This window comes from Drosophila willistoni (assembly GCF_018902025.1).
Source record: "Drosophila willistoni isolate 14030-0811.24 chromosome 2L unlocalized genomic scaffold, UCI_dwil_1.1 Seg168, whole genome shotgun sequence".
Lineage (NCBI taxonomy): Eukaryota > Metazoa > Arthropoda > Insecta > Diptera > Drosophilidae > Drosophila > Drosophila willistoni.
In genome coordinates this window covers 11,397,818-11,469,906 of record NW_025814047.1, presented here as the reverse complement: position 1 = coordinate 11,469,906, position 72,089 = coordinate 11,397,818, and the positions used below count along the sequence as shown (strand labels likewise).

The 72,089-nt window shown below is 38.8% G+C and overlaps 2 protein-coding genes and 1 long non-coding RNA gene across 6 annotated transcripts; 2 read left to right on the top strand and 1 right to left on the bottom strand.

Moving 5' to 3' along the window:
- Positions 1-40,367: 40,367 nt before the first annotated feature.
- On the bottom strand, positions 40,368-41,736 carry LOC111519580. Of its 4 annotated transcripts, XR_006953929.1 has the most exons (4): positions 41,697-41,736; positions 41,296-41,610; positions 41,062-41,209; positions 40,368-40,994 (listed from the first exon to the last, which is right to left on the bottom strand). It is a non-coding gene; the product is annotated as an uncharacterized LOC111519580 (long non-coding RNA). The 4 variants fall into 4 exon arrangements; XR_002724405.2 differs by lacking the exon at positions 41,697-41,736 and having other exon boundaries at positions 41,062-41,237; positions 41,296-41,676; XR_002724404.2 differs by lacking the exon at positions 41,697-41,736 and having other exon boundaries at positions 40,369-40,994; positions 41,285-41,676.
- Positions 41,737-47,056: 5,320 nt separating this feature from the next.
- LOC124459849 lies at positions 47,057-47,425 on the top strand. Its single transcript, XM_047009603.1, has one exon. The coding sequence runs from the start codon at positions 47,057-47,059 to the stop codon at positions 47,423-47,425; it is 369 nt and encodes a 122-aa protein (XP_046865559.1).
- Positions 47,426-51,459: 4,034 nt separating this feature from the next.
- LOC6652331 (proteasome subunit alpha type-1) lies at positions 51,460-52,592 on the top strand. The gene is made up of 3 exons (XM_002074514.4): positions 51,460-51,536; positions 51,609-52,247; positions 52,303-52,592. The coding sequence occupies exons 1-3, from the start codon at positions 51,534-51,536 to the stop codon at positions 52,516-52,518; spliced, it is 858 nt and encodes a 285-aa protein (XP_002074550.2). The 5' UTR covers positions 51,460-51,533; the 3' UTR covers positions 52,519-52,592.
- The last annotated feature ends 19,497 nt before the right edge of the window (positions 52,593-72,089 follow it).

The window sequence follows — 72,089 nt, the reverse complement described above, 5'->3', positions numbered from 1 at the left end:
CTTATACACAGATTTTTTACCTTTAGAATTTTTATTTTTTATTTTTTTGTATTTCCTTTTGTAATTAAATTAAACTTTTGATAAAATGGTTGTCTGCTCAAAAAATAATTGCATAGTTGCCACTAATGCGGTTGACTCCCATGATTATATTCTTTGTTGGTTGTGTGACAATGCGGTTCACGTCAAGTGTGCAGGTTACACAGGCAGAATCAAGGAGTCTATTGCTAAAGGTGGTGGCTTAAAATATGGATGTGATGCTTGCCGGGAGGTCGAGAATGAGATGCGCTCTTTCATGAGGCGGACTAGAGATAGTTTTGACACTTTAAGGGCAGGTTTTAATAAACTCCAAGCGGAGTTTACTGCGGTGGAGACTCAGTTCAGAAGTTTATCGCTTATGAATGAGTCTCCGAAACGTAAAAGGACCAGTCCTTGGGGTGTTTCTGTATCTGTAGATCCGCCAGCGTCTCTTATCGTCCCCGACCGGTCTCATGCACCGTCCACTCCTAATGTACAGCAATTGATATCGTTTAAGAGCCCGGTTGTGAATGCTATTAGTAATGAATTACCGGTATCACCTGGGAATGATCTCTTAAAAACGATGCCTATTGTAGTGTCCGATGTGTCTGGGCAATTACCCATTCCAATGGAAATTGCCGATAGTTCTAAAAGTATCGAGGGCCCCGTGAACAAGTTGACTGCTGCAGTGGGTGACTTGTCCAACGTTACTGCTGCGGCTGACGCTTCGGGACCGCGGCCTCTCGTTGGCATACCACCAAAGAAACATATATTTGTTTCTAGGCTAGACCCTGTTGTCACATCTGATGATGTAATAGCCTATATTCGGAAGAAAGTTAACGTCTCGAATATTGCGGTGGAGAAGTTTAAATTTTCTTATTCTCGGGACATTTCGTCCTTTAAAATTAGTGTTTCTGCCAATATCTTCGACACTATATGTCGAGAAGATTTTTGGCCTAAACATATAATAGTTAAGGAATATACTGTAAAAAAGAAAAATCGGCAACCGATTCGCTTGCCTACAACAACAACTAATACTATTACTGCCACATCAGCATCTGCTGGTGTGTCAAAAAACTAGCTTCGTCCCTTAACCTGGGTTACCAGAACGTTAGAGGACTGAAATCTAAACTTCCTAATCTATATGTAGATTGTCTTTCTTTTGAGCATAACATTCTAGCTTTCACAGAGACGTGGCTAAAACCTGATATTGCTGATGCATCGGTTTTTTCCACAAACTTTTCTATTTTCAGACGTGACCGGATTTCTCGCATAGGTGGTGGCGTTCTGATAGCTGTTGATGCTGCTTTATCATCTGAAATGATTCAATTTTTTAGTACCCAGGAGATTGAGTTTGTCGGTGTTAAAGTAAATTTTAAATCTTTTAATGCTTTCATTACTTGTTCCTATATTCCACCATTGTCAGACATGGTGGTATATTTAAATCATTTAGAGGCAATTCAGTTTGTCTCCTCTTTAGTTTCGAGTCAAGACATGCTCATAGTTGTAGGTGATTTTAATTTACCCGCTTTAGCATGGTCACTAACAGATGAATCTACCACGTTGCTGCCCTCTTTGTCACATGACTTTATTGATGGCCTTCTAGGCTTATCTTTATCCCAAGTCAATCCTGTCTTAAATTCTAATGGAAAATCGTTAGATCTTATTTTTGTATTGGATTCTTCTTATTGTGAGGTTTCTAGGATCGAACCATTTGTTCTTCCAGAAGACAAATTTCATCCTACATTAAATTTAAAAATTGATTTGGCCTTGCTTTCACCATTACTTGGTTCAAATGAGTTACCACTAACTAGGTGCTTTCGTAAGACTGACTTTGCCAGCCTTAATGAAAACATTGCTACTACCGATTGGTCTTATCTGTACAATTGTAGTGATATGAACTCGGCTGTTCGTTTTTTCTATGATACTCTGAATTCACTCTTTGATATTTGTGTGCCTCTTGGTAGGCTGGAGCGGCTTAACAAACCTCCCTGGTTCTCTCGCGAGCTATCCAATTTGAAAAATGTGAAGACACGATATTATAAGAAGTTCCAAAAAACACGTCGTTCATTAGATTATGCTCTGTATATAGTCGCTCGTTCAAAATTCATGATGCTTAATACACAATGCTATAAGAATTATCTTCAGCGGTGTAAGCTTCAGTTTTCTTCTGACCCTAAACAATTTTATAATTTTGTTAATTCTAAACGTAAGACCTCTGTGCACCCATCTTTTTTGTCTTTTCAAAATAAAAAAGCGAGCACTGATTAGGCAATTGCCGATATGTTTGCGAGTTTTTTCAAAACAACTTATTCCTCAACGGAATATCGAGCAAGTCCGTATCCTTATCATTTAAAAAAGGCTAATTGCATTTTCAATCCAGTGATTGATGAAAGTTCTATTCTTACCGAACTTAAATTAGTTAAACCTGTTTATTCTCCGGGGCCAGACGGTATTCCTGGATGTATACTCAGGTTCTGTGCAAACGCATTATGTAAACCCATTTTAAAATTGTTTCTATTGTCTGTAGAATCTTCCTCTTTTCCATCTATTTGGAAGCAGTCGTATATAATTCCTCTGCATAAAAATGGCAAAAAGTCCGAAGCCTCTAACTATAGGGGTATCTCAAAATTGTCCGCTATTCCGAAAGCTTTTGAGAAAATTATAACTTCTCAATTGCAACATTTTTGCAGCTCTATTATTTCGCCATCCCAACATGGGTTTGTGAAACGTAGATCTACAACCACTAACCTTTTAGAATTTACATCAATAATTATCAAGGGGTTCAAAAATGGTAAACAAACTGATGTCATATACACTGACTTCAGCAAAGCCTTTGATTCCGTTAATCATACCCTATTACTTTCTAAGCTGAGCGACATTGGGTTTCCACCCCTTTTCCTTTCTTGGGTTCGAGAATATTTAACAAATAGAAAACAGAAGATACTTTTTAAGTCTTCTTTTTCCGTTTCCATTTCTGTGACTTCTGGTGTACCTCAAGGTAGTCATCTTGGCCCTCTGCTCTTCACACTATTTATTAACGATCTTCCATCAGTCATTGTTCATTCGCGTGTGCTTATGTATGCTGACGATGTCAAGCTTTGTCTTACTTATAAAGATACAGATTCATTTAGTCGGCTACAAGCTGATCTTAAAAACTTTCAATCCTGGTGCCAGTTTAATCTACTAAATCTTAACACTAAGGTAATGACTTTTTTTCGTAACTCTCCTCAACTGGTCACTTATATTCTAAACAACAGCCCTTTAGAACGTTTAAATAATATGAATGATTTGGGCGTACTTATAGACCATAAGTTAAATTTTAACACCCATATTTCCACCACGGTCGCAAAGGCCATGAGTGTCCTGGGTTTCGTTAAAAGATGGTCAAAAGAATTTGATGACCCCTATGCAACTAAAGTTCTTTTTACTTCGCTTGTCCGTCCTATTTTAGAGTATGGATCTTGCATTTGGTCACCTCAATATGAGTCGCACCAGATTAGACTAGAATCCGTTCAAAAGCAGTTCTTGCTATTTGCTCTTCGTGGCTTAAGCGGGGTCGCAATGTCAATTTGCCTTCGTATTCTAGTAGACTTCTCTTGATTAACCTTCCGTCCCTAACTAACCGTAGAATTATGCTTGGTGTCATTTATATGCACAAGCTCCTAATTGGTGATATCGACTCCCCTGAGTTATTAGCTCAGGTGAATCTGTCGGTACCATGTAGACGGAGTAGACATCCTTTAATACCTTTATCCCTTAGTCGTTGTTCTTCTAACTATGCTATGCATGAACCTTTTAGGGTCCTCTGCTCTGATTACAATCTTCTATCCCCTGTAATCGGCTCAGAGTTTTCTATTAATATGCTTAAAACATCTATCCTATCCCATTTAGTTAATAGATAGCTATAGTATTATGTGTTTGTCTGTCTTTTCTATTGTGAATTTTGTCCACGCGATTCGTGCCGTGCGTTATACGGCTGCACCCCTCGGTCGGTCGGGTGGGAGGTGGGCAGTTATCTGCTTGGGCTCGCGCGTAACAGGCTTTGTCCTGGTGTCGTAGGGGCCACTTGAACGTACTGCGCATAGTATCGTCAACGTCCGCTATAAAAGATTTAGCACGCCCCTTTTCGCCCCCGTAATTTGAAAAACTCGATTATCTCCCTTAATTTTCTACCTTATGCAATCAAATTTGGCACATTTAAATTTGATACTAATATCCAAAATTCCAAATTTGTTCCAAATCGGAATAAAAATAGCCAAGCTACGCATATAAACGTTTTTCCATAAGGCCGGAGTTGACCGTTGGCTGGTGGGGGCGCTAGGGTGCTCGTATGCTTGAGTGAGCGAGATACTAAAATATGTTTGTAAAAAGCATGTGAAAATGCATTTGTTTAATAAATTGGAAATATTTGCTTTACTGGTGTATGGTATAACTTAGTCGGTGAGACGACTTACTTACTTTATTTGTAAAGAAATTGCTTAAGTTTTAATAATACAATGAATGTATTTTCTTTCACAGAATGTGTGTTTAATGTCGGCAAGACGACTTACTTACTTCATTAATCTTTGAAATAAAACGCGTTTTATGTAGTTTGTCCACCAGACTGTTGTTACTTGTCTGTAATCGTGTTGTTGGGTCTTTTCTTAGAAGCCTATAAGTGTTTAGATCTGATAGTATGTCCTTCATTTTTTGGTCATAATCAGTATTTTCATTGATGCCGTCTTATTTCCTTTGTCAGATGTTGATATCAAGATATCTTCAAATTGTTTAAGAAATTTGTATGTCCGATCAGTTGTATCTAATATTGCATTGAATCTGTTGAATCTATGTTTTTTATCGATCTATGCTCTTTACCCATTAAAGAAACCGCAGTGCGCGCTGCTTCTTGTTTATCTTTTTCCTCAATTGTCTGTTATATCCGGCGGGAAACAATATCTGACTCATTTACAAACTAATCGTCATTTGTCTTGTTATTAAAGAGAGCAAAGTTCAATTTATTGCTTAGTTTCTCATGTTTCAACTCATGATGTGCCTGCAATGCTGCTGTTAGTTTTTCTTCTATATTTCTTTCTCTCTCCAAAAGTGCGCTCAGGCTCTCTTCGATCAGCTGCTTTGTAAGAGTTTTTGTTGTTTCAGCTAATTTGTTATTGAATCTTTAGAGTGTTATGTTTAAATATATTTTTGACAAAAAAGGTGTATCTGTCGAATGTTCTGTTAATGTGTAGAAATGTGTTGTTGTCAAACCTGCAATTTTTTTCACATTGATTCAAATTCAACGAACGAAAGGGCAAAAAATGTTAGACCTTCAAATGGGTATACCTTGGGAGTCAGTAACTTAACGGTTTTTGGAAACAATAAACATATACTACGATATGTTGGATGAAGCACGCCAACTTTCACTACAATCTATTGATAGAAAAACTATAATGTACACAGCAATCGGTGACGAATGGAGACCTTTTGGGCATCCTCGACGACGGCGTCCCATATCTTCAGTTGTTTTAGATGAAGGAATCTCCGAAAGAATTATTGTTGACTGCAATGATTTCATTCACAATTCAATTTGGTATACACAGCGCGGAATTCCTTACCCTTGCAGTGGGTATTATAAAATTAGTCAGATGTTTGTAAGAAGCAGAAGCAGACTTTTCCGACCATAAAGTATATACCTATATTCTTGACCAGCATGAAAAGCTGAGTCGATATAGCCACAGAATGTCCAAAAAAGAAAGAGGAAACTCCAAAATGCGCTAACTGCAAAGGCTGTAAAAGATACCAACTGCTCTATAAGTCCAGTTTCCCGCAAAAACCAAAGCCAATTCTCCTACCAGATGGCGAGAACAAATGAAACACAGGACTCTCGTACTCTCAAGTTACTAGTGGATTAACCCAGAATCAGTCTCATCATTCAGAACAGCCGAGTGATCCAGCTAACGCCCAAAGCGAAGTTATTAAGCAACTTCTTGCCATACAGCAGCAGCAAAGAAATGGCATGATGGAATTTATAAGAGAACTGATGCTTCACCGTAAATAATGTTCAAAATTGTTTTTTGGAATGCCTTGCTCAGCAAACATCAAGAGCTAGCTTCTTCTGAAGCTAGAGCTGAACACTTTGAAAAACTCCTTGAAGACGCAGATGTTACTAGCAACGCTTCCTACTACAGTTGGAAGGCAAGCTCCACTACGACACCCTATAAAGGGAGGAAGGATAAGGCCGAAGCATTTTCTTTTCATCTGGAACAGACATTTCGGCCACTTAACACAATACCTTCTGTCGCGGAAAACAGAACTGGATCCACAAGTACAGCTAGATCAACTAGAGCCACCAACATCTAAGAAGTCACAGCAACTATCAAAGCCCTAAAGCCTAAGATATTCCCGGGATTGGACAAAATCGACAGAAGGAATTCAAGGGCACTTCTAGAAAAATGTATAAAGTTTTAGTTAAACTCTACAATGCCATGCCAAATCTGTCGTATTTCACAAAATCCTGGTAAACCTGTCGATTGAATCACAATGCCCATCAGTCTTCTGCCAGTCCTCTCTAAAATATTCGAAAGAATACTTTTAACAAGGATATTGGCGGAGCTGGATAGCCAAGACATGTTACCAAACCATCAATTTGGTATTAGAGGTCAGTACGGTACTCCAGAGCAACATGTTGTGGGAGCTTATGAAGAAAAACAATACTGTCTAGCTTGGGTTTTTGGATGTGAAACAGGCATTCGACCGCGTGTAGCATACGGGACTCCTCACAAAATTCCAGTCAATTCTCTCCTAGCCACTCTTCAAAACTATCGAGTCCTTTCTTGAGAATCGAACCTTCCAGGTGTCAATTGATGAAATCTTATCATTGACATGCAGTGTGAGTCCCGCTGTTCCGCAGGGAAGTGTTCTTGGGCCGGTCTTATACACCATCTACACAGCTGACATGACTAAGCACAACGATGAACTTAGTACAATCGAAACATACATGCTCTTGGCAACATTTGATGACACTGCTGTGTTGGTATGATCGCAGTGCCCATATCACTGCACTGCCAAGCTTCCAGATTATCTAAATAAGTTCCCAGAATGGGCCAGAAATTGGAGAATCGGAATTAACACATTAACATTAATAAATCCCAAAGCGTTACATTTACGCTACGTAGAGAAAACGGCCCGAAGTATTTTACGAAGGACTCCCCATTCCACAAACAAGGCAAGCGATATATCTGGGAATGACCCTTAATAGAAGACTAACTTCAAAACCCCACATATCTACACAACTACAGAGTGAACAAACTGTTTAACTGGTGTCTGTATTATCAAAGCGGCTTAAGCCTGAGATGGCTTATTGGCCCTGTATAAGGAAGTAATTGTACCCACATGGCGCTATGGTATACAAATATGGGGGACTACGACAGGCGCACCCTGGTTCGTACGAGGAAGCACAATACACTGCGATCTGGATATTCCTTACATTGCTTCGACCGCCAGCAAAATGGCAGAGAGACACCATAACAAGTTACTATAACACTCTAAAAAGACTCCATCCATCAGATATTCAAAGAAGACAATGGAACCGTATGCTCCATCCGGCATGAAGTACCTGTTTTCAATTAGACCTATGTGCTCTTATTTCAATACCATCATAATATCATGTATTACAAAACACTTTGTTTATTAGCTCCAGACCAAGCTACAATAAAGGATTAAGGCCGAACTGCGTGGCAAACGCCTGTAATAAATAAAAAAACTTACGATCGTCCAAAAAAAAAGCAGACTACTACGTCATTGCTCGAGTCAGCAGAGCACATGGATACACACACACACACTGCAAGTGTATATTCGTTGATACTTTTTATTATATTTAGAGTCCAATGTTATATTTTTAAAATTTGTATAATGTATTTGCAAAGTCCATACAATAGTAGGCAATGACGAAAAAATTGATCTCAATGGTGTCTCTTCTTTATGTATTTTTGGTATATTCTTGGTGAATTCGCCGTAGTTGTCGCCAATTTGTTCTTTTTGATCTTGAAATAAAACCCGTTTTATGTAGTTTGTCCACCAAACTGTCGTATCTTGTCTGTAATCGTGCTGTTGGGTCTTTTCTCATTTCTTGTTTCAGAAATTTGTATGTTCGTTCAGTTGTATCTAATTTTGCACGATCTGTTGTATCCATGTTTTTAATCGCTCTATGCTCTTTACCCATTAAAGAAACCGCAGTGCGCGCTGCTTCTTGTTTCTCTTTTTCCTTAATTGTCTAAACTATTTCCAGTCCATCGGCAATGCAGGCCTTTTGGGCATCCTCGACGACGGCGTCCCATATTTTCAGTTATTTTAGATGAAGGAATATTCGACAGAATTATTGTTGACTGCAATGATTTCAACACTATTCAATTTGGTATACACAGAGCGAAATCCCTTATCGAAGAGGTTATTTGCTATATGGACCACCGGGATGCGCTAAATCCAGCTTTATAACAGCACTGGGGGGAGAGCTTGAAAATAGAGTTTGCTTGTTAAATTTGGGTCTTATTTATGATAGACTGAATCATCTTTCGAATGTGGCTCCTGAACAAACAATAATTCTACTTGAGGATATTGATGCAGCTTTTGCTTCTCGAGAATCCACTTTCTATCAAAAATCTGCCTATGAAGGAATGAATCGAATTACATTTAGTGGATTATTAAATTGTTTAGATGGTGTTTTTTGTTTTACTTTTTTGAAAATTGCAAATTGAAATCGTCTTCACCTCTTACAGTTATTAATTCTTGTAATGATACCTTCGATAACGTTTTAAATTGATATAAAGGGTGTTTTTTTAAGCGTTTGGTTTTTAAAATTGAAATGAAACACACAAAATTTGAATATTATTCCATCCAGTGGTGTAACGTCACATGACCGCGGTGGCCAACTGACGGGTGCGGTTTATGGGCTGGCGCTATCATTGGACCATTTTTCTTCAAAGACGATAACGGTCGCCACGTCACCGTCAATGGACAGCTTTTTCGTTCGATGATAACAGACTTTTTTTTGCCCAAAATGAGAGATAATGATCTGGTTGATATGTGGTTTCAACAAGACGGTGCCACATGCCACACAGCACGTGAGACAATGGACCTATTGAAAGATGAGTTCGGTGAACAATTAATCTCTCGTTTTGGACCCGTCAGTTGGCCACCGCGGTCATGTGACATTACACCACTGGATTATTTTTTATGGGGATATGTAAAGTCATTGGTTTACCAGGACAAACCAACGTCAATTGGTGCATTGGAAGACAATATCAGTCGTGTTATTGGCGAAATTCCCTTAGACATGCTGGAAAAAGTGGTGCAAAATTGGTCCTTCCGTGTTGATCACTTGAAACGCAGTCGCGGCCAACATTTACATGAAGTCATTTTTAAAAAGTAATTGGCAGAGTTTGTTTTATCATCTCAAATAAAAATTTAACAATAATATTCAAATTTTGTGTGTTTCATTTCAATTTTAAAAACCAAACGCTTAAAAAAACACCCGTTATAACAGCAATTAAATGAGAAATTAAAAATTAAAAGCAGTAGGAGTTTACCTCCATTACTCCTTCAAGGTAACAATTTCCCGAACAAATAAATCCTGTTCAAATTACACTAATTTTATTGTTTATTTTAATTATCAATTTTGCGAATCCTACACCTGAAATAAAAACCCAACCATAAGCAAATATTTTATCAAATTTTATAGTTGTTTATGCATATACATTTAAACGAAATTTGAAATTAGGTGGTTAAACAAATTTGATGGAAATAGTGGCAAAAATACTTTGCATAAAAATTACAATAACGAATTTTAAAAATAGCTTTATTTGGTGCTTTTAAATTATAAAAGCCTGCATATGTCATGCTGTACCAACTCTAGGACCCTCCTTAGCTAGTATATAAAAAATTACGATTGCATAGGGTTGCAATTATGTAGCGCAATTTTCAATTAGACTTTTTTCAATGCCTGCTATTTTGGCAGACAAATAAGCATTATTAAAAAATTTTCGGGACGTGTTTCCGTCATTGGATAATCCGCTACCTCCAGTTAAGGGCTTATCGACAATCAGCATTTCATACCCTTGCAGAGGTATTATAAAAATGGTCAGATGTTTGTTACGCACAAAAGCAGACGTTTCCGACCATAAAGTATATATATTCTTGACCAGAATAAAAAGCTGAGTCGATATAGCCATGTCCGTCTGTCCGTCCGTGTTTATGCGTTTTACTCAGCCATCTTAAGAGCTATCGGGATGAAACTTGATATTTGAGCTATAGCTTATAACACGGGTAAGATTAACTAGGACTCGAAAAGGTTCATGCAAAGAATAGTTAGAACTACAGTGATTTAAGGATAGAGGAATAAAATTTCTAGTAGGTCTACGGGTACAGATAGGTTTAACTGGTTCAATAGCCCTTGAGAGTCTATTTCACCTATTAAAAGTTTGTGAATAAAGATAGCACCAAGCATTAGTCTACGATTAATTAAAGAAGGAAGATTGATTAAAAGAAGCCTACTGGAGTATGATGGTAAATTGACATTGCGATCCCAATTTAGACCGCGAGGAGCAAAAAGATGAAATTGCTGAAATTTTACTTTGGTGCGTCTCATATTGAGGTGACCATATACAAGATCCGTACTCTAAGATAGGACGGATTAAAGAAGTATACAGAGTTTTGGTTGTGTACGGATCGTCAAACTCTTTTGCCCATCGTTTCACAAACCCAAGAACATTCATAGCTTTTACTAACTGTAGCAGAAATGTGGGAATAAAAGTTAATTTATGGTCCATAAGAACACCTAAGTCATTAATAATATCTAACCGCTTGTAGTCAGTGTCCTTAAGATAATAAGTTGCTAAGTATGGAGTGCATCTGTAAAAGGACATAACTTTACATTTAGAGCCGTTAAGGTTTATTAGTTTGGTTTCACACCAACTCTGAACATTATTAAGATCGGATTGAAGCAGGCAAGAAGACGATATGTCTTTAAAACTGAGGTAAAGCTTAAAATCATCCGCGTACAAAGGCGCACGAGAATGTGACACTACCAATGGAAGATCAATTATAAATAGAGTGAACAGCAATGGACCCTAATGACTACCCTGAGGTACTCCAGAGGTCACTTGGATGGTCTTAGAAAATTAAGACTTAAAGAGGACCTTTTGTGTATGATTAACAGAGTCTTGCTGAAGTATTTATTTATTTATTTACGTCAACTAACACAGCAGTCGACGAAAAAGCTTAAGCTAAAGACAGATAGTAATTAAATGAAGAAGGTAGCTTAGCTTTATACACAACTAAACATCCCCGGCCCGGTGGAGGTGTTTTATTTGCACAAGGTGCCAGCTATGCCCCGATTCACAGCCAATGTGGCAAGGGATGAGTTGCAGCCAATCCAAGTCCAGAATATTTTCATTGGTTTCGCTGTAGATGATTAAAAAGTATAGCGCGAAGAGAAGTGACAGAAAGATGAGGAGAGATAAGGTGAGAAAGGTTGTTAAAAGATTGGCAAAGAACACGAAAAGGTTCGTGAAGAGAGTAGTTAGTCAGACATCTACTAAGGTGAATAGGAAAAAAGTTTCTGGTCCGACGTGAGGGAACACAAAAATACAGCGTATCTAGTAAATTGGTAGAAATGACTTCGCCGTTGACTAGTTTATGGAGAAAGAGAATGCCAAAAACAAGCCTACGGTTATAAAGTGAAGGAAGATTAATAAGAAGAAGTCTATCAGAATAAGAAGGTAGGCGAAGACCCGGGTCCCAATTTAGACCGCGTAGCGCAAACTTAAGGAATTGCTTCTGTACCGATTCAATACTACGCTGGTAAACATCATATTGCGGGTTCCACACTGGCGAGCAATATTCTAGAGTAGGGCGAACTAACGAAGTGTATAAAACCTTTGTTACATAGGGATCATCAAATTCTTTGGCCCAACGTTTAATGAAGCCGAGAAGGCAGCTTGCTCTGTTGACAATTGAAGAAATATGAACATTAAATGAAAGTTTAGGGTCAAACATAACGCCTAAGTCTTTGAATGATGGAACACAATCTAACAGAACAGACTTAATAGAGTAATGAGCTAGGAGCGGAGACAAACGACTGAAAGTCATAAAAGAACACTTAGAGGCATTAAGTTGTAATTTATTAACGTGGCACCAATCACAGAACGCATCGAGATCTGATTGCAAGTACTGTTGGAAAGAAGGATCATTATAGGAATAACAAATCTTGACGTCATCCGCAAACATGAGCACGCGTGAATGCGCCAAGGCCAAAGGCAAATCATTTATAAACAATGTAAATAATAGTGGGCCCAGATGACTGCCTTGGGGTACACCTGACGTAACTCGAACAGTTTTAGATATCGAGGAACGAAAAGACACCTTTTGGGTTCTGCCAATAAGATACGACTTTAACCAACCCAATAATTTTGGTGAAAAACCCATGATGTTAAGTTTCGCGAGAAGCAAAGAATGATCAACCGTATCAAAAGCCTTACTGAAGTCAGTATAAATAACATCAGGTTGACACTTTTTACGGAAGCCATGGTGTACAAGGGTAGTCAATTCTAAAAGGTTGGTAAGCGACGAACGACCTTTCATGAAACCATGCTGACAAGGAGAAATAGTGGATCTGGATAGATGTTGAAGAGAAGACGTAATAATTTTCTCAAACAGTTTAGGTATTGCCGAAAGTTTGGCAATGCCACGGTAGTTGGAAACATCCGATTTGCTACCCTTTTTAAAAAGCGGAATAATAAATGACTCCTTCCAAATATCAGGAAATCTACAAGTCTCACTCGATATAAAGAATAACCGAGCTAAATGCTTTGATAGGGAAATAGAACACATTTTAAGGATGCAACTAGGTATATCATCAGGCCCGGGAACGAAGGAAGACTTCATAGATGACAAGCTAGAGAGAATACAGTCTTCAGTAATACTGAGAAAAAACATACAATTTAAATGTGGGATTGAAAAGGGATAGGGTGTGGGATCCGAAACAGTAGTAGAATATGTCGACTGAAAAAATTTAGCAAACAGCAAATTTAGCAGACTGGTCGTTAAGTCTGAAGGTGGAAGGTAGGACATTAGAGCGTCTTTTGGAATTGACAAAGTTGTAAAATCTTTTGGGGTTATTATAAAATTCAGCCTTACAGCGAACGAGATAATTGTTGTAACATTGAGTATTTAAGAGACAAATTGAGATTTGGCTATACAATAATTTGCATAGTCAAGTCGCGAACCAGTTTTTTTAAATCTTTTAAAATATCTCGATTTAATGTTACGAAGATTAGAGAGCCTACGTGTGAACCAGACTGGCGAGCTGGAGACGGTAGAGACATTCACATAAGGAACGCATTTATCAATTAGAGAATTAAGAGCAGAATAGAAAAACTTCACTGCACAATCTATATCGCAGCACTCAAATAGAAACGACCAATCAAAAGAGAAAATAAGGCTATTAAGAAGATTGAAATTTGTTTTACGAAAACATCTACGACGAGAATTTGAGATGTTTTTAAATAAATTAGTAACGGAATTGTAAGAAATAGTAACTTCAATGGTAGGATAAGGATCTTCAGGTTTCACTAGTGGCTGTGTTTGCGATACAGCACTAACAGTGGGATCAGAGACAAAAACAAGATCAAGGATTCTTTTAGAACAGTTAAGGAAAGAATTCAACTGATATAGTGGACATTCAAGTAGGCTATCAAGAAAAACATTTTGAGATGAAGGAATTAAGAAAGATAGATTATCATCAACAAGCCAAGAAATATTAGGCAAGTTAAAATCACCTAAAACTATAAGAACATCCCGATCTTTAAGACGACCAAAAATAGTTCGTAAAGCATCAGCATGGTGCACGTAGATCATGATATCAGAAGCTGGAGGATTATAAGAACAAGAGATATATAGGCTAAAGTTAGAACATGTAACTTCGACGCAAATAAACTCAACACCTAAGGGGAGATCAATCGGCACCACACTTGAAGACAGATTCGAGTTTACAGCAATGAGTACTACACCGCCACGACGACCAACACGATCAAGCCTATAAGAAATAAAATTATTAGATAGAATTTCATTATCTAGAACAGAGGAGTTAAGCCAAGTTTCAGAGAAAGCTAATATGTCAGCTGAAAAGGTTTGGCTATCACAGAAAAGGTTCGACAGCTTGGTAAGAAGTCCTCTTACATTTTGATAATGAATGCAAAGACTAGACGTTATTAGTTTTTTGAAGCAGAAGATAAAGTAGGAAGGTGGACAGGCAACGGACGAGAGCGCTTATTGGGCGCAAACTCGTGTACAACTAGGCCCTCTGGCCAAAAATTAGGGTCAACCATAGCTGAGAAGTACTCATTTGGTACTGTAATTTTAAAAGAGGAGATTTCGCGACCAATGTAAGCTGCCACAGACGACTCAGAAGTATCTGGAGCAAGCCTAGAAATAAATAATTGTTTGCGATGAGGCACTACAGTTAGTGGAGGCGGAGGAGCATTGGGATCCGCAAGTGATTGAGAGCCGGCATGATCCTGTGATTGATCAGAGTTCCCCTGAGGAATAGATTGAGGTACACCAGGGCTTGTAATGGGTACTTCAATCTGAAAAGAAGAGCATAAAGAGGGACAAGAAGATGGTGTAGGCGAAAGTAAAATCGGAGAGGAAGTAATAGAGAGAGCTGGCGACTGCTTATGAGGCAACTCAAGGGTACATTTCTTGTGCAATTTCTCAGAAGGTGGAACAAATTTGAATTGCGACAATAATTGAATGCTAGAGTCACACTCGTTTGACAGCTGTTTGGCCAGTTTGTTTAAGGAAAGAAACGTTAAACGAAGATCCCTATACATACGGCTAAAATCAAGCTGCTGGCTGGCACAAGATGGGCAAGTCCATCGCATTAAGCCAAGCTCAGGCTTAGACACAGACAAACCAGAAAATTTGTCGTAGTCGCGGCCATTGAGGCCAGCACATTTTAAGTGAATAAGATTATCGCAGAGCCAACAAGATATTGCTCTATACTGATCATCAAAACGATCAGAATGTTTGCAATTAGGTAGACAACAAGCCATTGAAAAGCCGAAAGAAAGGCAAAAAAATTATATATATATAAGAATATATAGAAAAATTAAATTCACAGCACAAAGATAATTATTGATAAATAATCAATAATTACAAATAAAACAAAGAGACAGCTAGAGTGCACAGCACAACAGAGAGTGCAAGAACAGTTATAAGCCGAGCTTTGAGAGGCGGCCTTACAAAAGTGATTACGCGGGAGAGAAGCTAAGCACAAGCACAAAGCAGAGAGAACAACAAAGCCACTAGCACTGATGGTATGATGGGGGCGATGAGGGGAGCAACTGCAGAAGCAATGACGAAAGAGAAAAAAAAAGAAAAAAAAAATATGTAATTGCACCAAACACTAATCACGAAAAAGAAAAAACTGTTTAAACTGATTAATTTGGCGAATTATGGAAATAAAACACAAAAGAGTCAAGCGAACAACACCAGCGGAAGTGTAAACAAATTAAGCACAATTAAAAATTGAGAAAAAACAATAAATATTAATAAAAACTCAGGAGCTATGCAAAAACACGACCGTCACGTCAGAGAGCAGAAAGCTTTAACGAGTATAAATGACGTCAGTTTGCACGGCAGTCTTGAATCTTTTGATTGAGTGAGATGTAAATTCTAATAGGTTAGTAGTTGCCGACATACGTTTTTTAAACCCATGTTGGGATGCCAAATAATTGAGCTAAAAAAATGTTGCAGTTGAGCAGTTATAATTTTCTCAAATGCTTTGGGTATGGCAGAGAATTTAGAAATATCCCTATAATTGGAGGTTTTTTATGAAGAGGAATAACATATGACTTTTTCCAGATAGACGGGAGGCCGGAAGATGAGATGGACGGTGTAAACAACTTAAGTATTGCCTTACATAGGGCCTCTGCACAAAACCTTAATACGCAACCTGGTATTCCATCAGGGCCAGGTGCATATACTAGTTTGACGGAACTGAGCACGTTAAGAACCGAACATTCATCAACCACAGGGTCTAAAATGCAATTAGACGATTTCAAGTGATGAGGATAAGGACAATTTGCTTGATAAATTGAAAAGGAATAAGTTGTTTTGGAAACAACAGCGAACATATCGACAATTGCCTGATCAGTGTCAACTTTATTCTTTTCGAAAGACAAGTAAGACGGGTGCACTGATAGGAGGTCTATCAGACCATCCTTGGATCCAACGCGGGTCACAAACATGGCAGAAATGGCAGAGTCAATATCCGTGCAAGTATACAGATATGACTAATCGTTAGTTAACAAAAGTTTTTTAAGTTTGGTAAAGTTTGTCTTGTGAAAACATCGGGTTAGAGGTATCGAGTTAGTATAACGAGACATAATCCCAAAAGAAGGTCAATGGTTACATCCAGAGTTGGGTGGAAGTTGTCTTAAGGAATAACTAAGGGTCTCCAAGGGAATCCAACACAATTATAAGATCAAGTGATCTGTCACGACTATTCCGGACAGGACTTACCTTGAATTAGGAGCAACTCGAACTGAAGATAAACATTATAGCAGACCATCTATGAAACAATGGGACGAGGAGGGCAACAGTAATAAAGAATCATATGAAAGGGTCCAGGCAATCTCAGGTAAATTAAAATTCCCCAGAACAACGATCAAGTCTTTGTCAGAGAGATATGAGAAAATAAGTTGAATAGCTTCCAAATGGTGAGTGTATACTGCCAAGTCGGACTGTTGTGGAATATACGAAAAAGTAATATAGGCAGAAAAAGAATTAAAGGAAATTTTAACACAAACAAATTCAATCTCCTGATTGGAAGACTGGACAATTTCAGACGAGAACGTTGAATCAACAGCGAACAAAACACCACCACCATTACGGATAGTCCGATCATGTCTATATGTTAAATATTTTGAGATGAAAATTGAAGCATCGGCAATATCAGGTTGCAGCCTAGTTTCAGTACAGGCAAAAATTTGAAAGTCGAAAGCTAAACTATCTACATAGAGTATAGAGAGTTTAGACTTTAGTCCCCGTACGTTCTGATAGGCCAGTGTAAGGTACCGACGAGCCAGAAGGAATGTTATTTGCAGAGGCAGGTTAATCGGAGCCCGATTCTTCTTTTTTATATGTATTCGAGTATATGAAAAACGGAACTTTTCCACAGCAATGTTTGGTGCTTGTACTTTACCCTGGATGTAGGCTATGACTCCTTCAGAAGTAGTATTGGGATCAAGACTCGAAATAAAAATTTGCTTTTTGGGTGGAACTACTCTCTAACTCTCTAGGTATCTGCAATATCTGAATCATTATTAGCTGTCAGGTTATTAAGTCTGAAGGTTAAAGGTAGTAAATTAGAGAGTGGTTTAGAATTAACAAAGTTGAAGAATCCTACAATATTCAACCTTACATCCATTATATCCTGCGGGATATAATTATTGTAGCATTGAGTATTTAATAGACTAAATTGAGATTTCGCTACACAATAATTTGCATAGTCAATTCGGGAACCAGTTTTAAAGTATCGCGATTTAATGTTACGGAGATTATGCTTCCATAGCATGGTGCTGGACATTGCTGAGTCGGCAAATCTAAAACGCACGACCACTCTGTCCCCAATATGCAATATGATACATCCTCACTCTTCCGCTGCGGCGGCATACATATAAACATACTCTTATGTAAACATTTATACATTAATATTAATATTTTTATTAATATATAAGCAGACCGCTCCTCTGCCGGCGTCACTGGCAGCTATGCGGTCATAGCTTTACTTAACAATTGTTATTGAATTAAGAATCATTGAAAAAAATCAACTCAAACTACTAAGACCTGCTGGTGTCTTTCTTTAAAACTGAATAATGCATTTGGAATGACCCACCATCGGGCATATCACAATGCGACGGTGACAGTGGTCACAAACTAATAAAATGACCTGGAGACATGTTATAACAAAAAGGCTTTATTTGAAGGAATAAAAGCGGAAAGACAAAAAAAAAAAAAAAAAACTCCGTTGGAGGAGTCAAGAATTTGCCAAGGAGGAAGGATTAAAAACAAACAGAGTTAAAAGGCCAATAGATATTTTGAGTGAGTAGAGTGTGAGATTTGGCAGAAAGGTATGGAGTGCAAAAGAAAATAAAGAAAAGAATAGCACACGTTAAGTGGCTATTATATTCTAATCAAGCACCACCTCCATGGGCAGTAGCAAAGAAGATGCAGCAAGAACTTGATTTTTTAAAGTCATTAAAAACAAGCAACAACATCAACAGCAGAGACAACAAGTGTGAGAGGCAGACCGCCTTTAAAAATAAAAATTTTCTTTAAAACTTCTCAAAATGTTTGATAACTTCTCTTGAATGTTTGATAACAAAATAAGCAAGTTTGATGATATATTTGATGTACCTAATATGGGTCTAATAGATATGAAGACAGTGGACTCCACTGCAAACGTAATTAATAAAATAGAGGGCCTTAAGCCATGCTAATAATCTTGATAAAATCTAAACCACATATGCAAAAATTGTTATAAAAGTACATTTCATTAAATGTTACCAAATTAAAAAATAAAAAAGAAATTTTTAAATGTTCCTACTAAAAATATATCTTTATGTGAACAAAATTTTTCAAGTACGTTAACTGATTCAGCAAAAATAAAATACACTAGACAATTATTTCAACAAAATAGTAGATAGGAATCCCAATACACCAAAACCTTGCTTTGCGTCGGGGTTACGTTCCTATACTTTTCTATAGCCAACCATGGAAAGATCAAAGATAGGTTCCAGGGCTATAAAAAAACGTATTTCTAAAAAGAAAATTGAACAAAGTAAACATTTAAAAACAAAAACTTTATTGCATTCATTCATTGAAAAAAACTGTTTCTATTAAATCAAAATAACCTATTCAATTAGTTCACCTTTATGAGTTTTTAGTGGCTTCGTTCACCAAAAATTTGTTCAGAAATTTGTTTAAATAAATTTTTTGGTAGCAGTTGATGTTTGCAGCTACCGCCTGGGATACCTTAAAACTTCTGCCATTTTCAAGATCGTTTTTGTATAAAAATCTCCATTGTTTCGTCAATCAAGCCCATCGCTTTTGAAATTTGTTTAGATGTTAAACTCTGTTCTTCAAACATTTCTACTAAACCGTCACTGTCATCCTCTTTATTAACAACTGGTAGATCCAGTTTTAAAAGTTTTTCATTCTAGAATTCTTGATTGTGCGAGGTTAGCAATTCTTTTATGTCAATTTCCTCCATACCTTCAAAACTAACCTCTCGATCCAAATTAGAGATTTTACGGCAAACAGCTGGTGTACTGGTGTAATCACAGATGCAAGTAAATACGCATGTGAAGCAGTCCTAACCCAAAATAAAAGTGGACTACAGCTCCGAGTTGCATGCGCATCTAGATCTTTTACAAAAGGCGAGAGTAACAAGAGTACAACAGAACAAGAATTACCAGCAATTCATTGGGCAATTACGCATTTCAGACAACACATTTATGGTAGACATTTCACTGACAAAACGGACCACAGGGCATCAACGTATTTGTTTTCAATGACAAATCCAAGTTCCAAACTAACCAGAATACGACTCGAACTAGAGGAATATAATCTTACAGTAGAGTATCTAAAGGCAAAAGACAATATCGTAGCCGACGCGCTATCGAGAGTAACAATAAAGGACTTACAAAATATACAAGCCAATAACAAAATTCTGGAAGTCACTACCAGAAATTAAAGTAAACAGTCAAATTCCTGTGCAGGAAAAAAAAAAAGAAAATAATATAGAAGATTTGTAAAAGCAATATCGTAATGCTTCTTAGCCCCACGTATATGACGTCATTGTAAATGACGACGTACGAAAAGTAGTGACCTTGCAAATAACCAATTCTTTAAGCACATTCAAACATGGCAAGAAAGTTATAGCAAGAATTGACATTTGCGATAAGTATAATGGAATCCTCGACTTGGGTCAATTATTTCAAAGGCTCGAAAAAGAAGCCGGTATACTTAATATCAGCCAAGTCAAAGTGGCACCGAGCGAAAAGATCAAAAATATGGGCAATAAAATTTTTAAATTTTTAATAGTAGCGCTACTCAAGCCAGTGATCCTGTTATCAAATAATGATAAAGAAAACCAGAGCGCCGGGGCTAACTTCGACCGCGTCAAAGTTTGTATACCCTTGCAACTTTTTTGGTAACTCTTTCCTTACCTATAGCCATCAAAGTGGCAAAACGTTTTATCTAAAAAAGCTAATGTTGCCGAAAGAACGGCCTACAATCTTAGCATAGCGATATTGATCAAAGTCACTGTTTTCCACCGATCGTTCCTGTGGGAGCTATATGATATAGTTATCCGATCTTTACCAAATTCGGCACAGTCACTAACAGTTATATTAAACCTGTAAGGAAGCTCTAGCTGGGGTACAGTTCTCAGTCTCCAGAGTCCCGTCTACAGAACATTTATTTGATTTGAAGACCTTGAAGAGTATTATGATATGAGATTGAGACCACATAAAGGGAGAAAAGGGAAGGGAAAGGGGTAGGAGGAGAGTCCAAGAGGGGCGGCAACGACTGATCTTGTCTGCCAAGCGAAGCCCGCTTGGCCAAGATCCGTTGCCTCTTGGACTGGGAAAGGGAAGCGTGAAGAGAAACGTTAGTGGGGTTATTGGAAAGGAATAGTGAGGAGGAACTGCAACGACTGATCTTGTCTGCCAAGCGAAGGCACGCGTCACGATCGCCTTTCACATTCGATTTTCTCATGGTCTCTTTAGCGTCGGCATGGAGCGCAGCGTCCGCTGTCGGGAGGTTGTCCTCTCCGCGACGCGTCGACGCTGCAGCCACATCAAGACGGTAGCTAGAAAGAGAGGGAGGCGTCGATCGTAAGTATTGACTATCAGAAAAAAAGAACTACAGTTAGTTTTGATGTTGGAATATTTAATGTGCCCTCCATGGGCGTATCAAATAAAAAGTAATAAAGAAAAGGGGCCCTACATGGGCGTAGTTTGGATTACAGAGGTAATGTGACTCGTCACACGGTGTCCTTATTTTGAACGGACGAAATGGACCGTGACTCGCCCGTGTACCTTAACCTCGATGCGGAACAGTTGGTCGTCCGCCCACATGAGGAAACGGTGATTCCTACGGGGTCCATCATGACGGAGTACAGCCACCCGATCTCTGACTTCGGCGGGTACTTGTCTATTGGGGGTGTCGACGAGCCATTCCGGTGGTGTGAGGACCCAATTGGGGTCCGCGGGGCTGGCCTCCGGCACATAAATTGCCGTAGATCGGCGCAAAGGGCCTCGCGACGTTGGTGCAGGGCTGGTGTGAGTTGGTGGAGTAGCGGCGTCGTTTGCTGTGGCGAGCGATAGTCGAGGACGGGGCCCGCAGAGGTCTAGGGGCATCTCTTCGTCTGCGTTGTCAGATGGAGTTTCACTGACCCTGACGGTCGTCAGGCGAACACCTGCGTTCGCTGGGAGGCTTGTAGGCTCATACACGGGCCGCAGAGGGGTGTCCGGCATGGCTGCTTCCACGACTTCTGGAGGTCGACGTCTCTCCAGACACTCACACACGGGCCGCGGAGAGGTGTCCGGTGTGAGCGGAACTGGGTCTGCGCGGGTTTTAGGGGAGTCGTGCACGGGGAGACGGCGAACTGGACTCGGATCCACAGTCAGCGGCGGCGGGTGCTCTTTAATGCTGCATCGGGCGAGCACTTCACCAGGGTCCGGCCCTGGGTACGGCAAGACGAACATATTCTCTCGGAAAACGAGCTCTGCTGGCCACGAGGGGCTCCGTTTGGGGAAGTGGGGGCGTTACCATGTCTTCCCGATATTGATCGAGTGCCATATCCGGCGGGCACACGGGAACTGGAACTCGACCAAAGAACGCGGCTGCGGCCGAGACGATCGTCTCTTCCGGGCAGGTTTGCCCCACCGGACCAGTGGAAACTGTTGGATCCTCCAGACGAACAGGGCCGGCAGACTCCGAGGGTCCAATGTTTTGTGCCGAGGGAGAGAGTGCGACCACCGACAGGATCACGGCGCGCTCCGTTCGGGTCGTATCTGAAGCTCGGTGAGGCACGTCGGGTGGTTTTTTGTCGCTTTTTGGATCCTTGCTCCCCGAAGGTCGCTCGATCGGGATGTCGGTCGGGGCCAGTTCTACGCGGCAGAGCAGGACCGGGTCTTCCGGTGGGCTACCGCCTTGGGTAGGGCCGAGCATGACAAGGCCATGTTCCCTTTCCCATATGGCTATCATTTCCTCTACGAGGGAGGGGAAACGTCCCAACGTCCCCCACCCTCTTTAGAAGGAAGGGGGACGTTGGGCAGGCGCACATACCAACCAGTGGTCCCTCTTGAAAGATCTTTAATCAGTGGCCTCGCACGGGCCGTGGGTACGAGGTGTCCCGAGGCCGATGTCTTCAGAAAGACCGAGTTTTGGGGGTTCGTTGTCGTCCTATTGAAGGCCTTCAAGTCAGCCAGGCCTGCGGTACGTCGCTCACGCCCCTGGGCTTGTTGTAGTCTAACGACATTGCTGGAAAGAAACTTGATTATTTTATACGGGCCTTATAACTTAGGCGCCAGTTTGGCGTTGCACCCTTCATTGGCATTAGATAGCACATGTTGCTTGAGCATGACCATGCTCCTGACGCTTGGAAGCCAGTCGCGTCGTCTCAGGTCGTAGCATTTCTTTTGATTCTGAGTACCGTTCAGTTTAATCATGTACAAGCTTGAAAATATCTTCCATTCGTCGGACGCGCTCGTTGGGGGTAGGGGGTTCGTTACCGGAGACATCCGTTACTTGGTCATAAAGAGCGCCGGGCATACGGGGTTCCCGACCTAAAATGATGTAAGCTGGACTGAATCCGGTGGTGTCGTTGACGCTTGAGTTGATCGCTAGTGTTATTTCTGGAAGCCATTGATATCAAGTGTTTTGCCATTCTCCAGGTATTGTGCGATCATGGTCTTGATGGTTCGATTTGCGCGCTCGGTAGTATTCTGCTGTGGAGAATATGGGGCAGTATGCTGGAGTGTGATTCCGGACGTTTTGCAAAAGTTTTTGAAAACCTTGCTAGTGAACTGGGTACCATTATCGCTCACGAGGGTGCGAGGGTTACCGAATCGGGCCCAGATCCTTTCACGAAATGCCTTCAAAGCGACTGAAGTGGCCTTACGAAGTGGTACCATCTCGACCCATTTACTATATAAATCCAAGAAAACTAGTAACATCGTATTACCTTGCTTAGAACGTGGCAAAGGCCCGATAAAATCAGTACACACGGTGTCGAAAGACTCCGTGACTGGACGGGTGAGCATTTTGCCCGCCGGTTTCAACTGTAAGCAGGTGAGGCAGCATCTAACGTAACGCGCGACATCTCGGAAGAGGCCAGGCCAAAAGCATCTTTGGTTCACTCGCAAAGTGGTTTTCCTGATCCCCAAGTGGCTAGCCCTCACCACAATGTGACATTCCTTTAGTATGTAGTAGTTCCTCGAAATGTAGAATCGTGATCATCTGGGTGGTTATCGAATTCTCGTTCTCGAATATATAATATGAAAAATCCGCAGGGTGTTCCGGGACGTGCTGCCGCATCTTTAGACACCATTTACACTCCGGTTCTGCTCGTTGTGCCCGGTGGAGCACATCCAAAAGTTGTCGCGATAAGGCATCGGCAATTATGTTCAGCTTACCTCGTCTATAATGTACCTCGAACTCGTATTGTTGCAACTCCAGCGCCCATCTGGCCACACGCCCCGTGGGATTTTCTATCGAGTTTAGCCACTTGAGAGCCAAATGGTCCGTGATCACCTCAAAGCAATAGCCTTCCAAATAGCAACGATATTTCCTGATGGCCCAGACTATTGCTAGGCATTCTTTCTCAGTAGTCGAGTAATTTTCCTCCGCCTTCAAGAGACGTCGACTAGCGTAAGCAATGACTCTTTTCGCACCGTTGATACTCTGAATGAGCATTGCGCCAATGCCAACGTTGCTGGCAACAGTCTGTAAGCAGAACTTTACAGGGGCAGTGGTAAGACGGGTCTTGAGTGCATCGAACGCCTGTTGTTCTTCTAAGTTCCAAAACCAACTCAAACCTTTTTTTTAACAAACTCGTGAGAGGTTGCACCGTGTCAGAGAAGTTGGGTACGAACCGACGATACCAAGAGGTGATACCGAGTCATCGACGTAACTCCTTGACATTGGTTGGTGGAAGAAGGTTACGGATAGCTGTTACCTTTTCAGGGTCGGTATGGATACCATCCCCGCTGACAACGTGACCTAGAAATTGGATCCGTTTTTTGAAGAAACGACATTTGTCTCGGTTGATTCTTAAATTGGCTTCTCGTAGACGTCTAAAGACTTCAAGCAGGTGTGAGAGGTGTTTCTCGAGCGTCTTTCGGATTACGATAATATCGCTTAGATAAGCGAAGGCATGTGGTTTCATTTCGGGTCCAATCACGCTATCCAAAGCCCTCTGGAAAGTGGCGGATGCGGAGTGTAAGCCGAAGGGCATGACATTCCAATGAAATAACCCGTGAAAGCTGTACACTCTCTACTTTTGACCTCTAAGGGTATTTGCCAATACCCACTGTTTAAATCTGGAGTAGAGATGTATTTCGCGTTCCTCAATTTCTCTAGAGTATGGTGTATATGGGGCAAGGGGTATGCGTCGCGCACTGACTGAGCGTTCAGTTGTCAAAAGTCTATACACATGCGAGTATCACCAGTTTTCTTATCTACCAACACGATTGGTGCGCTGTGAGGGCTTTTGGATGGTTCAATACGGTCTTCCTTCAGCAGTGCGTCTACTGTTTCGTTGATAATCTGTTGTTGGGCCGGATTACGGGGATAATACCTCTGCTTCATGGGTCGATCGTGCTTCAAAACAATGACATGTTGTGCTATTTGGGTAACAGCGTTGAGCCCATCGAAATTAGTGATTTCCGCGTCAAGAATAGCTTGAAGTTCCGGCTGTAATGTCTCCTGTTCCATACTGGATGATTGTTCTGGCTTTAAGTCCTCGTCACGGATCTCAGCTTCTACTGAGGCTAATCGGGCGTCGGTGCTGGTATCCACGAGTGCTTCAGAGAGTTGACATATAGCAGTCCGGTTTAGTCTGGAAGTTATATGATCCAAGGGCTTATTTTGAACGGAGTTGCTCCTTTTCCGAGAATGCGCTGAGTAATCGCTGCCTTGCTCCAATCGGATTGTCTCATAATTTACCACCAACTTGGTTAAGCCGGGTAACGTTTGGAAATCATTTCGTCGGGTATACAGCTTGTAGTCTGGTAATAGATTTTCGTAGATCCTGTCGAGTTCCTGTAACGTCGAGTAATGAGCTCTCTTCATCATTAATCGAAGGTCTACTAGATACTCTTTGTATGGTTTGCCACCAACTTTCGGCCCGTCTGGTCAATAGGATGGCTATCATCGGAGGCAGTGTCTCCAAACTCAAACGGTACGTCGCAGCTCGAGTCTCTATTTGCTATATGAAATAGATAGAATCGGTAGATACGCTAAAGGCAATTCCCCATTTAATTATACGTTTCGCGATCGAGGCATAGCTCCCAGTGGTACGGCCTACCATAGAATCATGGACTCGATTCCGCTCACTGGGTTTAATGTTGATCTTTGAGCCAGGAATACCGAAAGGTGTCGGAGAACCGGAGCGAGAACCAGAATGCGATTTAGAACGATAGTTAGTGTCTTGTGGCACCGGTAGTTGGGAAACAATTCCTTCGGGAGTAGGCGACGGTGCTCTAGACTGAGGTTTTACATCTAATTTCTTGTCCCCGGCACTAAATTGGGCTTCGATTTCGGCAAATCTACTCAATACCTCAGGATGATGATCCTCCCTTGAGGCGAACTCGCGGAAACGATTCCTTAGGTCCTCCACTATTCCACCGGTGTCTAATCCGAACTTGTCACAAAGGACTTCCAACTCGGCTTTGCGACGATGGTTTATCCAATGAACGCCCATTACTGGTATATTAGTAAGGACTCGGAGTCGTAATATAAGAGATAAGCAGCCAAAGGATTTCGAAGTTCGCCCAGTAGGCTATGCGATACTATGTAAAGATGGCTACGGTAAACCTATCCTATAGACTATGATATGGATGTGCAAGTTGACCGAAGTGTATATATATATTTTATAGTTATTCTTTAAATTTTTTTTAATAAATTCTGCAGGGGAGGGGTCAGAAAATATAAAATATATATATGTTTATTCAAAGAAAAGTAAGTAACGGTGACGCGTAAATGAGAGTTATCCCCGCGATGGAAACTTTCAAGGTGGTTTTCATTTTAAATATTTTTAACAAATTCTTTGCAATGGTTCGAATATATAAGAAAGAAATTGCCTACTGATAGAATTAGATCCAGTTTGTTTATTTGAATTGGGAAAATCCTTGAATGTAGAATATAGTTATTGGAGAAGTGATTAAATTTCCCTCGATGTTGCCCAAAGAAAATAAGCGTTTACTCCGATTAATGTTTAGAATATCCTTGTGAAAGTAATGGTCCTTGCTGCCGAATTTCCTGATGTCCTTTGAATTAATCTCCTTGGGTGCTGAGGTATCCTTGAAGCTTAGTTCACCTTTAGCGGTGAATGTCCTTGTCCTATGTCCTTGTTGATCCTTCCGTTGTAAATCCTTTGTATTGAAAGCGGTGAATGTCCTTGTCCTATGTCCTTGTTGATCCTTCCGTTGTAAATCCTTTGTATTGATGAGTAGTCCTGTTGATTATCCTTGTCAAGTTGTTATCCTTTCGGATTGAAGCACTTTTTTTTCCTCGATGTTATCTTGCTGAGTTTCAAACACTGACTGCCTTTTCCAGTGCATATGCTTGGACTTAAATGGCCCCTTGTGCTTTACTTTTCTGTCTCTGCTCACTCTGCTGCTTTAGGTGAGAGTGGTGGATTTCTAGGTTACCCATACCCAAGTCCCGTTCAACTCGAAGTGCGGTACGTTATAGTCTCACTAATGACTCTCTGAGAGAGGCATCTAGACTCCCTCTTTCTGCTTCTGGTAACTCTTGCTCTTTTTGTAAAAAAAAAATTTTTTTTTAATAAATCTAATTTCCATATGCGACTCAGTCGATGGCTCCGTTGATGACTCTATGGCTAGCTCTGTCGGTAACTCAGTAGCTGACTCCATTAATAATTCTCTCCGAAATATGCTGTTGATGAGATTATTAATCCTGTCAAAAACTCTGTTGATGACTCTGCTGATAACTCTGTAGAAACCCTGCCGGAGACTCTGCCGATATTGTTACTTAGCAAGGCCTGGCTTTGCGCGTGTTATATATATATATTATTGTTATTTTTTTTTTTAAACTGATTTCAAGGTGTGACTCTGTCGATAGCTCTGTTGATGACTCTATCGTTAGCTTTGTCGGTAACTCAGTGGCTGACTTCATTAATAATTCTCTCCGAACTATGCTGTTTAGGATACTATTAATCCTATCGAAAACTCTGTTGATGACTCTGCTGATGATTCTGTCGGAACCCTGCCAGAGACTCTGCAGATTTTCTCACCTAGCATGGCATGACTTTGTGCGTGTTATATATATATATATTTTTTTTTTTTAAATTTGTTGCTCTCATTTCACTGTACTCAACATAAAAAGAAAAGGTAATCATACGAGTCTGCACAAAACGAATGGTTTTCTTTTGCTCATGTGTGTGTTAAACCTAGGCGATATACACATGCATACCCTTCCATACGTATACCCATACGAATGTGTCCAATGTCTATTAATCGCCTCTTCACGCATATGTACGTCACGAGCGAACCAGAAATTTTCTGCCTTGGAGGAAATGTGTGACATAAGCGTCACACACTGACACTTTCAGGCTAATCTCTACAATTCGTATCGTGAGCGCACACATACATGAGAGTCAGCGACGCTCATACATACTCACACGATCGGATGCTGCATCACACATGTGAGAGCCAATGCACGAGCATTATCGTTTTTTTTTTCACACACACACGGACTTTGAAAACTTTTTTTTTTTTTTTTAGTACGCACGGTTGGATCAAAGCTGTGTGTAAGAGTGAGAGAGAAATGGCAAGAGAATGCTCGTAGCTCACACACACGCCCCGAATCAAACGGTGAACTGTCTATTCTCATTCTTACTGGCCGCTCGTGTGTCCCTGTCTCTTTCTCGCATGTAACTGTCGCTTGCAAAGAAAGCTAAAAGCGCGTGGCACATCGATAACGTACTGTTATCGACTGTTAGTCAACTTCTGTGTTGACTCCGATATATATATATATATATTAATGAATATGCATACATATAAAAAATTTTCACTCTGGTGTGGACTCATATGTATGTATATATATATATATATATATATTAATAAATGTACATACATATTATATATGTATTTTAACATTTCCCTCATAATACTCATCAAGGTCCCTCGGGCGCCATCTGTAAGGAAGCTCTGGCTGGGGTACAGTTCTCAGTCTCCAGAGTCCCGTCTACAGAACATTTATTTGATTTGAAGACCTTGAAGAGTATTATGATATGAGATTGAGACCACATAAAGGGAGAAAAGGGAAGGGAAAGGGGTAGGAGGAGAGTTCAAGAGGGGCGGCAACGACTGATCTTGTCTGCCAAGCGAAGCCCGCGTCAAAAGTAACTAAGTTATTGAAGAAAGTCACAGTTTTCGACCGATCGTTCCTATGGGAGCTATATGGTATAGTCACCCGATCTTGATCAAATTTGGCACAGTCATTAACAGATATATTAAACTACTAAATATTTAATTTAAGTATTTATTATTAGTATTATTTAATTTAAAATATAAGCAATCGCGTTAAAAGTAACGAAATTATTGAGAACAGTCACTGTTCGTGACTTTGCGGTTTGTATGGGAGCTTTATGATATAGTGGTCCGATCCGGCTGAATCCGAGATATACAACCCCTGCAGTATATACAAGCCTACATGCAAAATTTCAACTCTGTAGCTTTAATGGTCTAGGAGGAGTTTGCGTTGATCCAGACGGACGGACAGACGAACATGGCTATATAAACTCGCCTCGTCGAGCTGATCAAGAATATATATACTTTATGTGGTCGGAGATGGTTCCTTCTATGCGTTGCACACTTCTGACCAATATTAATATACCCTTTTTGCAAGGGTATAAAAGCAATACTGCTTACGTTCCACGACGACCGTATACAAGAAGGTCATACTGGAATATCAAGAACAATAGCCAAGATAAAAAGGCATTACCATTGGAAGATTATGACACGAGATATATCTCAATATATAAAAAATGTAATAATTGTAAAAAAGCAAAAATAACCAAACATAAAAACTCCATTGACTAAAACTGAAACGCCACAACTGGCTTTCGACAGGGTAATTGTGGATACGATTGGTACACTTCCAAAACCAGAACAAGGAAATGAGTACGCAGTAACTGTAATCTGCGATCTAACAAAGTATTTTGTAATAATACCAATAAAAGCAAAAGTGCAAAAACAGTAGCGAAAGCTATTTTTGAAGATAACATTCTGCTAAACGGTCCAATGAAGACGTTCATTACAGATATGGGAACAGAAAATAAAAATTCAATAATTGAAGATTTATGCTAAAATCTGCAAATTAATAACATAATAACTTCTACTGCACATCATCATCAGACTGTATGCACTGTGGAGCGAAGCCACCGAACACTTAATGAATTCTTACGTTCATACATTTCAGTTGACAAAACTGACTGGGATGTATGGATACGACACTTCGCATATTGTTTCAATACAACACCCTCTATGGCACATGATTATTGTCCATATGAGTTGGTATTTGGTAAAACTTCAAATTTACCTAAACAATTTAATAGTATAGACAGGATAAACCCACTTTATAATATAGAAGATTATGCTAAGGAATCCAAATTTAGGTTAGAACAGGCCTATAAAAGAGCCAGAATTATGTTAGAACATTATAAAGCTAATAATAAGGACTTATATGATAATAAAAAACCATATTGAATTAGAAATAGGAAATCAAGTTTTATTAAGAAAGTATATGGGCCATAAGTTAGAAACCTAAGTATTTAGGCCCATATACAATAGAAGCTAGATAGAAGATAGGGATAACTTTTTAATTAAAGATAAACAGAATAAAAAACCAGAGGGCCGGGGCTAACTTTGACCGCGTCAAAGTTTGTATACCCTTGCAAGTTTTTTGTATAAAAGGTCTAATGCTTGCGAAAGAACGGCTTAGGAAATAACGAAGTTATTGATCAAAATCACTGTTCACCACCGAGTGTTCCTATGGGAGCTATATGATATAGTCGCCCGATCTTAATCGAATTCGGCACAGTCATTTACAGATATATAAAACTAACAAATGTTTAATTTGAAAGCAATCGCGTCAAAAGTAACGAAGTTATTGACAAAAGTCACTGTTTTCGAAAGATCGTTCCTATGGGAGCTATATGATATAGTCACACGATCTTGATCAAATTTTGCACAGTTGTTTATATGTGTAATTAACTTACCAATATTAAATTTCACGACAATAGCTCCGAAAATAACGAAGTTATTAAGAAAAGTCACTGTTCGTGACTTTGTCATTTGTATGGGAGCTATATGATATAGTGGTCCGATCCGGCTGAATCCGAGATATACAACGCAAGCAGTATGTACAAGCTTACATGCAAAATTTCAGCTCTGTAGCTCTTACGGTCTAGGAGGAGTTTGCGTTGATCCAGACGGACGGACGGACGGACATGGCTATTTGAACTCGTCTCGTCGTGCTGATCAAGAATATATATACTTTATATGGTATATAGAAGGAAGCATCTCCGACCATATAAAGTACAAAGAAAAAAATATTTAAAAACCAAATATCCATATTTTATGACACTATATATGTAAATATACACATAAGCAGAGCGCTCCTCTGCCTGCGTCACTGGCAGCGCAGCTATGGGGACTTAGCTTTACTAAACAATTGTTATGGAATTAAGAATAGTTATATATAGCGGACATTCAAGTAGGCTATCAAGAAAAACATGTTGAGATGACAGAAATAAGAAAGATAGATTATCATCAACCAGCCAAGAAATATTAGGCAAGTTATAATCACCTAAAGCTATAAGGAAATTACGATTTTTAAAACGACTGAAAATAGTTTGCAAAGCATCAGCATGGTGCATGTAGGTCATGATATCAGAAGCTGGAGGAATATATGAACAAGAAATATATAAGCTAAAGTTAGAACATGTAACTTCGACGCAAATAAACTCAACACCTTAGGGCAGATCAATCGGCACAACACTTGAACACAGTTTTGAGTTGACAGCACTGCCACGATGACCAACACGATCAAGCCTATAAGAAATAAAGTTATTAGAATTCCAAAATGGAGGAGTTGAGCCAAGTTTCAGAAAAAGCTAATATGTCAGCCGAAAATGTTTGGCTATCACAGAACATTTTCGAGAGAGCTTGGTAAGAAGTCCTATTACATTTTGATAATGAATGCAAAGGCCAGATGTTATTGGTTTTTTTTGTTTCTTTTAATCTTTGAAATAAAACCCGTGTTTAGATCTGATAGTATGTCCTTCATTCTTTGGTCATAATCAGTATTTTTCATTGATACCGTCTTATTTCCTTTGATATCAAGATATCGTCATGTTGTTTAAGAAATTTGTATGTCCATTCAGTAGTTTCTAATATTGCACGATCTGTTGAATCTATGTTTTTTATCGCTCTATGCTCTTTAACCATTTAAGGAACCGCAGTGCGCGCTGCTTCTGCTTTTTCTTTGTTTTTAATTATCTGAACTATTTCCACTCCATCGGCAATGAATTTGTAATGTTCAATAGGTAGAGCCAAATCTGGACCCTTCGCCAGTAATGATTTTATATCCGGCGGGAACTCAAAATCTGACTCATTTACAAACTAATCGTCATTTGTCTTGTTATTAAGGAGAGCAAAGTTCAATTTATTGCTTAGTTTCTCATGTTTCAACTCATGATGTGCCTCTCTTCGATCAGCTGCTTTGTAAGAGTTTTTGTTGTTTCAGCTAATTTGTTATTGAATCTTTAGAGTGTTATGTTTAAATATATTTTTGCCAAAAAAGGTGTTTCTGTCCAATGTTCTGCTAATGTGTAGAAATGTGTTGTTGTCAAACCCAAAAATATATTCACATCATGTTGTATTTTTTTAATAAAATTAGGAATTAGTTTTTCTTTTTGTCCTGAAGACAGTTCCCGATATGCAACTATAATATGTCGGATTAGAAAATAAAATTGGAAACTGCGGGTTTTATTTTATTAAATTTTTAATGACAACACAAAGGTCGCTAAAACAATCAAAGCTTATTTACAGATTTAATTCTCTTATTATTCTTTTAGATACGTGAAAATATGATTTTCGGAGATCTATTGTCAAATCATATCCACGAACCCATACTTTGGGTCTGGATTTGGATTGTTTGGAATTGGTGCTGGTGCTGCAATACCGAGGAAAGGAGGCAATACCTGCAATCAGGGCACTTAATGTAACATTAGAAGTTCCGTGTAGGGGTAAATCGTATCAATGGCTTTTAAATGTATATCAATAAAGGGAGCTCGAAAAACACAACACTTAAGTGTTGAGACGTCTTTTACGCAAAACGACAACAGTAAATAAATAAATATAAATAAATAAACTAGCTATGCATTTAATGCAAGTGTCGGAAAACATTTATTACAATATAATGGTAATTGGATTCAAATTAAACGGACAAGACAGCTACAAACCTTCACATGGGTATAGCTTGGGAGTTAGTGATTTTAACGGTTTTTAGAAACAATAAACATATATACTACTATATCATGGAAAAAGCGCGCCAACTTGCACTACAATCTTCTGATGGAAAAACTAATATGTTCACAGCAATCATTGCCGAATGGAGACCTTTTGAAAATCCTCCTATTTTCAGATATATTAGATGAAGGTATATTCGGAAGAATAACTGTTGACTGCAATGATTTCAACACAATTCAATTTGGTATACACAGCGCGAAATCCCTTATCGAAGAGATTATTTGCTATATGGACCATCGGGATGCGGTAAGTCCAGCTTTATAACAGCACTGGCGGGTGAGCTTGAATACAGTGTTTGCTTGTTAAATTTTTCTGATAAGGGTCTTACTGATGATAGACTGAATCATCTTTTGAATGTGGCTCCTGAACAAACAGTAATACTACTTGAGGATATTGATGCAGCTTTTGCTTCTCGAGATTCCACTTTCTATCAAAAATCTGCCGTTGAAGGAATGAATCGAAATACATTTAGTGGATTATCAAATTCTTTAGATGGTGTCTCATCAACATTAGTTAGAATAGTTTTCATGACAACAAATTATCTAGACCGATTGGACCTTGCTTTAATTCGTCCTGGCAGAATAGATGTAAAGAAATATGTTGGCCATTGCACTGATCATCAGCTGAAAGAAATGTTTAAAAAAATTTTTGAAAATTGCGACGACGTGGAATTCCGTTAGTCCATTATTTTTAATTCCATTTTAATTATCAATTTTGCGACTCCTACAACTGAAATAAGGACGCAGCCATACGCAAATATTTTATCAAATTTTATAGTTGTTTATGCATATACATTTAAACGAAATTTGAAATTAGGTGGTTAAACAAATTTGTTTGTTTGTTTTGCCATTCACCTTGAGGCAATTTCGGACATGAGTAATAAAACATTTCTGGCAGCTTTCGCTCGTTTTGTATCAAGGCGAGGGTGTCCCCAGCAAGTGCAGTCTGACAAAAAAACTTCGTAGGTGCATCCAGAGTGCTTGAAAAAGATTTCCTAAGGTCTACCCAGCAGAAAATCTTATCCCACTATAGCCATCAGAATTAGTCCTGGCATTTCATCCCTCCCGGGGCACCACACATGGGAGGGTTGTGGGAGGCTGGAGTTAAGAGTTTTAAAACTCTATTCTATAAAGCGACTTTCAACCTTCGAGGAGTTCTCTACTATGCTTGCTAAGGTAGAGGCTTGTTTGAACTCGCGGCTATCCGTCACGGAACCTGAAATCTTGGACCAAGTTCCGTCTATCATTAACCGGTGGCAGCGTCTGAAGGCTGTGAGTCAGCATTTCTGCACCCGGTGGAAAGAGGAATATCTAAAGGAATTACATAAGTGAAATATGTGGCGATTCCCTTGCAAAAATCTTGAAGTGGGCGATCTGGTGGTACTCAGGGAGGACAACCTTCCATTTAATGAATGGCGTCTCGGGCGAATCCACCAGACGTACTCTGGCAGTGACGGCAACGTCCGTGTCATCGATCTGCTTACCGCTCGCGGTGTTGTAAAGCGACCAGTCGCGAAGCTGATCTTTCTTCCTCCAGAAGAAAGAATTCATCCTCTCTACTTGAAATTGCAGTAGCGTCCAGCAGCTGGTCCTTCCTCCCAAATAAGAAGGGCCGAGCTGCCAATAGTAATATGTGTATTGTAAAGTCCTACATTAATCCGCTTTCTTCGTTATTTATTATGGCAGCTTCCTAAAATCAGTCATCTACAACTCGACTCTATGGCTCCACGACCACGTTCAGTAAAGGCATCGAAGGAGGAGCGCAGATGTTCGCGAGGAACTGAGTCCTTCCATTGCCGAGTCTGTCGCGGAATCCATCCTCTGAAGCGATGCCGTCGATTCCTGCGGCTGAACGTGGAAAAGAGGATGAGGGCAGTGCTTGCCAATAAATACTGCGCCAATTGTCTGGCCCACCAACACTCCGAGGGAAGCTGTCTGAGCGGTGATAGGTGTCGCATATGCAAGGAGGACCACTACACCTTAATCCGCTTCCACGAGGAGCTACGTCGACGCACTCCAAGCTCCGTCGTACGCCAAGTCACCCCTGAGACCTCCAGACAAAGGATTTGAAAGGTTTGAGGGCATCATCCACCGAAAGAACGGCCTACAATCTTGCCATAGGATATAAGGAAGATATAGATCAAAGTCGCTGTTTAACACTCGTTCCTATGGGAGCTATATGATATAGTTACCCGATCTTTATCAATTTCGGCACAGCCATTAACAGATATATTAAACTAACAAATGTTTAATTTGAAAGCAATCGCGTTAAAAGTAGCGAAGTAATTTCCAAAAGTCACTGCTTTCGAGCGGTTGTTCCTATAGCTATATGATATACGATATAGTGTCCTGATCTTGATCTTTGGCACAGTTGTTTATAGGTATAATAAACTCACCAATATTTGATTTCACGACAATAGCTCCAAAAATAACGAAGTTATTGAGAAAAGTCACTGTTCGTGACTTTGCCGTTTGTATGGGAGCTATATAATATAGTGGTCCGATCCGGCTGAATCCGAGATATACAACCCCTGCAGTATAAACAAGCCTACATGCAAAATTTCAACTCTGTAGCTCTTACGGTCTAGGAGGAGTTTGCGTTGATCCAGGCGGACGGACGGACGGACATGGCTATATGAACCCGTCTCGTCGTGCTGATCAAGAATATATATACTTTATATGGTCGAAAATGCTTCCTTCAAATGCAAAATTAATATACCCTTTTTGCAAGAGTACAAAAAAAACTTTTATATAACTACGTTATTTTTCTAAAGGAGGGAGATGTAGCATGTACTCGGTAAAACATATCAGCGACTGTAATTATTACGAGTTGTATTTTAAAATTTGAGAAATAAAAATTATTTTTAATTGTTAATCAATTGATTAAATTGTAACCATTAATATGGAGAAAAAAAAACTCACAATATAAAAATTCTATTTGATAAATTAAAACAATCATAAATCATAGTTAATGCATAAACGAGTACATTGGTCTATTTTTGGCTCTCCTAACGTAAATCGAAGTGAATGATTTTTTTATTAAAAAAAAAAACAAAATAATCATTATTTACCGTCTCTGAAACAAATAATAATACAATAGTACAAACATAAAATATATAAAAATATTACAAACATATTGTAGCACTTAGTTACAATATTTATAAACAAACATACATACTCGAAACATTAAAAGTACCATGCATTTATTGCCCACAAGACCACACATAAATGCATGGGATTGGACACTTCCAAGACGTTCAAATACTGGTAGACGAACACGAAACCCCACAGTTGTTAGAGAATTTCGTAGACGTAATGCGAACACGGTTGACAACAACATGGAATTGGCGGCTCATAATTATGATAGCATAATTGATTATGGCATATATTCCAATATTGGACAAATAAATAAAGAATGTGTGCATTGCAGAGCATTGAAATTTATGAACGAAACGCCTTCCATGTGCTGTGCTTCTGGAAAAGTTAAATTGCCTCCATTAGAACCTCCACCAGACCCTTTGCACTCATTAATTTATGGCAATTCACAAGCGTCAAAGGAGCAAGTCAATCGACACTGCTACAACAGAAGAAGACGCAGTAAATTATCCTGTGGAATTTCTAAATTCTTTGGAGCTACCCAGTATGCCACCACATATTTTAAAATTGAAAGTGGGTTCCTCAATAATACTATTAAGAAATATCAATGCACCAAAACTTTGCAATGGAACAAGACTTTGTATAAAAAAATTAATGCCTAATTTAATCAAAGCAACAATTCTAACTGGCAAAGAAAGAGGAGAAGTTGTATTAATACCAAGGATTCCATTGATATCAACTGACATGCCATTCGAATTGAAACGTCTTCAATTTCCAGTGCGTTTATCATTTGCAATAACGATAAATAAAGCACAAGGACAAACCCTTCAAGTGTGTGGGGTAAATTTAGAAGAGCCGTGCTTTTCTCACGGACAATTATACGTGGCATGTTCCAGGGTGGGAGCACCAAATAATTTGTTTATTTATGCTCGTCACATTTGGGTTCTGTTTTTAATATAGAAATAAATTTTTTTTCCCAACCAGTGAAGCAATATTAAAAGGTATATCCATCGTGTATATGATGGATTAGAGAATATTATTTTTTATAACATATTAATATATTAGATAATTTAATAAAAAATTAGATTTTACAAGATTTGTCCCAAATTGTCGAGATCCAAAACTGCGCACTAAAGTTTTTGGTGTATAGCATATTTTAATTTTAATAGCCCTCATTTCGCCATTATTTTCTTTACATTTTTGATAAAATAATTAGTTGTTGTTGCTTTAAAACGTCTCAATAAAAATGAGACAACTCGAATAATTCGAATGATTCGAGTGCCTTTGTACATTTCGATGCTTTGACACTCAATTCATTGCCTTTCATTAAACAGAGTTACGTATTTTTAGAGATTTGACAAATACTAACTCACACTCATTCATTTTATTGTGTAGTTGTCACTCATTCATTTGAATTCAATTCGAATGGATTCATTTGACTTTGACTTTTCTCTCATTCATGCAGCTCTCTAATATATAGGTATATATCTGCAATATCAGAATTGCGCGTAATTTAGTATGGAGGGCACTATCAGCAAACATATTATGCGGAAAAATTGGAAAGATCATTGCCTATGAGATGGAGTCCTTAAAGCAAGATCATAATTTGCTAGGGTTAAACTTCCATTATATACATATTTGGTCATACTCGTGCTCGCCACATTTGGGTTCTTTAACAGAATGTTTAAAGATCAAATACCGCAGTTATCTAAGATGGTTTCACCAATGTTTTTAATAAAATTTGTCACATTTGTTGTTTAAGAATTAACATCGTGTTCATCTGAAATGGCTTCACCAAATCAGATGCACCAAAGAAATATACAAAAGGAAACAAAAGATTAAAACAAAAATCAGCAATTTTCATGGGGATACTCTTAAGATGAGTAAAACGCATACGCACAGACGGGCGGACGGACAGACGGACATGACCATATCAACTCAGCTTCTCATGCTGATCAAGAATATATATACTTCAAGTGGTCGGAAACGTCTCCTTCTGTGCGTTACAAACATCTGACTAATTTTATTATACCCTCTGCAAGGGTATAAAATAGGTCATAAAGATTCCTATGACAATTATTGCTTAAAACCAAACCATCCATACTCTGTGGAAAACAATTAAGATTATAACAACGGAGCGGTATCAAGTAACCAACGCTGAGCATGAAATATAAACAATTTTCAACCCAAAAAAGAGAGTTCATTTACATACACAACACTTTGTTAAATAAAACCAGTTCATATTTTGAATTTGAAAAATATCGATACTTATTGGTTACATTTTATACTTCATACTCTTGTTCCTATATTTATACTTAAGGGGTTATATACCTTCTTTGTCAAAAAAAAGAGGAAATTTTCGATTTTTTTAGGTATGTAGCAAATATTTCATTAGACGAATGTTTTCATTTTTTGATAGTACACTTAATTAACAATGTTTGTGCGAAATTCCGTGGAAAAATATTGAATAGTTTTTAAGGTCCTCCCTTAGAGGCCTTTTTTTGGAAGAGCATTGCAGTGATAATTCCCCAGGTCGAACAGGTCAACTCAAACCATTAACCAACGAAAAAATTTTTAGATTTTTTGGAAAAAAGGTGTATTTAGTCCCTTATAAAGTATCTCTGGAGCGGTATCGAGTAAAAACCAGAGGGCCACGGCTAAATTCGACCGCGTCAAAGTTTGTACACCCTTGCAACTTTATTGGTAACTCTTTCCTTACCTATAGCCATCAAATTGGAAAAACGTTTTAGATATAACGTTAAAACGCAAAAGCTAATGTTTGCGAAAGAATGGCCTACAATCAATCACTGTTTCCACCCTAATTGCAAGGATATAAGAATTACGCGGGACTACGTGAACCACGCCACTCAATTTGCGACGCCACACAGTTGGGCCTCTGCTCGGATAGCGTTGCAAAAATCAATTTTTTCATGATCGCGTTTGGCACATGATATGCAATCGTTAGGGAATACTTCAGAGATTAGGAATCCAAAAAATTTTTGAAATAAATGATAACTTTTACAAAAAATCGCAACTTTTAAACTGAATATTGGGCGATTTCAACAATCAATTTTTTTGGATTAACTAAAACGTATGTTCTTAATTAATAGCATAGCGTTTTTTGAACTTTAGTGGAACCGAACTAACAGGGATCAACTAGTACCAATACCGGACTACGTAGGTGAAATATTAACCTATCAGATGTATATGGTCCCAATCTGCGTAAATTTGCGACACCTATGCGTAAGCCATAAAATCTCGCCTAAAAAATGCGCTACAGGTATAAGAAGAATAGCGCATGCATTGCATGATGCTGATTTGTAAATATTACCTGTTTATTTATATGCCTTTCTAGAATGTTAGATTTTTTATTTCCGCTTACCTAATTGGATGTGAATAGTTTTGTTTTTTTCCTAATTAATACAAACTAAGAGTAAAAAAACATTTACGGGTTAGTTTGATTTTTTCCTGACAATCATTGGTGGAAAATTCTTTAACAAAATTACAAACACGTTCAACGTTGCGGAGTCCAATTAGGAATTGGAGGAGAAATTCTACGAATATGGAATTTCTACGCTGCATTGCAGAATATAGTGTATGGATGTTATTCTCAAGCTAGCTTACACACTTCCTCGGCCAGAGAAACCAAAACAGATAATACACCTTGTGAGGATACACAGAGTAGATAGGAGATTCTCTCGGAAGCTAGGACTGAAAGTTGACTGCCCAAAGCACATGGTAGAAATGATAGAAATACTTAAAGGAGATTTTTTGAAAATGATAAAATAACTTCTTTAATAACAGGTGTTAAGAGATCATTAAAAGGTTGGCTGTTATCTTGAATGTTATAAATTGCAAGAAAATGGTAAATGGTAAAAAATTAGCCGAATGTACTTCAAAAACTGCTCAACTTTTGACTGAATTGTATCCGAAAAAAAACTTACCCCCACGGTACATACGATTTTGGGTCACGGAAAGGATTTAATAGAATATCAGTGTTTACCAATTGGAGAGCCTATCCGAAGAAGCACAGGAATGTAAAAACAAGGACTACAAAAGGTTTAGATACACTAATATATTAAAAACTTCTCGTGTTAGACAAAAGGAAGACCTTTTTAACATGCTAGCAACCTCTTCGGACCCACTTATTGCATCACTCAGACACGTGCGATCACGAAAGGATTTGAGTTTTAGAAAAATTGTAGAAAAGTGGCTCACAGCTTATTTCGTGCAGGGGTGTAGAAAAACTTTAACAGCGTGTACCTCTTAAACTATTGAAGATATCAAAAAAATTTAAATGCAGTTTCATTTAGTGATCATTTATACTATATTTAGTTACTTTATTGTTTTTGTTACTTTTAAAATAACTTTTAAAAATTAAAAAAATGAATATCAGTGGCTTTTCTATGTCACAGCTTATTTCGTGCAATGCATTTAACCCTAAAAATTTATTCTAAACAAATTAAACTAGTATTTGGTGTGTCCCCCATTTTGTTTAATCACCTCTTTAATGCTTGTTTCCATTGAGGAAACCAATTTTTTGGTGACTTCAGGTGATATTTTTACCCATTCTTCCAGTGGGGCATTTTTAAGGTCATTTTTATTGGAAATTGACCTTTTCCGCATGGTCATGTCAAATTTTGCCCACAAATTTTCAATCACATTAAGGTCAGGAAACTGGACAGGAGGACTGACCACATGTGGGCAATCCCAGCTCAACCAGGACTTCACAATGCCGGATTTGTGTTTTAGGTCATTGTCTTAATAAAATCGGAATCGGCCCTCTAGACCTAATTTCTCTCCACTCTAAAGTAAATTCTCCTTTAAAACTGATAGATACATATGTCTGTCCATTGTGCCTTCGATCAAAACCAGGATTCCAACTCCCGAAGCCGCCATGCATGCCCCAACCATGACACTTCCACCGCCATGCTTCATAGTGGGCTCATAGTGTCGACTAACCTTTGCCAAAGGATCCTGGCTCCCGCCCAATTTCTTTCTGGAATGAAATAATATATGCAGAAAATGACATCTATGCGGAAAATATGTATGTATATGTGAGTCACCTAAAAAAAACCGACTGACCATTACACAATCAATGGAACGCAAAATTTCGTATTCGGGTGGCGGGCAAGATCATTCAAAACTCTGCGTCGATTTAACAAATTGATGAAAAAAGCCTGCCCAGCATTTAAAATTCCAAGCGTTGATACGCTAAAAGCACAATTGGATGATTTTTATACTATAATGCATTTTAGAATTCAAAGCACGTTTAAAAATGTAGCTCACGTGGTACTAACATGTGATGTTTGGACCGAGTTTTCAGTTATTTAGGAGTTACTGTTCATTTTTTGCATAATGATAATCTTATGTCTCCTTGCATAGCCACTGTTGCTCTAGATGAAAGTCATACTGGTGAATACCATTCATTCGACCCTTTAAAACAATGGGATGACATGAAAGTGGTATATTCAAAACTATACAAAAATTCAAAGAAGCATTTGGGAATTCCTGCGACACCTGTGCCCTCTGAACGTTTGTTCTCTAAAGCTGGGAGTACTATGACCAAAACTCGCAACCGACTTTCACCGAAACGGCTTTACAAGCTGCTGTTCCTAAGTGATTGTACGGAGAAGGAGTGGGATATTTAAAAATAATGTAAATTAAAAAGATTTAGCGCACATAAATAAATACTCGATACCTTGCAACATCAATACTTAAGTTCCGATACTACTCATGAGTACATTATCGATACTTTACATTCGATATCGTGTTCCTACTTTTTTGAAAAACAAATAACTTTTTGTATAACATACAATCTTCCATTGTTGTGGCTACGTTGTGGAAAACACTTGTAATTATGAATTAACCTAGAATAGAACAATTGGAAGCTGGTTAATGGCCAATTTGGATCCTAAAATAAAAATTGTTTTCAACACCGGAAATCGTCGGTAAGTTAATTCAATAATTATATAAATAAAATCAGTTCACATTTTGAATTTACTAAATTAAGATTTTGTTTCATTTCCATTCCCTGGAGTCCAAAGTTATCGATTGTACCCCAAATCGAAACTCAAAACAATTATTACTGCTAGAACGAAGATTTCAACGTACTCCAATCCAAAAACGAACGAAGTGCAGGTCACTCTATCTTGGTATCCAGGCGTCATATTGTAATATAAACTAAGATGGAAACTCAATGGTGCCGCCGAAATCCGCTAACTGCCCAGCAGACCCTACGCAACCACCAATAGGTTAACTCATATTACTCATTCTCTTTCATTTTCATACTTATACTTAAGCGCCAGCCTACGTTATGGGAAATTAACCGTTGCATCTTGCGCTTTAAGCTTACACGTTAGGTTCTAAGCTTGTTACCAAGCGGCGGACAGAACAGTTTGGTTACAACAGCGAGTATGGGCGATTAATTTATAGCGGCTCACGACCGGCTCACATTCAAATACCGACGACTCGCATACGGCACACACACCAAACACACACCCACTTAGCCTACCATTAGCATAAGAAATACACGTGGAAAAAATAAATGAAGTATCACGTAAAAAGTGAAGTGTTTTCTTGTGGGCCCGCTTAAACATCCAACCTTAGCGCCAAACTCAAACATTCTACAAATTATAGGCCATGAATTAATTCTATAAAATAATTCTACAGATTAATTGTATAAATTAATCTAAAAATTAATCTATAAACTGATTGGTAAACCATGGCAACGCAAGACTTATCAAGTGGAATATATCATTGCAAGAAATGCATACAGGAAGACAATGACCGCATGGTGCAATGCAATCGATGTTGTTCCTGGTATCATTTCGACTGCGTTGGAGTAATAGACGAGAAATCTGAGAACAGCTGAAACTGCGACTGCGTCAACGTGTCAACGAAAGTCATCACAACCACATTAAGCAACGATATGCAGAACCTCGGAAATACCACACGAGCAGGCGAACCTCAGGCTACTTCGTCACCAACAAACCCGCGCTACCAGAACCGGATCGGGACTTTGGACTATGTCCGCCAAAAATATTCCAGGACACAGCTAGCAGAGCTGTTCCTATTTTTACTTCTGCCAAACAAAAAGCAATGGTCACACACTCAGCTTTGCGTGACACGTGGCATTACGAACACGAGGCACCGCATCTGCCGTTTCTAACCCCAAACAACACGCTACTGTAACACGCGAACAACCGCACTTAAGTTCAACGGCGATGGCGCCCTGGAATTTCACAAATACTCAAAACAGGCCTGCAAACTAGCCTAAAAGGAAAAGCACGTAAATTAATTCAATAACTCCTAAAGATAAGCTTGAACCTTATGGAATACGCACTGAGTGTACGAAACATCTACTCAACGATGGAAGCATGTGTACTCACAGGTTACATGCAGAATCCAATGCTCGTACAAGAGCTACTAGAGAAACTCCCCACACAACTGAAGCTGCAGTGAGCAAGGTTTCCCAAAGACACTACGATACCATCAATGGAATCTTTTACCAATGGATCTACGACATAGCTGAAGCAGGGTTTACCATAAGAAGAGCGGAAGCCTAAATCATCACGCAGAAGCAACTAAAGAGCAGGTCAAAGAAATTACGTGCGTCGTATGTTGCGAACCTGGGCACAAAATACACAGCTGCCCACCGTTGAAAGCCACGCGACATCAACGAAAGATGTCTTTTCTGAAAAATCATAAGCTCTGTCAATAATGCCTAAACCGTCATCACCAAAAGTGCCAACGTGTAAAGGTTTGCGGCATACAAGGCTGCCGAAGCAAACATCACCCATTGATCCACGAGATGCAGCCAATACCAGAGGCTGCGAAATCCAGCAGCCTAAACAGGCCAGCTATGGTCACCAACGTGCATACGCCGGAGGGCAAGCACACCCAGCGATCCAGAGAGTCTGGCTCAACCTATTTCCGTGTCATTCCAATACAAATCATCAATAAAACAAAAGTTACTAACACTTTTGCATTTCTAGATGAAGGATCGGCACTATCTCATCGACAACAAGATCTTTAAGCAGCTCGGCTTAAAAGGCGTTCCAGATCCACTGTGCCTAAAATAGACCAATGATACAACACGCGAAGAAAACGCATCGGAACGTGTCACGCTTACGGTTGCCAATCCACATAATGGCAATCAATTCTACTTGAAAGAAGTTCACAGTGTAGATAACCTGGATCTACCTGTACAGTCTATCGACATAAGGGCTCTCGCCAAGGAATTCACCCACCTAGCGGGACTACCGATAGCATCATTCACCAACGCACGCCCAAGCATCCTAATCGGCACAAATAACTGGAACCTCGCCGTACCCCTTAAAATCAAAGACGGGGCATGGCATCAACCAATAGCGTGAAAGACGCGACTAGGATGGGCACTCCAAAGCTCCACGCCATCAAGGGCCACTAGAGCTAATGTGAGCGTTCACAAGTGTGGCTGCAAAGACGCAGACGCCAAGCTGCATGAGATCATCAAACAAGCGTTCTCATTAGACGCTTCCACAGCAAAACCGCTATCATCACCAGAAGAAACCCAAGCTCTAACCAGACTTGAATCTACTACCGCCTTGAAGAATGGCATTACCTGATAGCTACGCAAACGCACTAAAACGGCTTAAATGCCTACAAAAGCAATTTTCCCGACAACCACAGTTGAAGGAGCAAATCACCAAGCAAGTCGAAAACCTCGTCGAAAAGGGCTACGCTCGCATGCTGACGCCGGAGGAAATAGCTGCACCAAACAGACGGACATGGTATCTACCAACCTTCATAACTAAAAATCCAAATAAACCAGAGAAGGTCCGGCTTGTATGGGATGCAGCCGCCCAATCCTGCGGCAAGGCCCTAATTGACTACATCTGGAGTGGTCCAGATCTCCTAAACTCCCTGCTTGACTTCTTACTCTCATTCCGAGTGGGACGAGTGGCGATCTGTGGCGATATCGACGAAATGTTCCACCAGATACTAGTGAGACCAGCAGACACCCATGCGCAAAGGTTTCTGTGGTTTGACAGCAAATACGAGAGACAAGAGCCTAACGTCTATGTTATGGAATCAACTGCGCACCCTGCATTGCACACTTTATTCGATACAAAAATGCAGATCGATTTTGTCAACAGTACCCTCAAGCACCACAAGCCGTAAAGGACTACCACTACATGGATGATTTTACAATGGCGAAGTCGGAAACATCGCAACTCAAGTCAGAGATATCCTCGGCTTCATCTCATGCTTTACAATAGAGCTGAAAATCCTACTGCAAGAAGTGTGGAGAAGCGGCATTGGCTGGGATGCTGGTTTACCAGACGCATTGTTTCCCAAATGAAACGGATTCTTACAACAATCGCCGGACTGACCATCCCGAGATGTTAGTTCAGCTATTGGTCCGACTCAAAGACTGTTCTCAAATGGCTTCGTATGGATCCACGAAAGTTTCTGCAATTCGTTATGCACCGCGTGGGCGAAATACTGGAATTCACAAACGTTAGCCAATGGAACTGGGTTCCAACTAGAGAGCTGCATGAATGACAGAAAAGTCAAAGTCAAATGAATCCATTCGAATTGAATTCAAATGAATGAGTGACAACTACACAATAAAATGAATGAGTGTGAGTTAGTACTTGTCATATCTCTAAAAATACGTAACTCTGTTTAATGAAAGGCAATGAATTGAGTGTCAAAGCATTGAATTGTACTAAGGCACTCAAATCTTTAGAATTATTCAAATTGACTCATTTTATTGGGATGTTTAAAAGCAACAAAAACTAATTATTTTATCAAAAATGTATGCTATACACCAAAAACTTTATTACGCAGTTTTGGATTTGACAATTTGGGACAAATCTTGTAAAATCTAATTTTTCTAAATTAGATTCCTAGTTGCCACGAACCGTGAAAACATAAATGAGGCTACCTAATATAAAATAAAAAAAAATCATATTCTCTAATCCATCATATACACGATGGATCTACCTTTTAATATTACTTTACTAGTTGGAAAAAAAAAATCCTTCCCTATCTCTGTAGAGGGTTTGAACCCGATAACAATAGTATTGTAGTCTGAGTAGGTCCCCACTGAGCCACTGACCACTCTAGTTTTGTCGTATAGTAATCATATATAGTTCAAAAATATACAATACAAATAAATACTAAAATCAGAATCGGAATTCGAATGCATTCGAATCATAGCAAATCATTGACTCACTTTCTAACTCATTCAATTCGTTTTGTTTCGTTTGAATGTTGTGCGACTGATTTTTACGTCGCACACTCATTTACTTGAAGTCGATTTTCAAAGTCATTCAATTCATTCATTTGGTTTTGAATGTTGTTAACTCGAATTGATTTTTCTATCATTCATGCAGCTCTCTAGTTCCAACCAACCTTAACCCTGCAGATCTTGCTACTAAAACAAGCAACGCCAATAAATATAAAACTTGGCTACACGGTCCAGACTATTTGCTGCAGCCACAACACGAGTGGCAAAAATGCGATGATTTGGTGCCACCAAACAATGCTGAAGTCAGGCATAACATACTCTTCATTGACAATTCGCCAATGGATTGGCGCAGGCTATATCAAGCTCTAGCGCGCTTTATTCTCTATATTGAGAAACTGAATGCGAAACAAAAGAAGGCATCGCCACCTACAGAGGTGTCTTACGAGATGATTTAGCAGGCACGCACACTCCTACTGCGGCATGCGCAGTCATCTGAATTCAATCCAGAAATTCACAAATTAACTAGAGGTAAACTTTTAAAAACAAATTCTAAACTCATATGTTTGAATATCTTCCTAGACGAAAACCGGCTTCTGCGTACCCGAGGGCGAGCAGAAAACCTAAACGGCCAAAACCAAATACTGCTCCCATATGGGGACCACATTACTCGGCTCATAGTAAACTGGTATCATCAGGAAATAGACCACACATCCCATGAGACGTGTATTAACAGGATTCGAGGCATGTTTTAAATACCACGCCTACAGGTCTTATACAGAGGCATGCGGAAGTCTTGCCAACGCTGTAAAAATGAGAGCGTCATGCCTGTTCCACCGCAAATGGCTCCCTTGCCCATCGCCAGGCTAGCTGCCTATCAACGTCCCTTGACTTACGTCGGTATGGACTACTTCGGGCCCTTTTTGGTTGCTGTAGGTCGGCAAAGCGAAAAAAGATGGGGCGTTATTTTCACCTTCCAAATCGTACGGGCAGTGCATATAGAACTGGCGTGCTCTTTGGACACTGCATCGCGCATAATATGCATCCGAAACTTCATCAATCGGCGCGGGACCCCAAGAGAAATTTACAGCGACAATGGCACTAACTTCATAGCTGCCGAAAAGATTATCTGTGACAAAGCGCAGACGATCAACTTTAACGCCGTGCAACCGGCGTTCGATGATATGAAATGAAAATTTAATCCACCAGCCGCTCCTCATATGGGGTGAGCATTGGAGCGACTTGTTCGTTCCGTCAAGACTGTTGTCGACGACATCCGCTAACTGCCCAGCAGACCCGACACAGCCACCAATAGGTTAACTCATATCACTCATTCTCTTTCATTTTCATACTTATACTTAAGCGCCAGCCTACGTGCTGGGAAATTAACCGTTGCATCTTGCGCTTTAATCTTACATGTTAGGTTCTATGCTTGTTACCAAGCGGCGGACAGAACAGTTTGGTTACAACTGCAAGTAAGGGCGATTAATTTATAGCGGCTCGCGACCGGCTCGCATACGACGGCTCAACTACCGACGACTCGCATACGGCACACACACCATACACACACCCACTTAACCTACCATTAGCATAAGAAATACACGTGGAAGAAATAAATGAAGTATCACGTGAAAATTGAAGTGTTTTCTTGTGGGCCCGCTAAATCATCGAACCTTAGCGCCAAACTCAACACTCAATAAGAAGTAACAGTTAACAAAGTTCTGCATCGTCTTTTATCCATGAAATAAAACCTTTGGGCCAATCTGGAGACTGCCCCCAAAATAATGGGTCTTTTCCGAATTTGTTCGCAAGTCTTTATGTATGGTGCGCAATACGATTCCCAGCTTTGTCAAAAAAGTAAAATATGAATAAGCTTGATATTATCCACAGATCAGATTGATGTGACCTGATTCGGTGATACGCGGTGCAAAAGTGTTATCGTATAACATATATAACAGCGCTTACGAATTTGGTAGGTTATATTTAAATTATTTGTTTAACAAATTAAATCCAATAATAATTACTAAACCTAATGATTTTTTAATGAGTACTTCTGCTAGGGCCTTCAACTCGTATGCGCAGGCGGATGAAGGTTCCGCAAGGATGAAGGTTGGCAGTGAAAACAATTTTTAAATATCTTGGGTTAATCTTTTGGTATTTGTGATTAAAGAGACTCCACGCAGAATGCCTTTTTTCGTTGAGAGCCAAAAAGAAGGTAACGGCGACCCTCATTTCGCCCGCAGACTTGTCAGCGTATTCGTTGACAAGAATCCCGATGAGGCTGTGGTATTGAAGATGATTATCTATTTTTGGTGCATAATTCTTAGGTTGCGTATTTTCTGGATTGTAGAATCGCGATGTTCCCAGTTCCGTATGGCTGATATTGTAGAGAGACTGTCGGTACCTATTATGAATGAGCCTTTTGCATACGGTGCTTTATATATAGCAAGTGAGGCTTTTTCACTTTGGTAAAAATAATCACGTCGTCGTCGTATATCAATACATTTACGCAATCATGAATAGAACAACGGATAGTGGAGAACCTTGTGGGATACCATTGTATAAATTGTGGGTGTTGGAAGTAACGTTGTTAACTCGAACCCTGAAGGTTGCTCATGAAGGCCTTTATAAGGTTATAAAGCCTTGGACCGATGCCCCAATCGAGACAGATAAGCACTGCATGTAGCCACACGCGATCGAAAGCTCTTTCAAAATCTGTCGCCAAAATAGATACATGATTTTTGGCAGAAAGTGTGGAGGTCACCGTTACAGTAAGCACAGAATGTGCAAGTGCAAGGTTTTGGGAGATGGGGGACTAGATTACACGTAGCACAAATGGATAGGTTTTTGCAATTTTCATCTGTATGACCTTACAACTATCATGTCTAGCACCTCATTGAGTTGGGAGTATATTCCCTTACCTTGACGGTGTGGCATGAAATTTCCAGTTTGCTTGGTAAGCTGTAAAGATCAAAAATGATCAAAATTACTCCAGCAGGTTTTGTATTGCCATCAATTTTTCTGGTAAACTTGAATACAGAGTGTACGTCTTGGGATTTCAGCTCTTCGATAATTTCCTCTTCGGGAACATTTATAAAATAGGGATACTATAACATTAGTATGTATAATACAAATTATTAAATCGATCTCCCTCTTTATTGCACCGGATGCTTATTATAGAGGCATCGCAACCCGTACGAAAATGTTCAATGGCTCCACAATTGAAGGAGTATTTTTTTCTTATCCGAGACCTGAGGTGATTCTTGTGATTCACCAGTTTTTAAGTCTCGTGGGCAAAAAGGGAGGGCTCTTTCTCGGTTAATGCTGAATACACGCCGACTCATCAGCCCCACAAATCGTCTCTGCGCTCTCCTAGTCTGCAGTGCATTCAGGACTGTCTACGAGAATGCAGCTATGATTTTCGTTGACATGTTGTCCGTGTTGCATTCGAAAATATGGATAAAAAGGTCGATTAAACCGACAGAGATAGGAACATTCTTTCCCTTTTTTTCCCCATATTTTTGTTTGGATTGTTAAATGGATGCTAAAATTCGGCACTACAAAATCTTAGGCCTGATTCCCACTCGATCTGTTTCCGGAAAATGGTTGAGATTAACGGTTGATGTGCAATAGTGATTCCCACTGGCACCATCCATCTCTTTATAGATGCCACAGGCAGACTAGTTGCAAAACGCAGCATTAAAAATAATTAATTTTAAATTTCTTGCATAAATACACATGTAAGAATTATGCGTATGTGTTATCAGCATCCTTGGTGTAGAGTTCCAACTAAATTGAAGATTTATTTAAAATATTGTATGTGTATATACATAATATGTATTACATATGTATGTACATATGAGTCAAAAATTTTCCACGTGAGCCACCTAAAAAAACTTCTGTGTATTTTTTAATAAAAAAATAAAGGAAAAAAATTCATTTTGAAAAGTTTTTAAAGATTCGAACTTGTACTGAAGTTACTAGTAGCAATGCTAGTTGCATGCTATTTTGAACACTTTTTTTTCTTACTTGCTGCTTTTATTAAGAAGTTTTTTAGCCTGGCAGTTTATTAGGCAAATATATAAAAATAGTTTTTTTTTTTTGTCTAAGCAGCGAAATTTCGAAAGATACGTTAATATGTGATGTGAATACCAACTAGAAACCTGCACCATGTCTTAATAGTTAATTTTACGCTTGCCATAGGCAAAGTGCAGCGAGCAAAATAAAAACCTAAAAAAAAATCCATATTTTATATGTATAGTTAGTAAATTATACAATTTTGATATTTTATGACTTTAAATAGCTATAAGATCTGTAGGTGTATATGAATATGTATGTATGTACACTTTCTTGGCAGTGGATTTTTGTGCCTTCTCTAGTTTTTGCTTGTGTTTTTTTTTGGAAACATTATTATTATGTTTTTTTTGTTAATTTAGAAGATAATTGTTTACTTTAACTAACCTAACCAAAAAATATTGAAAAAACTTACTATTTATTGTTTTATTTTCATCTTGAAGTAGAAAAATGAAGAAATTTTTACTTGTGTAAACACTTTCTTGCCAAACTGTATGTATTATAAGCATCCCTTCAGTAGCGTTTTAACTAAATTGAGCCTGAACTTAATATATTGTATGTATCTATGTAAATATATGTATGTACATATAAAAGAATCCCTTTGCAGTATTGTGTACAAAGAAAAAATAGTAGAATTAAAACTGTAAACAATTCAGATAATTTTTTGTTTCGAACGTGTAGTTTTATGTTCGAAAGCTCGTTGCCGTCGAAAATCTCATTCTAAAACGACCTTTGACAAATTAAAATACCAGAAAGAACATTCTGGCTAGATAGGTCATACATTTTTGGCCCTTTGCTAAATTTATTTAGTTTATGTTTCCTATTTTTGCCATTCATATTTACATTTTCGATGTGAATGGTACATGTTTTAAAGTGAATGACAAAATTTTAATGTTGCATTCAGAAAATATGGAAATTATCGCTTCATTCGAACCGCCTGAGATAGGAACGTCCCTTTAATCGAAGTCTTAACATTTTCTGCACTATGTGTTTGAACTACCAAAATAAGATCGTTTGGTATGCATATTAAAATTGTATTTGATTCAAGTAGATACATATATTGAAATCTTAGTGGAAGATGTACTTAGTGGAAATAGGGTAGTAGTCGGTTGCGATTGATATCCACGATGCGTATCGAAATCATCAGTTTACTTTCTATCATCTTTAATAAAACAAACTGTTTGTCATCTTTCAATTCAGATACGGTTTAAACTTTGAATTGAAAAAATGGTGAGCAATCATTTGTTTTTGTTCTAAGAATTAACAACTACCAAGTTACTAATACTCAATGTTTTATTTTAGTTTCGTAATCAATATGATAGTGATGTTACAGTATGGAGTCCCCAAGGTCGTCTGCATCAAGTAGAATATGCGATGGAGGCTGTTAAACTTGGAACGGCTACAGTTGGATTAAAAAACAAATCTCACGCTGTTCTTGTTGCTTTATGCAAACCTTTATCCGAGTTATCTGCTTCGCAGCGAAAAATTATTCCAATTGACGACCACTTGGGTATCTCGATTGCTGGCATTACGGCCGATGCTAGGGTGCTGAGCAAGTGGTTGCGCTCTGAATGCTTAAATTACAAACATTCTTATGAAAGCATTTATCCGATTTCGCGTTTAATAACTAATTTAGGAAACAAAATGCAAACTACTACTCAACGATATGATCGGCGTCCTTTTGGCGTAGGCCTTCTTGTTGCTGGATATGATGAAAATGGTCCACATATTTATCAAGTGGTCCCTTCCGCTAATTATATTAACTGCAAAGCAATGTCTATAGGGTCGCGATCTCAAAGTGCCAGGACTTACTTAGAACGACATCTTAGCAGTTTTAATGATTGTACCACGGATGAAATTATATGCCACGGTATAAATGCAATTCGGGGCTCTCTTTCAAATGATGAATTAATAACTAAAACCGAAAATTTGTCACAATTGGTAAATTATGTTGTTATGCGTTGTGCGCCTGTACTAAAATTAGTTTTTGTTTCAGAACATTACCATTGCCATTGTAGGGGAAAATTACAACAAATTTACAATTCTAACTGACGAGGAAACCAACAAATATCTTGAAATGGCCAATAACAGTAACAGTTTAGATGATCAACGCAAACCAACTGAGGTTGTCGGCACATCTGGGTCAGATGATGACCCAAAGCCCGGACCAAGTGACAGTGACCCACAAGTTGCAGTAGGTACGATGGAATGAACTCAATATGATTGATGTATGTGCATGTCACTTTTTGTGGAAATAATTAAAGGAAATGTACATTTTGAAGAAAACTGTTTTGTTTTTAAAGGTTTTATTACAAAACTTACAAAACTTAAACAACATAAATTTGGTATCAAACGAAAGAGAAAAATTCCACGAGCACGACCTCAGGTGCGCCTTGACGATTTATTTCGTAGTTTTTGTGTAATTAACAAAAGAGAATTGAACTTTTTAGCGGGATAAAAGCTAAAAATAGCTGAGTCTAACTGCTTCTAGCTAAAATAGTGTGGCCAAATGTTACGACAATGTTGGAAAGCGCGCCAAACGGCGTTGCCAGATACCAAATTTTCTGGTTAAAAATTGGCGCCTTAATTAAATTTTTGCGGCGAATTCAAATAGATTGTTGATAAAAAAAAAAGTTTATTATTTCGAAATACAATTCACAGAAATTTATCCATATAATAATGTGATAATAATAATTGTTATACTTCAGTGCAATTGAGTTAATTTAATGGGCAATGACGTAAAGTAAAAGGTTAAAGATGTTTACCTACATATGTATTTACCTAAATGGAATATTAAATTACAATAAGAAAAAATAGGGAATAGAAAACAAACCACGAAAGAATTGACAAATCGTTAAGTCCTTTTAATCACTATAAGGATTTATGAAATGTGAACTTTCAGTTTAACAATTTGAACGCGTTATTATCAAACCTTCGTATGACGGAATGAAAGCCATTAAAATTCAAATTAATTAAAAATTCTTTTAAATGTTATTTATTCTGATATCAATTAATTTAAATATTTACTATTTCGGAAAATTGAAATGGAAATAAATAAATTTTTAATTAATGTGTTTAATGGCATCCTAGCTTTGCAACGATAAAACTTTTTTATTAATGTGTTAGTTATGCTAAAAATAAGATTATTTGGCTTCATTTAAAATAGAGCAAATTGATAGCATTTGAATTATATTTCTTATTATTTCTATTTCTTTTGTGAGTTTCTTTTGGGACCTTTTTAAAGAAAATTGTTTAAAAACGGAACGAATTATTAATATTAGGTTACTTTATTGAGTTGAGAACAAAGAAAAATAAAATTTTTTTTGTCTGCTCCAAGGCCTCCAAATTTATCTAAAGAAAATAGAAATGCTGATGGCGGAAAGGATTACTCTGTGACTGCATTTCCACATTTTCTATGGAAGTAACTACAGTATATAAACCAAATTTGATGTTTCTATCTGTTATACTTTTTAAGAAAAACATTCTTATGTAAATTCTGGGGGCTTAAGGGGGCGTGGCAAAAATTTGAAACAAACTCGATAACTGTACATACCACACGAGTCCGCATACCAAATTTGGTGGCTCTAGCTCTTATAGTCGGAGATGCTTCCTTCTGCCTGTTACATACATTTTGGCGACTTTAATATACCATTTCACCCTATGGGTGTATGGTATAAAAACCGTGGCGGGCAGTATAAATAAAAAATAAACATTTTGAAATAAAGTTTGCTTTATGTCATGTGCATTTTTTTTAATCGAATTAGGGACAATGTTAATTTGAGAGGTGCTTCTAACTAATTCGCTTATGCTGATTCCAAATATGAACTCGGTTTTGCCAAAAGTTACTATAGAAAGTAAAGGAAATTTTGTTGTACATTTTTAACAGATTTTAGAATATCTTGAATGCGAGAATTTTAGAATATCGTGAGAGAGATTACACAAAATTAAAAAACAAAAAGTTCTTTGAATGCCTATATCTTACTTTTGGGTTCCAATTTAACTTAATTTATAACCATATCCAAAGCGTAAAAAAATATCGACCTGTATTATATTTGACTTTATACCAAATCTTTGGTGATTTTAGCCAGAGGGCGAATGTTGTTATTATTTCAGAAATTTTTTTTTCCCAAAATTTAAAACAAAATATCAAATTTGTGTTTGTCAAAAATTTTTGTAAATATTTTAGAAAGGCCTAAAAGAATGCAACATTTTATAGTTGTGAGCAAAATGCGATAAAACTGTGATCAGATTGTGAAAATACAAAAATCGAAATTCATTTCTACTAATATGCTTGGGAAATTTCAGATCTTTGTAATTTAATTGAAGCTTATGCCAAAAAATGTGAATCTGAATATGAATATTAGATTGCATTTTAGCAGCTTGGTCATTTGCAGAGGGCATTCTATATATGTACATATGTACATATGTATGTATGTACTTACATATGTACAAATATAGCATGTGCCACGTGAAAAATTTTTTTTTTATATTCTTGACTCTCTTTATGCCTGCCGCTCAGTTTTTCGGCTCTTAAAATGAATTCGTGTTGATGTCGATCATGATGAAATAACATAATGTGGTCTCATCGGAAGCCGAAGCTTACCGAAGTATACACTTAACTTCAGTGCACGTTTGCTCACTCACATCACCGTCTCGCTCACCCTCAATAGACACTCAGAATACTATTCCTTTCACTCGCACTTATTGCAAGCATACCACTATGGTCTGGATGTCGATTTTTTTGGCATAAAGTCCAAATTTTCATGAAAAGATTCGGTGGTTTTAGTAATTGATTATGAAAGTAGATACCCTGAGCACAAAATATCCATAAAAAAAATTTTTTAATGGCATCCCTGGGTTTGTACCAGGGTCTCAAAGTCGGACATGTGCTTTGTGCGTAATCGACATTTGGAAAGTGAAAAAAAACCTAAAGTTTAAAGTGCCACCATTTGTGGAATTTTGCACATAAAAATAATTTAAAATATGGAAAATATACATCAAGGTATGTAGTTTTTAATGTATATATTTATTTTATGTGTAGTCTTAGGATTTAAGTGTTGTGTAATGTCCAATAAATGTGTATTTTTTTAGAAAATTGTTTTGCGTTCTCTGTGTTTCGTGGAATAGAACTAACAAGCTGACACCTGCTGACAAAAAGTAATGACACAAGTTGGTACCTATATATGTCGTCTTTGATCGCAAACTAATGTCTTCGCCCCGTTTTTCCCCCTTTTCCATTAATTTGATAATATTCAGGCAAGTTCGAATTTTGTCATAAAGAACTCATCGATATTTGGTGCAGCAACAATCGAGAAATAAAATCTGTATCAGAATGGATCTACAATAAAGTCAACAATAACCATCTGGAATACGAAAAAAATTTTAAACTATCTATTTTGTGCATGTATATAATTATTAATTGGTCAAAACAGTTCCGAATATTTAAAAATGCAGCCTGAAAGTATGCAATCGGGTCAAATTTTATAGTTTTCGACAAATCGCGGTAAAGCCATGGTGCAATTTCAAAAAAAAAAAATTGAAATTTTCTTTTAGTATTTCCAGCATGCTGGCAATTTCAACTCTCTAGCATTCAAACTGTAGTTTATGCCAAAAAAATCGACATCCAGACCATAGTGCATACGTTAAGTGTATGTCTCTTGCCGACGGGACCACCTTATGTTATTTCATCATGATGTCGACATACCGACCAAAAGAACCGCCTTTTTTGGCTCTTTTTTATCAATTGACTCAATCATAATGCATACAGTGACACTTTTGAATTGGAGACTTTTTGGTTCAAAGCCGACCGAACTTAGCGGTTAAATCAAAAGTGTCAGTGTATGCGTTATGATTGAGTCAATTCAATACATGCAAATAAGAGCGAGTGAAAGAGAAGATCATGGAATTTCTACTCTGCCAAAAACATTCCGATCCCTTTTAAAATGAGTTGTCGGTGTTTTATGTTCATGACCGCATTTTTCAATCACTTTAAATTTAACCATGGCATGCAACGGATGTGACCTAACAAATTTGTCAAAATGACGTATGATGAGTTGTATGAATTTTTGTTTGCTCATGGAGTACTAAGGAGGACAGAGGATGTAGCAGAAGTTCAATGAAGATGAGCATGGGATGTTCAGTAGGACAATTGTCCAATGGAAAAAATTTATTCGGGAGGTATACCTAAAAATGGTAGAAAATATGAAGGAAACACTGGGGGGTGAAGGCCGAATCATCGGAATCGACGAGGCGAAATTCGCGAAGCGGAAATACAACAGAGGTAGAGTTGTTGAGGGCCAGTGGGTTTTCGGTGGGGTTGAAAGGGGAACACAGCGATGCTTCCTTGTCGCTGTCCCCAACCGCACAGCAAAAACCCTGCTTGAGGTAATTCAAAATTACATAAAGCCAAACACGACCCTTATGTCGGATTGTTGGAGGGCATACAACTGTCTAGAAGATGAAGGGTACGTGCATCAAAGCGTAAACCATTCAAAAAACTTTGTTGATCCCGACACAAAAGCACATACCCAAATCATCGAAAGAATGTGGCGGTTATACCGACCTACGGCCGTCGTCTCGACCACTTTGATGGGTATATAGCGGAGTTCCATGTTAAAAAGACATATATAACACCATACACATCGGTTACACCATGTGTTCACTACAATTGGGCAAATGTGCATATCAGGCACATTTAAGGAATTATTGCCCTTAGATGAGGAATTGGCGGCTCTGGATTTGGACCAGTCTAGTTCCTCCTCTTTGGGCAATGATTCCGAAGTCCAATCGTAGTGAATATGTGGTGTAACCGGAACTCCGCTATATACCTATGTTTTGGGTATGTGCTTTTAGGGATCAAAGTTACGCTTTGATGCACCCCCTTCGCAGTCCAACAATCCGACATAAAGATAGTGTTTGGCTTTATGTAACGGTCCTTATTACCTCAAGCAGAGCTGGCCCTCATTTCCGTTTCCCGAATTCACCCCCCAGTAACAGGTATATCTCCCGAATAAAGACATCCCATGCTCATCCTCATTGAACTACTGCTCCATGGTAGCAGATCTTTCCCAGACTTTAGATTGCTCAAAAATCGTCTTTCCTGAAAAAAAATTTACACCTATGTATTAAACATTTGCCGACGATTCTGTACGCATCGGTATTGACGTTGACATCGGAAATTAAGATCCTTGATCAATGTCGCTGGTTTACCACAGGAGGTACAATTTACCGTCCTTCAAAGTGCTCTATAAGCAAACAAAAATTCATACAACTCATCATGCGTCATTTTGATGATTTTTTTTTTAATTTTTCTATTTTCGGTTCTGTGGGAACCAGCACCGAGATGCAAAGCGGCAATCGACGCCTACAACTCTAACTCTCTCTCTCTCTCTCTATGATCCATTATTACCTCTCTCTTTTGGTTCTAATTAGTATATATGTCTTTAGTGTATTTGTGACAATCAAAGCGGCCGCATCGAAGCGGGAGAATATACATGTGTTTATGAATTTGGAAGTAACGTGTTTTTATTGGAAAGTACCGGGTTATTACAGGTTCTTATATTAATCAGTATTTTAAGTCTTATTTTTAAGTAACATTTTTCATATTTTTTTCGCAGTACTGGGTTGAAAAAATTGAAATTAACAATACGTTTTAAATTGCCCGAAAAAACGCGTTACACAACACTAAATTGCAATTTAGCGGATTTTTAAGCCTTTTTTATTTTCCAACACTGAGTAGGTATAGTAAATATTTACCGGCTCTGCTCCCAGCTCTGCCGGCAGCGCTGCTTGCTGTCTACTACGTCTTTCGTCATCAACAGAGTACATGCATACACAACAGACGCAACGCTACATGAACTGTATGTGTATGCGTGCGTTGCTTTTGGGAATGAGGGAAGAAGAACAAATTGTAGTATAAAGAATAAAAGAGGAAAATAGTTTTGTTTGTATATTAATGAATTGAGTTGCAGAAAACAAACATGTAAAATTATTATTACCAAGGACTGCAAGGGTATATAAACTTCGGCATAGCCGATGTTAGCTTCTTTGATATTTTATTTTATGAATAATCCCGCTAATATGACACAAACATAAATAGAGCAATTTATTATAAATAAGGCCTTAGTTATTGCTTAACTTTAAAATTTGCACGATATTTTGGGTTTATTTATTTAATAATAATAATAATTTTATAAATAAAAATTTATAAGATGCTAGCTGACCCGGCATCACAAAGATCTTTCAACGTTATGTCCAGTGCCTCCAGTGACCTCTTATGGGCCATTGTGCATTCATCCCAAACAATCAATTTGCATACCTGTAGGATCTTGTCCATTGCGCTATTTTTGGCGAATAAAGCATAAAGTTTTATTATTATTTTCGATACATCATGTTGCTTAGAAATAAACTCGTTGACCATTTTCTAAATGGACTGCCAAATGGAATACTGTAGGGTGTCTTTCATGGATCGCAAATGAAAAGATACGCCAAATAACTTCGTTGCTAATTACATACTATGTAATACATAGCGACCCATCTAGTACTCTGATATTTCATCATTTGCATTGGTTACACCGAAGACAGCCATATCACTACCTTTATTAACATATTTACATATGTATGTACTTTAACGACTTCACAGAATTACAATATTCCACATTGATGTGAGTCTCAAAAGCTTTGGACAATATTAGCGAGTATGGCACATTCCAACGATTGTCTACATCAACATTTTGTCCTCTTACCTTCACAACTACCGATCGCCCACTGTCCGCAACTGATCACCGACGATACAATGGGTATTCATCCTTTCCCGTTATGTTTTCAGCAAGCAGGTCTCTTGGGTATCGCTTCGAACACCTACCGTCGACCATACAGGGTGAATTGTAGTTGAAATGTCCGCAAGGTCCATGTATCAAGTGTTTGGTAACTACTGCATGCAATTTCGGGTCAACTATTTCATTTGAAATTTCAGCTGAAATTATGGAATCAATCTCATCTGGCCTTATTTTGTCCACTAACCAGACTAAAATGTGCGCATGTGGCAATCCACGCTTTTGCCATTCTACAGAGTACATCCAACAACGGACTCGGCCATACATACAATGCTTTATTAAGAAATTCATGAGAGATTTTAATTTTTGTTTAAAAACTCTGGCAGTTATGTCATGTCTATCAACTGGTCTTTGGCTATGTAGTAATTCCTTCTGGATTTCGGGCCATTTTTAGTTACATGTGAATGTAACAAATAAGTCTGGGCGGCCATAATGCCTAACATATGACATAGCATCCTGAGCATATTCATGCATGTGGCGTGGGCTTCCTATATAAGTAGCTGGCAAAATTCTCATTCTTCCTACATTATTCACATTGCCATCAGCATTTATAGCATCGCGGAGATGGATGTATTCCTCTGACCGTAGCCGTCGTTGGTTCAAACGGATGTATGTCAATCGTTCAGTCTCAATTTTGACATATGTATATGTCAACTGCAAACTGATGAAAAAATCGTTGTCACATCAAAATATGATTTACTTCACCTTGACGGATCATGAGTCTGTATGAATAGAAATTCATAGCAATAGCTTTTTTGTTGGTTTCATCATCTGCAATCAAAAATGATAAATGTTTAAATTGTTACTTAGATGAATTGAATTTAAAAATATTATTTAATTTTGTTCAATTCATTACCGGTTACTTGATTTACCATTTTGATATTAAAATGGTATCCATCTTCCCCCTGCCAGAAGATCAAAGGATATTGTAGTGCATCATAACTCCTGTGTGTTTCAGATACACGTTTCAAATCACTATTCCGACGATGAAGCACAATATCTCTAGATTGTAAATTTTCTCCCACAATGACAACAGTCACTTCATCAATGGTAGGTGAATTGAACCTCCTTGTGTGTTCACCGGCAGGTGTTTTGTCAGCTCGAATAATAATATAATGGCTTTCAGATGGCATCCGATCCAATGCTATTTTGAACATGTTTACTAAATTGTTATACTGATGAAGAAACATTTGTAATCGTTGGATAATGGTTCTGTTCACTGTTGGATTGTGAGCACAACGAATATTAATTTCCGCATCTGAATTGCCCTTAAAATAAATGTGTAAAAATTGATGATCTGCATCAGGTAGTGGTAACAGAGTTCCCAGTAAGTGATAAATTTGTCCTTGTATCTGTAATTTTTAAAAATTTGTCCATTAATTATTTCCGATATATATATTTTAGTAACAACTTAAATAATATAAAAAAATATTCTTATATAATACCTTGAAAGTGGGCATGAAATTGTCTTGTATAATATGTGTAGCACCAAATGATGTCATCTGGAAACAGTTATTATATTTCTGAATGTTGGTCAAGAAGTGCTTAGAATCATTTCCAATCCCAGAAACTAAAGAGCGTAAAGGATCTGGTGGTGGTACCAATTGTGCCAATTTTACTTTGCTTTCGGCACAACATAATCCAGTAGATTCACCAGTGTATTTTAACGCCTTACAATATTTACAAATTGTTTTCATTTCCCCAATTGTTACCGATTTGTCGGCACAATAATCAATTGCCGGATCATAGTGGAATGCAGCTCGTTCAAGAATCACAGGAGCACTGCGTCTGCGGATTCGCTCAATTTCATTATGTCTAGCTTGCTGTTGTTGTGTTTGATGTGCACGAACTCGTTGCATTCTAAGCCTATCTCCTACATTGTCACTCACTAAAGAACGCAATTCTGACATAGCAATACGACTATTTTCTTGATCTGTCTGTCTCTGGTCATCAGTTATTTATAATTTAATTTGTGACAAAACTCAAGATTTAACAACTGACAGATTAACAACTGATGTTAGCTAAAATTGAGTTTCTCGAAGCCGACACTATTTATGTACTATGTATTATGAGACTATGCAATTTTGTCGCGTTCGCGATTCACTTTCACTTTTGTTGAGTTTTAGATCGCGATATTAGATCCTCCGACGCGTACGCGAATTTGAACTTTATGCAGCGGTAATAAATTACAAATTGACTCTCCATTTTATTTAGAAAGACAAAAATTTTGTTAAACCAAGTATGGAAGAAATTTTATTTTATTATACCTATATTTTTCTTAATATTTTAATGTTTTTGTAAGTCAAAAATAATATAATATATACATACATAGAGTGTTTTCAAACTTGATTTTTTGTATATTATATAACGCGTAGATGACAAATCTAAAATTCGTCAAAGAATATACGTTAATGAGATTAATAACACAAATAAGTTGCTGTCTCAAACATAAATTACAAAACCATTCGGTGTGCTCCTAGATTTACAAACCGTTGAACTTTGGTCAACGCCTTAAAAATTTTCGGCAAATCCACTACAAACTGGAGAACAGAACCATGTTGTTCGACCCATCTTGTATCGCATAATCTTTTCAGCTAGTGTCCAAGTAATTTTGATAATGCTTTACAACGTTTTATGTGCATTCTGGAAGAATTTTGTCACCTCCCGTATGACGTCGGAAACTTTTTGAATTGACTGAATATTAGAAGATTTCATTAGACTGCTGTTAAGTTTGTGAGAGAAGCATGGAACCATAGCAGCGTTATTCGCTTCTTTTCTGATTTCATTCACAGCTCCACATTTTTCTGAAATGTTAACAGCACACGCATCAGCCCCAATCAAGATACACTTTTCTAAATTCAAATTTAGTTTCTTCATTGTTTTTAAAACGATGCTGCCTAGAAAAACTCCGGTCAGTGATAATTCTACGTCGTCTTCCAAATCTTCACCATTTTCATCATTATCTTCATCGTCTTTAGTCCCTTCATAAACATAATTTCCCTATTCTTTACAAAGTTCGCCAAAAGCGTCTATGAAATCCACGATGTCTTCTCTGACACGTGGTTTTCCAGAAGAAAAATGCATGTACCGAAGTATGAGACTTATCTAGACAAAAAAGAAATTGATAACTATAAAATTACTAATTTGTTTCCAATCTCGCTGTTTCTGTAAACGTAAAGGATGGTTCATTTGTATTAATCAAAATTTGGGTTAAAATGACACGTTTGAATTAATTTGTTAACAAATTGCTTGTTTGGATATGATTAAATACCTCTTAATTGTACTTCAACTCGATTTGTTGATAACATACTAAGTTCTTTTTAATTTAAATTGAAATATGGATAACAAATAGTTATTGACTATAAATGAAGACAGTTCTAACTATAAAAAATCATTTCCCTCAGTGTACTAGACACGTCATTTAAAGTCAGCAATATATAAAAAATTAGTTACCTGTGCTTTTCCCGATGTATCGGAAGTTTCGTCGAATTCTATAGAGTAGAATTAAGCGTCAGCTACACGTCGAATGATTTTTTCTTAAATGTCAACTCTGCAGGAGTCGATAAGTTTATTTTGACTTGTCTTGCTGATGTAAGTTGCGACTTTTTTTTTTTTTTTTTTAACGTTTAATATATATTTGTTGAATCTACTCTTAAATTAGAGCCTAACAACAAGTTTGAGATATTTTTCTTAGACTAGTACTTAAGATAAATCCTGGGGATATTGCAGGCGGCCCTAATCACTTGTTATTGGGTTGGTCTGTCATTTCTTTTAAGACGAGTTCTATTATTAGTTCGCGTAAGGGAATTGGCAAGAACATTTGGGTGTGCATCCAGTTTCGCAGAATACTTTAGTTGTTGAGTACCTATTTCAGATTTTACGCTAGGTATATTTAGATCATTTTGAATGTGGTCGTTTCGTATATACCACGGGGCCCCCGTGATTGATCTTAAAATCTTCGACTGCGCTCTTTGTATAATATCGACATTGCTGGTACTTGCATTTCCCCATAGTACGGCTCCGTAAGTCCAGATGGGTTTCAGTACGGAGTTGTATAGGAGGACTTTATACTCCAGACGTAGAGGGGACCGAGCATTGATGATCCAATGTAGGCTACTCGCTTTCAGTTTAAGCTGTGACTTTTTTGCTTCGATGTGCTTGCGCCAAGTTAGTCTTCTGTCTAGGCGGATGCCAAGGTAAGTGACATCCACGGCTTGAGGAACTGGTACGTTGTTTAGCATTAGAGCTGGACAGTTTCTTCTGTTAAGCGTAAATGTAACATGTTTGCATTTCTGCTCGTTGACCCGGATACGCCAGGTTGCTAGCCATTCCTCTACCACCTTGAGGTGTTCCTCTAATTTTGCAGAGGCTTGTATTGGGCATTTGGATCTGCTAAGGATTGCCGTGTCATCGGCAAAAGTGGACGTTGTAAGTCCTAAACTCGTTGGTAAGTCTGCAGTGTACAGCTGGTAGAGCAATGGGCCGAGTACACTGCCTTGCGGTACACCAGCTTTGATTTCAAAATCAGCGGAGACGGAGCCATTACATCTTACAGCGAATTTCCTATTGTAAGATTCCATGAGTTTGTGTGTGTACTGTGGCAGTTTTTGCCGGATTTTGAACATCAGACCCTCCAGCCAAAGTCTATCGAAAGCCTGGGCAACGTCGAGAAAGACAGCCGCACAGTATTGTTTTAGTTCGAATGCTGTTCGTATTTCGGATGTTATGCGATTGACTTGTTCAATTGTACCATGTTTTTCGCGGAAGCCAAACTGGTGTGAAGGGATTGTGTTCTCCGATGCCAGAAATGAGTTTAGGCGGATCTGCAGGACCTTTTCAAAAAGCTTCGAAAGACATGGCAGCAAACTAATTGGCCTATAGGATGATGGCTGGGTTTTGTCCTTTCCCACTTTAGGAATCATGATGATAGTGGACTTTTTCCATGTTCTTGGGAAGTAGCCAATTTTTATTATAGCGTTGAACAGTTTGCAGATATATTGTATTGCAATGATAGGGAGTTCTAGGATCATTTTCGGTGTGATTAGGTCATGGCCAGGGGCTTTTTTCGGCTTTATGTGGTTTTTAATAACTGCAGTGATCTCGTCCGATTGGAGTTCCGAGTACTCACTATCCGTTAATGTGTTCGAAGGGGGAAGTACAGATGAGTTTGATGTTGGATTTGGCTGGAAAACCATTTTAAGATGTGTGGCAAATACGGATGCCCTCTCTTCGTCACTGCGGGCCCATCCACCGGTTGGACTCCTTATCGGTGAAATTGTCTCTGTAGGAGCGCTTAAAGTTGGGTGGGCTTTCCACAGAGGATGTTTAGTGCTGGTTGGACTGAGCTTTTCTATGTATTTCCTTTGAGCCCAGCTTTCTTCTTGTCTTAACGCCTTGGAGAGGTTGCGATTAGCTTGCCTTAGGCGAAGTTTTGCTGCTGGTGATCGAGTAATCTGCCATTCTCTTCTTAGACGTCGTTTTTCCGTTACTAATTGTTCTATCCGCCGGTTCGTAGGCCTGTCAACAGGTTTGGTGTAAGAAGAGGCATGTGGAGTAGATACTCTTGCTGCAGCTCCCATCATCGACTCAAGTGCAGAGACGCACATATCAATGTCCTCTGCAGCATCCAGTTTCGGCGAACAGTCAATGTGGGCACTCATGTACATTTTAAATTTAAGCCAATTTGTTTTGTTGTTTGTAAGCCTATATGGGCGATCAAGTACTTGAGGTCTTGTTAATAATGTGAATAGCACTGGAGAGTGATCGGAAGATAAATCTAGTAGTGTTTCCACAGTGATCCGATTACGTGGAATCCTCTTGGTTACTGCGAAATCAATCAAGTCAGGCACTTTCTGTGGATCTGTGGGCCAATAAGTAGGCCTACCCGGTGAGACGCAATCCATCTTATTGAGAGGGTTGACTATTGTGTTGTACAACTGCTTTCCTTTAGGATTTACCAGGCGAGATCCCCAGTGCGTATGTTTGGCGTTATAGTCCCCTGCTGCAATGAAGCGATCTCCGAGTGTGTTAAAGAAATCGGTAAATTCCTTTTCAGAGATTGAGAAGCGTGGTGGGCAGTACAGGGCGACCAATGTAGTGTTGCCGCAGATGGTTTGGACGGTTATAGCAGTTGCTTGTAAGTGCTGTGTTTCAAATCTGTTGAGGAACGAGTGTTTTACGGTTTTCGATTAGGATACCGGTCCCGCCATGAGCGTTTCCGTCTGGATGGTTTGTTGCGTAGAAGGTATATTTTGGTATTTGAAAATTATTTTTTGATGTTAAATGTGTTTCCGAAATCAGCAAAACGTCGATTTCACTTGAGTCTAGGAATAGTTGCAGTTCATTTTTGTGCTTGGAGATGCCGTTAGCATTCCAAAGACATAGACGTAGGGAAGCCATTATTTATTCTCGATAAGCTTCTGGATAAGCAGGTTTTGATTCCGCATCAGTTCGTGCATACAGTTTTGCATGAACGTCATAAAAGTGGTCATGTTTTGATTGAGTGAGATCAATAGGGCCTCTAGACCACTTGGAGTTTGCTGGCCAAGCTCTGGTGCGCTAGGTTGCGGATTCTGTAGATGGCGGAGTGACGGGGTCTCTTTCGCGGGCTCCGTCTGTCCAGTTCGGAGCACACTAGCGAAGGATACACTAGGACTGGTTGTAGCAGTCATGTTGGATGATCTAACAGCCTTGGCGAAGAAAACCTCCGGTGTAGTTTTGGTTGAAGATGATTTTTGGTCCAGCTGGGGGTTTGCGCCCGTTTAGGTGTGATTTAAGATCCTTAAAGACAGGACATCCTCTGTAGTTGGCCGTGTGGTTCCCCCAACAGTTGCTGCATAGTCTTAGTGCGACGTTGTTTCTGTCCTTGGTGCAAATTCCATCTTCATGATGTTCGCCGCAGCCAACACACACTGACCTAAGATTGCAATTGTTAGAGGTGTGGTTGTATTCCTGGCAGTTTTTACACTGCGGTGGTTGGCGTCTCTTATGGGGCTCCTCTACGGTGATTCTTCTGTGCAATAGAAGCTGTAGGTTGTAGATCGGGTGCACTTCATTTGGCTTCGACCGCTTTGCATCTGGTTGGAGCTCGATTTTAAAGAGCGGCTGTGCGACTTTGTTCCTGTTGATGATGTTGACAACGGACTTGACCGCAAACCCTTTTTCGACCAACGCGTCTGCTATTTCTTGAGTAGGGACCGATGGCTCAATCCCCTTTAACACAACCTGGATCCCTTTACTTCTTTTTAGTTAGTTAGTTGGTAAATATAGAAGTTGATGTTAGCATTACGGAGGTACTTTTCGATGATGCGGAAATTGTCCTGTTTGGGTTTGACATTTAATTTCTTTAATGTTACCCCTATTGAGTAGGGTTACAACAAAGTTATTTGCCACTACTGTTTCTACTAGCTTCGAAATCAGAGCGCAGCAGTTGGCTCCACAGATGTATAAAGGGGGTGGTCTAGCTGATTTAATTTTATCTACAGCGCCGGCTTGATCGTCTTGCTGATCGGCAAGAATTTTAAAACGATTCCCGCTAAGGGGTGCTAGTCGTTCATTTGGTTTGGTTATTTTCGGCGTATTGCCACTTTTTTTCTTTTGCGGGCTTAGCTTCCGCTTAGTTATTTTAATATATCTGTCCATTCCAGTTTGGACAGAAGTCGTTGGGTTTACTATTGTGGCTGACTCTGGGCGACTTGTCGTTGACGGCTTGAGGCAGGTCAATACTTCGGCAGACGTTGCAGTAGTTGCTGTCAACGAGCTGACGGTGCTGGTTGCTGTCAACGAGCTGACGGTGCTGGTTAGTGCAATCGGTGACCCAGTTATCGATATTGATGGAGAAGCACACTGCTCTCTCCACGGTAGGTTGCTGTTAATTGCTGAGTGGCTGGCACTTTCGGTGTTATTGCTTACGTTAGCATTCGGTGGGGTCGGCGACACCACCGAAAAGTACGCGTTGTTGCGTTGGACCGAGAGTCGACGCTCACGTTGTTGTTGTACAATTAGTTCTTGTAGCTGTTGCTGGTGGGGATCGAGAGAGCTTGGGCCCGAATTGGTGGACATGGCTTTTGTAAAAATTACGCACTTTGTTGTTGCAACTTAGTATTTATTGCTATTAGAGCAATCTAATAGCAATATGATTGTAAATAGACGTCTCTGAGGCGACTGAGAGCCCTACACAACTTTTTGCAAACGCAGACTTTTTTTTTTTTTTTTTACACTCAATTTTTGCGGAGTGCATTAAAAAACACGTCTGCAGACGGTGTTGGTGTTTAGATTATATAAAATAAGCTAACATTAAGCCAATTATAATATAGAACGAATGGAAATGTATGTCAATGTTAAGTATGTAACCCGATTATAGATATCGATGGCTCATCAGTCATAAGTAGATCTGATATGGTCAGCAGTAAACAATAAAGACCTAGTTAATCAATAAAAACGTACTTTGCTGACCTAACACTATGCACTGGTGAGCTCGCTATTTTGTACTATAAAAGAAATGCATTATTCTTAGTAAGATCAGATACCAATTGTAGCTACATCGGGTGTGCATCGCTGTGTCTTTGGCCGCCATCTCTACCTTTGTAATCTCACTCCGAGGTCCACCCAATTTATGTGTTGGTTGCGACAACCTTTAGTCACTGGTTTATGTGCTAGTGCCTAGATATATATATAAATAAATAAACATTTAATAACTTCAAGAAACACTAACGTCTTTCATTGAACATTTTGGTGACCCCGACATTGGCGGCTCCAAGTTAAAAGAATAACAGACTTGGTGAAACCGTCATCAAGCGAGAACATTTGGTCAACTCAGGCGACCAATCTCTCAACAAAAAGGAAACTGGTCAACTAGGCGACTACTTTCTTTGCACGCTTTGGACACGACAATCCTAAGCGAGGGCACAAATTGATGAACATCTCACATCAATCTGGGGTCCCGACTAAAAACATCGCAATTGATTAACTTGGCAATCATTGCGGAGCCACCTTGGCAAATAAAAAAGATTTATTGGAAAACTAGGAGTTGGTTTTCCGCAACGGGGTAGCATACCCATTGAATAAAAGTTGATCAACTAGGCGATCACTTTATAAAAAACATTTAACAACGATTTGTGTCAACGAGGCGACCAAATCATAAAAAGTTATTTTTATATAAAAAATAAAGTTTGATCAACTCAACTCTGTTGCATTCCCTGGCGTCAGCAATATCTGACCTAGTTAACTCGGTCAGTAACCCAGGTAGTACGCACGAGTATAGATTTTGGCATTGATCAGCAATTTTTGAAACAAAGAAAAGAAACTCAAAAATTGGTTTGACTGTCGTGGCAGTTATCAGTGTAAAAGAATAGGTATATTGGAAATAAAAATAAAACTATTGTTAAAACACTAATCAAAAGGCAACTTCGATTTATTTCTTATTCTTATTTGTGCTACACTTGACCAATTTTAGGAACGAGTCGGAGCGTTCCCTGTCTTTGACAAAATAAATAAACTCCCATCGGGTCAAGTACTAGTACAGATAAGCAATTATATAAGAATATAAAAGAACATGGAGGAGTTTTATAAACAGCAGACAGAACGAGGAGAGGCAATCCAGGCCTTTATTCGGAATACCAAAAAAGATTCTTTCGCCAGGAAAACGAAGCCATCTTATTTCGAGGAGAAACTTGAGCTCCTGGAATACATGTGGGAGAACTTCGAGAAAAGTCATCAGGAGTTGATGGACAAATTAAATAACGTGCCAACTGAAGATGACTACTTTGTAACGGACTATTTCAGCAAAATGAAGACGGTTGTATCTAATATAGTGGAAGATTGGAAGGACCATTTGGCAAAAATAAAGCTAGAGAGGCAAGCTCGCCAACGAGAGGAAGAGCGAGTCATGATCAAACCACTGGTTCGTAAGCAAAGTGCTCTGCTGGAGTCATTGTCCAGGACATTAAGACAAATTGTGCCTGAAGATAAAATGACTTACAAATCGGTAGTCGACAAATTATGGATGCAAATTGAAGAAATCCATTATGAGATTCATCGGCTAGCTGAAAATCCAGCCGAAGCCGGATACAATATAGCTACGTTTGTGGCCGCAGAAAATACAATGCTGAAATTCTGTGTGGCACCAGCAGAAAATGTAGTGATACAATCACCACCTGTATTGCAATCGATACAATCATTGCAACTACCCAAAATTCCCATTCCAAAATTTGATGGGGATTATCTGAAATGGCAACAATTTCATGACATCTATAAAAAGGTGGTTCATGAGTCAAATGCATCCACGATAGAGAAAATGTGGTACTTAAAATCAAACCTTTCTGGAGAAGCAGAGAGATTGATACGGCACCTGGAATTAACAGAAGCCAATTACAACACTGCTTGGTCAGTGTTGCAGGAACGTTTTAATAACAAACGAGTTCTAGTAACAGCCATACTGGCAAAGCTGTTTGATCACCCAAATGTGGGAAATGATGCAGCTTCTATAAAGAATTTGCATGATAACATTTTTGAATCATTGCAAGCCTTAAAAAATGTAGGCGTCAATTTGGAATCGTCAGATGCTGTCATAATGTTTCATATGACAAGAAAATTGGATAGATTCAACCACGCACTATATGAGCAATCTCTTTCCAACACAAGGGATCTGCAGGAAGTAAAGGACTTCCTATCCTTCTTGGAACAGCGCTTCCTAACATTAGAGGCGATTGGGAAACCAAGAAACGAAAATCGCAGCATTGAAAAACCAAGTCCAAGGAAGACATGCGCAACAGCATCTGGGACAAACAGTACCCTGTGTGCTTTCTGCGAAAGAGCAAAGCACAAACTCTTCCAATGTGAAAAGTTCAAATTCAAATCCGCAGCAGAGCGGCTTAATTGGGTGCAGAGACACAAATTGTGTGTCAATTGCTTCAAGCCGGACCATATGGCAAAAAATTGCTCTTGGAGGGGATGCTTTAAATGCGATAAAAAACATAACACAATGTTGCATTTAGAAACAGGCAACCAAATGGCTACATCTGCTTCTGCAGCTTCTGCGTATGGAATTGGCAGAAAATACACCCTGTTGGCAACGGCCAAGGTAGTGGTAAAAGGGATCAATGAAAGGAAAGGAGAATTTCGAGCACTCCTGGATAGCGGCTCTCAAGTAAATCTCGTCTCAGAGAGACTGGTAAAGAAGTTATCGTTAAAAATTAGCGAGACTCATGTGCATATAAACGGAGTGGGTGGTCAACCACAGATAAGCAAGGCGCGAGTAAGCTTGGTTGTAAGGTCAAGATACAACAAGTTCGCAATGCTAGTTGAGGCATTTGAATTGCCACACATAATAGGTGACCAACCCACAGAACAAATAACGCAGAAAGTCACATTACCAGACAACATTCAATTAGCGGACCCAACATTTGATAAACCCGGAAAAATTGATATGCTGTTGGGAGCTGATGATCACTATGCTATACTGCTACCAGAAAGGAAACGGGGCAATCGAAACCGTCCAACATTACAAAACTCAGAGTTTGGATGGATTGTTGCTGGCAGAATTAATATGTCAACGTCAGCTTCAATCACATATATGGTAGGCATGACGAATCCAGAGGAATCACTGGAAAGATTCTGGCAGCTAGACACACTAGAGCCAATAAAAAGGTACAGGAGTCCGGAGGAAGAGTATTGTGAAAAATTCTTCCTCGATAACCTACACACGGCGGCGGACAATCGACTAATTGTAAAGCTTCCATTTGCTGAAGAGGCGTCATCTCTTGGAGAATCTCGGGAAGTAGCCATAAGAAGATTCATGTCATTAGAGAGGCGAATGAACCCTGACATAAAAAAGGAGGATGTAAAATTTATGTCAGAATATGAACAGCTTGGACATATGAAGCAAGTAATGGTAGAACAAATTCCCAAGAACCATTACTTTATACCGCATCATTGTGTACTAAAACCAGAAAGTACCACCACCAAGCTTAGAGTGGTATTTGATGCATCATGCAAAACGTCATCAGGAAAATCACTGAACGACATTTTATATCCTGGACCAGTTGTACAGAGTCAACTCTTCTCAATTCTTCTGCGGTTCAGGACCCACAAATATGTGTTTACGGCAGATATTGAAAAAATGTATCGTCAAGTTTGGATAAACCCTGCCGATCAATTCAATCAGATGATTGTGTGGAGAGAGGATCCAAGTCAAGAACTAAAGTTTTATCGTTTAAAAACGGTGACTTATGGAACCACGTCAGCCCCATATTTAGCGACGAAGTGTCTGGAATATTTGGCACTGAAAAACATTGAAAAATTGTCGTCTGGAGCATCAGCATTAAAAAATGACTTTTATGTTGATGATTGTCCCACAGGAGCAGACAGTTTACCAGAAGCCCTGCAAATAAGACAAGAGCTTCTAGAAATCTTGAAACCTAAGGGTTTCAACTTACGAAAATGGTGTTCAAATAGCAGTCAACTTCTAAAGGATATTCCAAAGGAAGATACGATTGCCGACATCAATCTCGGTGAAACACTGGAACAAACAAGTGTCAAAACATTGGGAATCATATGGGCACCCAAAGAAGACCAATTATGTGGAAAGGCTCAAAGACATACAAAAGGAATAACCCGACGAGTGGTGCTATCCGAAGTCGGTCAAATCTTTGATCCTCTAGCACTGTTCGCACCGGTAGTGGTAAGAGCGAAAATGTTTCTTCAACATGTTGCTACCGAACGAATTGAGATGGATGGTGACCTACCGCCGTATTTGGAGAAGCAATGGGAAGCTTATCGAGAGGATGTACAGGCACTAAACCACATGAAAATTCCAAGGCATATTTTTGATGGCAAGGTCCCCACTACAAAGGAATTGCATACATTTGTTGATGCATCAGAAAAGGCGTATGGTGCGGCAGTTTATGTCTGATCAACCTATAAAAATGGCCAAACTTCGGTCAGATTGTTG

Excerpts from the sequence above, each read along its gene's own strand:
- LOC124459849 (XM_047009603.1), top strand. The coding sequence starts at position 47,057 with ATGCCTGTTCCACCGCAAATGGCTCCCTTGCCCATCGCCAGGCTAGCT.
- LOC6652331 (XM_002074514.4), top strand. Across the intron at positions 52,248-52,302 it reads CCGAAAATTTGTCACAATTG|AACATTACCATTGCCATTGT; the intron begins GTAAATTATGTT and ends TTTTTGTTTCAG.